The sequence below is a fragment of the Salvelinus fontinalis genome, unplaced genomic scaffold, assembly GCF_029448725.1.
Source record: "Salvelinus fontinalis isolate EN_2023a unplaced genomic scaffold, ASM2944872v1 scaffold_0482, whole genome shotgun sequence".
Classification (NCBI taxonomy): domain Eukaryota; kingdom Metazoa; phylum Chordata; class Actinopteri; order Salmoniformes; family Salmonidae; genus Salvelinus; species Salvelinus fontinalis.
The window spans coordinates 74,320-146,408 of NW_026600691.1; the positions used below are offsets into that span (position 1 = coordinate 74,320).

General features: G+C 41.3%; 1 protein-coding gene across 1 annotated transcript; it reads left to right on the forward strand.

Moving 5' to 3' along the window:
• The first annotated feature begins 19,703 nt into the window (after window positions 1-19,703).
• Window positions 19,704-60,086, forward strand: LOC129846220 (C-type lectin domain family 4 member M-like). The gene is made up of 7 exons (XM_055914222.1): window positions 19,704-19,860; window positions 23,505-23,606; window positions 23,851-24,198; window positions 49,825-50,256; window positions 50,483-50,619; window positions 50,750-50,859; window positions 59,739-60,086. Exons 1-7 carry the CDS (start codon window positions 19,704-19,706, stop codon window positions 59,869-59,871), a joined length of 1,419 nt encoding a protein of 472 aa, XP_055770197.1. The 3' UTR covers window positions 59,872-60,086.
• Window positions 60,087-72,089: the final 12,003 nt, after the last annotated feature.

Below are 72,089 nucleotides of genomic sequence, written 5' to 3' on the forward strand. Positions count from 1 at the left end.
GATTCAGGTATATAATGGAGTCCTGGACAGTCTGATTCAGGTATATAATGGAGTCCTTGACAGTCTGATTCAGGTATATAATGGAGTCCTGGACAGTCTGATTCAGGTATTGGAGTACTGGACAGTCTGATTCAGGTATTGGAGTACTGGACAGTCTGATTCAGGTATATATTGGAGTCCTGGACAGTCTGATTCAGGTATTGGAGTCCTGGACAGTCTGATTCAGGTATATATTGGAGTAGTGGACAGTCTGATTCAGGTTTTGGAGTCCTGGACAGTCTGATTCAGGTATTGGAGTCCTGGACAGTCTGATTCAGGTATTGGAGTACTGGACAGTCTGATTCAGGTATATAATGGAGTCCTGGACAGTCTGATTCAGGTATATATTGGAGTCCTGGACAGTCTAATTCAGGTATATATTGGAGTCCTGGACAGTCTTATTCAGGTATTGGAGTCCTGGACAGTCTGATTCAGGTATATAATGGAGTCCTGGACAGTCTTATTCAGGTATATATTGGAGTACTGGACAGTCTGATTCAGGTTTATAATGGAGTCCTGGACAGTCTGATTCAGGTATATATTAGAGTACTGGACAGTCTGATTCAGGTTTTGGAGTCCTGGACAGTCTGATTCAGGTATTGGAGTCCTGGACAGTCTGATTCAGGTATTGTAGTCCTGGACAGTCTGATTCAGGTATTGGAGTCCTGGACAGTCTGATTCAGGTATATATTGGAGTCCTGGACAGTCTGATTCAGGTATATAATGGAGTCCTGGACAGCTTGATACAGGTATATATTGGAGTCCTGAACAGTCTGATTCAGGTATATAATGGAGTCCTGAACAGTCTTATTCAGGTATATAATGGAGTCCTGGACAGTCTGATTCAGGTATATAATGGAGTCCTGGACAGTCTGATTCAGGTATTGGAGTCCTGGACAGTCTGATTCAGGTATATAATGGAGTCCTGGACAGTCTGATTCAGGTATTGGAGTCCTGGACAGTCTGATTCAGGTATATAATGGAGTCCTGGACAGTCTGATTCAGGTATTGGAGTCCTGGACAGTCTGATTCAGGTATATAATGGAGTCCTGGACAGTCTGATTCAGGTATTGGAGTCCTGGACAGTCTGATTCAGGTATATAATGGAGTCCTGGACAGTCTGATTCAGGTATATAATGGAGTCCTGGACAGTCTGATTCAGGTATTGTAGTCCTGGACAGTCTGATTCAGGTATTGGAGTCCTGGACAGTCTGATTCAGGTATTGGAGTCCTGGACAGTCTGATTCAGGTATATAATGGAGTCCTGGACAGTCTGATTCAGGTATTGGAGTTCTGGACAGTCTGATTCAGGTATATAATGGAGTCCTGGACAGTCTGATTCAGGTATTATAGTCCTGGACAGTCTGATTCAGGTATATAATGGAGTCCTGAACAGTCTGATTCAAGTATTGGAGTCCTGGACAATCTGATTCAGGTATATAATGGAGTCCTGGACAGTCTGATTCAGGTATATAATGGAGTCCTGGACAGTCTGATTCAGGTATTGTAGTCCTGGACAGTCTGATTCAGGTATTGGAGTCCTGGACAGTCTGATTCAGGTATTGGAGTCCTGGACAGTCTGATTCAGGTATATAATGGAGTCCTGGACAGTCTGATTCAGGTATTGGAGTTCTGGACAGTCTGATTCAGGTATATAATGGAGTCCTGGACAGTCTGATTCAGGTATTATAGTCCTGGACAGTCTGATTCAGGTATATAATGGAGTCCTGAACAGTCTGATTCAAGTATTGGAGTCCTGGACAATCTGATTCAGGTATATAATGGAGTCCTGGACAGGCTGATTCAGGTATATAATGGAGTCCTTGACAGTCTGATTCAGGTATATAATGGAGTCCTGGACAGTCTGATTCAGGTATTGGAGTACTGGACAGTCTGATTCAGGTATTGGAGTACTGGACAGTCTGATTCAGGTATATATTGGAGTCCTGGACAGTATGATTCAGGTATTGGAGTCCTGGACAGTCTGATTCAGGTATATATTGGAGTACTGGACAGTCTGATTCAGGTTTTGGAGTCCTGGACAGTCTGATTCAGGTATTGGAGTCCTGGACAGTCTGATTCAGGTATTGGAGTACTGGACAGTCTGATTCAGGTATATAATGGAGTCCTGGACAGTCTGATTCAGGTATATATTGGAGTCCTGGACAGTCTAATTCAGGTATTGGAGTCCTGGACAGTCTTATTCAGGTATTGGAGTCCTGGACAGTCTGATTCAGGTATATGATGGAGTCCTGGACAGTCTTATTCAGGTATATATTGGAGTACTGGACAGTCTGATTCAGGTTTATAATGGAGTCCTGGACAGTCTGATTCAGGTATATATTGGAGTACTGGACAGTCTGATTCAGGTTTTGGAGTCCTGGACAGTCTGATTCAGGTATTGGAGTCCTGGACAGTCTGATTCAGGTATTGTAGTCCTGGACAGTCTGATTCAGGTATTGGAGTCCTGGACAGTCTGATTCAGGTATATATTGGAGTCCTGGACAGTCTGATTCAGGTATATAATGGAGTCCTGGACAGCTTGATACAGGTATATATTGGAGTCCTAAACAGTCTGATTCAGGTATATAATGGAGTCCTGAACAGTCTTATTCAGGTATATAATGGAGTCCTGGACAGTCTGATTCAGGTATATAATGGAGTCCTGGACAGTCTGATTCAGGTATTGGAGTCCTGGACAGTCTGATTCAGGTATATAATGGAGTCCTGGACAGTCTGATTCAGATATTGGAGTCCTGGACAGTCTGATTCAGGTATATAATGGAGTCCCGGACAGTCTGATTCAGGTATTGGAGTCCTGGACAGTCTGATTCAGGTATATAATGGAGTCCTGGACAGTCTGATTCAGGTATTGGAGTCCTGGACAGTCTGATTCAGGTATATAATGGAGTCCTGGACAGTCTGATTCAGGTGTATAATGGAGTCCTGGACAGTCTGATTCAGGTATTGTAGTCCTGGACAGTCTAATTCAGGTATTGGAGTCCTGGACAGTCTGATTCAGGTATTGGAGTCCTGGACAGTCTGATTCAGGTATATAATGGAGTCCTGGACAGTCTGATTCAGGTATTGTAGTCCTGGACATTCTGATTCAGGTATTGGAGTCCTGGACAGTCTGATTCAGGTATTGGAGTCCTGGACAGTCTGATTCAGGTATATAATGTACTCCTGGACAGTCTGATTCAGGTATATAATGGAGTCATGGACAGTCTGATTCAGGTATATAATGGAGTCCTCGACAGTCTGATTCAGGTATTGGAGTTCTGGACAGTCTGATTCAGGTATATAATGGAGTCCTGGACAGTCTTATTCAGGTATATATTGCAGTCCTGGACAGTCTGATTCAGGTATTGGAGTCCTGGACAGTCTGATTCAGGTATATAATGGAGTCCTGGACAGTCTGATTCAGGTATTGGAGTCCTGGACAGTCTGATTCAGGTATTGGAGTCCTGGACAGTCTGATTCAGGTATATAATGGAGTACTGGACAGTCTGATTCAGGTATATAATGTACTCCTGGACAGTCTGATTCAGGTATATAATGGAGTCATGGACAGTCTGATTCAGGTATTGGAGTCCTGGACAGTCTGATTCAGGTATATATTGGAGTACTGGACAGTCTGATTCAGGTATATATTGGAGTACTGGACAGTCTGATTCAGGTATATATTGGAGTCCTGGACAGTCTGATTCAGGTATTGGAGTTCTGGACAGTCTGATTCAGGTATATAATGGAGTCCTGGACAGTCTGATTCAGGTATTGGAGTCCTGGACAGTCTGATTCAGGTATTGGAGTCCTGGACAGTCTGATTCAGGTATATAATGGAGTCCTGAACAGTCTGATTCAGGTATTGGAGTCCTGGACAGTCTGATTCAGGTATATAATGGAGTCCTGGACAGTCTGATTCAGGTATATATTGGAGTCCTGGACAGTCTTATTCAGGTATATATTGGAGTCCTGGACAGTCTGATTCAGGTATATAATGGAGTACTGGACAGTCTGATTCAGGTATATATTGGAGTACTGGACAGTCTGATTCAGGTATATAATGGAGTACTGGACAGTCTGATTCAGGTATTGGAGTCCTGGACAGTCTGATTCAGGTATATAATGGAGTCCTGGACAGTCTGATTCAGGTATTGGAGTCCTGAACAGTCTGATTCAGGTATTGGAGTCCTGGACAGTCTGATTCAGGTATATATTGAAGTACTGGACAGTCTGATTCAGGTATATATTGGAGTACTGGACAGTCTGATTCAGGCATATATTGGAGTACTGGACAGTCTGATTCAGGTATATATTGGAGTCCTGGACAGTCTGATTCAGGTATTGGAGTTCTGGACAGTCTGATTCAGGTATATAATGGAGTCCTGGACAGTCTGATTCAGGTATTATAGTCCTGGACAGTCTGATTCAGGTATATAATGGAGTCCTGAACAGTCTGATTCAAGTATTGGAGTCCTGGACAGTCTGATTCAGGTATATAATGGAGTCCTGGACAGTCTGATTCAGGTATATAATGGAGTCCTTGACAGTCTGATTCAGGTATATAATGGAGTCCTGGACAGTCTGATTCAGGTATTGGAGTACTGGACAGTCTGATTCAGGTATTGGAGTACTGGACAGTCTGATTCAGGTATATATTGGAGTCCTGGACAGTCTGATTCAGGTATTGGAGTCCTGGACAGTCTGATTCAGGTATATATTGGAGTAGTGGACAGTCTGATTCAGGTTTTGGAGTCCTGGACAGTCTGATTCAGGTATTGGAGTCCTGGACAGTCTGATTCAGGTATTGGAGTACTGGACAGTCTGATTCAGGTATATAATGGAGTCCTGGACAGTCTGATTCAGGTATATATTGGAGTCCTGGACAGTCTAATTCAGGTATATATTGGAGTCCTGGACAGTCTTATTCAGGTATTGGAGTCCTGGACAGTCTGATTCAGGTATATAATGGAGTCCTGGACAGTCTTATTCAGGTATATATTGGAGTACTGGACAGTCTGATTCAGGTTTATAATGGAGTCCTGGACAGTCTGATTCAGGTATATATTAGAGTACTGGACAGTCTGATTCAGGTTTTGGAGTCCTGGACAGTCTGATTCAGGTATTGGAGTCCTGGACAGTCTGATTCAGGTATTGTAGTCCTGGACAGTCTGATTCAGGTATTGGAGTCCTGGACAGTCTGATTCAGGTATATATTGGAGTCCTGGACAGTCTGATTCAGGTATATAATGGAGTCCTGGACAGCTTGATACAGGTATATATTGGAGTCCTGAACAGTCTGATTCAGGTATATAATGGAGTCCTGAACAGTCTTATTCAGGTATATAATGGAGTCCTGGACAGTCTGATTCAGGTATATAATGGAGTCCTGGACAGTCTGATTCAGGTATTGGAGTCCTGGACAGTCTGATTCAGGTATATAATGGAGTCCTGGACAGTCTGATTCAGGTATTGGAGTCCTGGACAGTCTGATTCAGGTATATAATGGAGTCCTGGACAGTCTGATTCAGGTATTGGAGTCCTGGACAGTCTGATTCAGGTATATAATGGAGTCCTGGACAGTCTGATTCAGGTATTGGAGTCCTGGACAGTCTGATTCAGGTATATAATGGAGTCCTGGACAGTCTGATTCAGGTATATAATGGAGTCCTGGACAGTCTGATTCAGGTATTGTAGTCCTGGACAGTCTGATTCAGGTATTGGAGTCCTGGACAGTCTGATTCAGGTATTGGAGTCCTGGACAGTCTGATTCAGGTATATAATGGAGTCCTGGACAGTCTGATTCAGGTATTGGAGTTCTGGACAGTCTGATTCAGGTATATAATGGAGTCCTGGACAGTCTGATTCAGGTATTATAGTCCTGGACAGTCTGATTCAGGTATATAATGGAGTCCTGAACAGTCTGATTCAAGTATTGGAGTCCTGGACAATCTGATTCAGGTATATAATGGAGTCCTGGACAGTCTGATTCAGGTATATAATGGAGTCCTGGACAGTCTGATTCAGGTATTGTAGTCCTGGACAGTCTGATTCAGGTATTGGAGTCCTGGACAGTCTGATTCAGGTATTGGAGTCCTGGACAGTCTGATTCAGGTATATAATGGAGTCCTGGACAGTCTGATTCAGGTATTGGAGTTCTGGACAGTCTGATTCAGGTATATAATGGAGTCCTGGACAGTCTGATTCAGGTATTATAGTCCTGGACAGTCTGATTCAGGTACATAATGGAGTCCTGAACAGTCTGATTCAAGTATTGGAGTCCTGGACAATCTGATTCAGGTATATAATGGAGTCCTGGACAGTCTGATTCAGGTATATAATGGAGTCCTTGACAGTCTGATTCAGGTATATAATGGAGTCCTGGACAGTCTGATTCAGGTATTGGAGTACTGGACAGTCTGATTCAGGTATTGGAGTACTGGACAGTCTGATTCAGGTATATATTGGAGTCCTGGACAGTATGATTCAGGTATTGGAGTCCTGGACAGTCTGATTCAGGTATATATTGGAGTACTGGACAGTCTGATTCAGGTTTTGGAGTCCTGGACAGTCTGATTCAGGTATTGGAGTCCTGGACAGTCTGATTCAGGTATTGGAGTACTGGACAGTCTGATTCAGGTATATAATGGAGTCCTGGACAGTCTGATTCAGGTATATATTGGAGTCCTGGACAGTCTAATTCAGGTATTGGAGTCCTGGACAGTCTTATTCAGGTATTGGAGTCCTGGACAGTCTGATTCAGGTATATGATGGAGTCCTGGACAGTCTTATTCAGGTATATATTGGAGTACTGGACAGTCTGATTCAGGTTTATAATGGAGTCCTGGACAGTCTGATTCAGGTATATATTGGAGTACTGGACAGTCTGATTCAGGTTTTGGAGTCCTGGACAGTCTGATTCAGGTATTGGAGTCCTGGACAGTCTGATTCAGGTATTGTAGTCCTGGACAGTCTGATTCAGGTATTGGAGTCCTGGACAGTCTGATTCAGGTATATATTGGAGTCCTGGACAGTCTGATTCAGGTATATAATGGAGTCCTGGACAGCTTGATACAGGTATATATTGGAGTCCTAAACAGTCTGATTCAGGTATATAATGGAGTCCTGAACAGTCTTATTCAGGTATATAATGGAGTCCTGGACAGTCTGATTCAGGTATATAATGGAGTCCTGGACAGTCTGATTCAGGTATTGGAGTCCTGGACAGTCTGATTCAGGTATATAATGGAGTCCTGGACAGTCTGATTCAGATATTGGAGTCCTGGACAGTCTGATTCAGGTATATAATGGAGTCCCGGACAGTCTGATTCAGGTATTGGAGTCCTGGACAGTCTGATTCAGGTATATAATGGAGTCCTGGACAGTCTGATTCAGGTATTGGAGTCCTGGACAGTCTGATTCAGGTATATAATGGAGTCCTGGACAGTCTGATTCAGGTGTATAATGGAGTCCTGGACAGTCTGATTCAGGTATTGTAGTCCTGGACAGTCTAATTCAGGTATTGGAGTCCTGGACAGTCTGATTCAGGTATTGGAGTCCTGGACAGTCTGATTCAGGTATATAATGGAGTCCTGGACAGTCTGATTCAGGTATTGTAGTCCTGGACATTCTGATTCAGGTATTGGAGTCCTGGACAGTCTGATTCAGGTATTGGAGTCCTGGACAGTCTGATTCAGGTATATAATGTACTCCTGGACAGTCTGATTCAGGTATATAATGGAGTCATGGACAGTCTGATTCAGGTATATAATGGAGTCCTCGACAGTCTGATTCAGGTATTGGAGTTCTGGACAGTCTGATTCAGGTATATAATGGAGTCCTGGACAGTCTTATTCAGGTATATATTGCAGTCCTGGACAGTCTGATTCAGGTATTGGAGTCCTGGACAGTCTGATTCAGGTATATAATGGAGTCCTGGACAGTCTGATTCAGGTATTGGAGTCCTGGACAGTCTGATTCAGGTATTGGAGTCCTGGACAGTCTGATTCAGGTATATAATGGAGTACTGGACAGTCTGATTCAGGTATATAATGTACTCCTGGACAGTCTGATTCAGGTATATAATGGAGTCATGGACAGTCTGATTCAGGTATATAATGGAGTCCTCGACAGTCTGATTCAGGTATTGGAGTTCTGGACAGTCTGATTCAGGTATATAATGGAGTCCTGGACAGTCTGATTCAGGTATTGGAGTCCTGGACAGTCTGATTCAGGTATTGTAGTCCTGGACAGTCTGATTCAGGTATTGGAGTACTGGACAGTCTGATTCAGGTATTGGAGTCCTGGACAGTCTGATTCAGGTATTGTAGTCCTGGACAGTCTGATTCAGGTATTGGAGTACTGGACAGTCTGATTCAGGTATTATAGTCCTGGACAGTCTGATTCAGGTATATATTGGAGTCCTGGACAGTCTGATTCAGGTATATAATTTAGTCCTGGACAGTCTGATTCAGGTATTGTAGTCCTGGACAGTCTGATTCAGGTATTGGAGTCCTGGACAGTCTGATTCAGGTATTGGAGTCCTGGACAGTCTGATTCAGGTATATAATGGAGTCCTGGACAGTCTGATTCAGGTATTGGAGTTCTGGACAGTCTGATTCAGGTATTGGAGTACTGGACAGTCTGATTCAGGTATATAATGGAGTTCTGGACAGTCTGGTTCAGGTATTGGAGTCCTGGACAGTCTGATTCAGGTCTATATTGGAGTACTGGACAGTCTGATTCGGGTATATATTGGAGTCCTGGACAGTCTGATTCAGGTATTGGAGTTCTGGACAGTCTGATTCAGGTATTGTAGTCCTGGACAGTCTGATTCAGGTATTGGAGTCCTGGACAGTCTGATTCAGGTATTGGAGTCCTGGACAGTCTGATTCAGGTATTGGAGTCCTGGACAGTCTGATTCAGGTATTGGAGTCCTGGACAGTCTGATTCAGGTATATAATGGAGTCCTGGACAGTCTGATTCAGATATTGGAGTCCTGGACAGTCTGATTCAGGTATATAATGGAGTCCCGGACAGTCTGATTCAGGTATTGGAGTCCTGGACAGTCTGATTCAGGTATATAATGGAGTCCTGGACAGTCTGATTCAGGTATTGGAGTCCTGGACAGTCTGATTCAGGTATATAATAGAGTCCTGGACAGTCTGATTCAGGTGTATAATGGAGTCCTGGACAGTCTGATTCAGGTATTGTAGTCCTGGACAGTCTAATTCAGGTATTGGAGTCCTGGACAGTCTGATTCAGGTATTGGAGTCCTGGACAGTCTGATTCAGGTATATAATGGAGTCCTGGACAGTCTGATTCAGGTATATAATGGAGTCCTGGACAGTCTGATTCAGGTATTGTAGTCCTGGACATTCTGATTCAGGTATTGGAGTCCTGGACAGTCTGATTCAGGTATATAATGTACTCCTGGACAGTCTGATTCAGGTATATAATGGAGTCATGGACAGTCTGATTCAGGTATATAATGGAGTCCTCGACAGTCTGATTCAGGTATTGGAGTTCTGGACAGTCTGATTCAGGTATATAATGGAGTCCTGGACAGTCTGATTCAGGTATATATTGCAGTCCTGGACAGTCTGATTCAGGTATTGGAGTCCTGGACAGTCTGATTCAGGTATATAATGGAGTCCTGGACAGTCTGATTCAGGTATTGGAGTCCTGGACAGTCTGATTCAGGTATTGGAGTCCTGGACAGTCTGATTCAGGTATATAATGGAGTACTGGACAGTCTGATTCAGGTATATAATGTACTCCTGGACAGTCTGATTCAGGTATATAATGGAGTCATGGACAGTCTGATTCAGGTATATAATGGAGTCCTCGACAGTCTGATTCAGGTATTGGAGTTCTGGACAGTCTGATTCAGGTATATAATGGAGTCCTGGACAGTCTGATTCAGGTATTGGAGTCCTGGACAGTCTGATTCAGGTATTGTAGTCCTGGACAGTCTGATTCAGGTATTGGAGTACTGGACAGTCTGATTCAGGTATTGGAGTCCTGGACAGTCTGATTCAGGTATTGTAGTCCTGGACAGTCTGATTCAGGTATAGGAGTACTGGACAGTCTGATTCAGGTATTATAGTCCTGGACAGTCTGATTCAGGTACATATTGGAGTCCTGGACAGTCTGATTCAGGTATATAATTTAGTCCTGGACAGTCTGATGCAGGTATGTAATGGAGTCCTGAACAGTCTGATTCAGGTATTGGAGTACTGGACAGTCTGATTCAGGTATTGGAGTACTGGACAGTCTGATTCAGGTATATAATGGAGTTCTGGACAGTCTGGTTCAGGTGTTGGAGTCCTGGACAGTCTGATTCAGGTCTATATTGGAGTACTGGACAGTCTGATTCGGGTATATATTGGAGTCCTGGACAGTCTGATTCAGGTATTGGAGTTCTGGACAGTCTGATTCAGGTATTGGAGTCCTGGACAGTCTGATTCAGGTATATAATGGAGTCCTGGACAGTCTGATTCAGGTATTGGAGTCCTGGACAGTCTGATTCAGGTATTGGAGTCCTGGACAGTCTGATTCAGGTATTGGAGTACTGGACAGTCTGATTCAGGTATTATAGTCCTGGACGGTCTGATTCAGGTATTGGAGTCCTGAAATAGGATTCTCCTAGGTAGTCTCTCTCTGCGCTGCTAACTATGTTAACGATGGTCTGAAGACAGTAGACTATTTGCTAGTAGTGTACATTCAAGAGAGAATGGAAGACAGGCATGGACCACACGCCATACACATGCAGGCACTTATGGTCGCACACAGAGTTTCACACACGCACACATGCAAACATCACAATACACATTTCTCTCAAAACGTGTACATCATTTAACAGCAGCTGTTAATCTGTCACTGTTAATGTAAGTTTTTTCCTGTTATATATCAATTTGACATGATGGTATATGTTACATGGTAGTATGTTATATGGTAGATACAGTATGTTATATGGTAGATACAGTATGTTACATGGTAGATACAGTATGTTACATGGTAGATACAGTATGTTACATGGTAGATACAGTATGTTACATGGTAGATACAGTATGTTACATGGTAGATACAGTATGTTACATGGTAGTATGTTACATGGTAGATACAGTATGTTACATGGTAGATACAGTATGTTACATGGTAGATACAGTATGTTACATGGTAGATACAGTATGTTACATGGTAGTATGTTACATGGTAGATACAGTATGTTACATGGTAGATACAGTATGTTACATGGTAGATACAGGATGTTACATGGTAGATACAGTATGTTACATGGTAGATACAGTATGTTACATGGTAGATACAGTATGTTACATGGTAGATACAGTATGTTACATGGTAGATACAGTATGTTACATGGTAGATACAGTATGTTACATGGTAGTATGTTACATGGTAGATACAGTATGTTACATGGTAGATACAGTATGTTACATGGTAGATACAGTATGTTACATGGTAGTATGTTACATGGTAGATACAGTATGTTACATGGTAGATACAGTATGTTACATGGTAGATACAGTATGTTACATGGTAGTATGTTACATGGTAGATACAGTATGTTACATGGTAGATACAGTATGTTACATGGTAGATACAGGATGTTACATGGTAGATACAGTATGTTACATGGTAGATACAGGATGTTACATGGTAGATACAGTATGTTACATGGTAGATACAGTATGTTACATGGTAGATACAGTATGTTACATGGTAGATACAGTATGTTACATGGTAGTATGTTACATGGTAGATACAGTATGTTACATGGTAGATACAGTATGTTACATGGTAGATACAGTATGTTACATGGTAGTATGTTACATGGTAGATACAGTATGTTACATGGTAGATACAGTATGTTACATGGTAGATACAGTATGTTACATGGTAGATACAGTATGTTACATGGTAGTATGTTACATGGTAGATACAGTATGTTACATGGTAGATACAGTATGTTACATGGTAGATACAGTATGTTACATGGTAGTATGTTACATGGTAGTATGTTACATGGTAGATACAGTATGTTACATGGTAGATACAGTATGTTACATGGTAGATACAGTATGTTACATGGTAGTATGTTACATGGTAGATACAGTATGTTACATGGTAGATACAGTATGTTACATGGTAGATACAGTATGTTACATGGTAGATACAGTATGTTACATGGTAGATACAGTATGTTACATGGTAGATACAGTATGTTACATGGTTAGATACAGTATGTTACATGGTAGATACAGTATGTTACATGGTAGATACATTATGTTACATGGTAGATACATTATGTTACATAGTAGATACATTATGTTACATGGTAGATACAGTATGTTACATGGTAGTATGTTACATGGTAGATACAGTATGTTACATGGTAGTTACAGTATGTTACATGGTAGTTACAGTATGTTACATGGTAGATACAGTATGTTACATGGTAGATACAGTATGTTACATGGTAGATACAGTATGTTACATGGTAGATACAGTATGTTACATGGTAGATACAGTATGTTACATGGTAGATACAGTATGTTACATGGTAGATACAGTATGTTACATGGTAGATACAGTATGTTACATGGTAGATACAGTATGTTAACATGGTAGATACAGTATGTTAACATGGTAGATACAGTATGTTACAGGGTAGATACAGTATGTTACAGGGTAGATACAGTATGTTACAGGGTAGATACAGTATGTTACAGGGTAGATACAGTATGTTACAGGGTAGATACATTATGTTACATGGTAGATACAGTATGTTACATGGTAGATACAGTATGTTACATGGTAGATACATTATGTTACATGGTAGATACAGTATGTTACATGGTAGATACAGTGTGTTACATGGTAGATACAGTGTGTTACATGGTAGATACATTGTGTTACAGGGTAGATACAGTATGTTACATGGTAGATACATTATGTTACATGGTAGATACATTATGTTACATGGTAGATACAGTATGTTACATGGTAGATACAGTGTGTTACATGGTAGATACAGTATGTTACATGGTAGATACAGTATGTTACATGGTAGATACAGTATGTTACATGGTAGATACAGTATGTTACATGGTAGATACATTATGTTACATGGTAGATACAGTATGTTACATGGTAGATACAGTATGTTACATGGTAGATACAGTATGTTACATGGTAGATACAGTGTGTTACATGGTAGATACAGTATGTTACATGGTAGATACAGTATGTTACAGGGTAGATACAGTATGTTACATGGTAGATACAGTATGTTACATGGTAGATACAGTGTGTTACATGGTAGATACAGTATGTTACATGGTAGATACATTATGTTACAGGGTAGATACAGTATGTTACAGGGTAGATACATTATGTTACATGGTAGATACATTATGTTACATGGTAGATACAGTATGTTACATGGTAGATACAGTGTGTTACATGGTAGATACAGTGTGTTACATGGTAGATACAGTATGTTACATGGTAGATACATTATGTTACATGGTAGATACATTATGTTACATGGTAGATACAGTATGTTACATGGTAGATACAGTATGTTACATGGTAGATACAGTATGTTACATGGTAGATACAGTGTGTTACATGGTAGATACAGTATGTTACATGGTAGATACAGTATGTTACAGGGTAGATACAGTATGTTACAGGGTAGATACATTATGTTACAGGGTAGATACATTATGTTACATGGTAGATACAGTGTGTTACATGGTAGATACAGTGTGTTACATGGTAGATACAGTGTGTTACATGGTAGATACAGTATGTTACATGGTAGATACATTATGTTACATGGTAGATACATTATGTTACATGGTAGATACAGTATGTTACATGGTAGATACAGTATGTTACATGGTAGATACAGTGTGTTACATGGTAGATACAGTGTGTTACAGGGTAGATACAGTGTGTTACAGGGTAGATACAGTATGTTACAGGGTAGATACATTATGTTACATGGTAGATACAGTATGTTACATGGTAGATACAGTGTGTTACATGGTAGATACAGTGTGTTACATGGTAGATACAGTATGTTACATGGTAGATACAGTATGTTACATGGTAGATACATTATGTTACATGGTAGATACAGTATGTTACATGGTAGATACAGTATGTTACATGGTAGATACATTATGTTACATGGTAGATACATTATGTTACATGGTAGATACAGTATGTTACATGGTAGATACAGTATGTTACATGGTAGATACAGTATGTTACATGGCAGATACAGTATGTTACATGGCAGATACAGTATGTTACATGGTAGATACAGTATGTTACATGGCAGATACAGTATGTTACATGGCAGATACAGTATGTTACATGGCAGATACAGGATGTTACATGGCAGATACAGTATGTTACATGGCAGATACAGTATGTTACATGGTAGATACAGTATGTTACATGGTAGATACAGTATGTTACATGGTAGATACATTATGTTACAAGGTAGATACATTATGTTACATGGTAGATACAGTATGTTACATGGTAGATACAGTATGTTACATGGTAGATACAGTATGTTACATGGCAGATACAGTATGTTACATGGTAGATACAGTATGTTACATGGTAGATACAGGATGTTACATGGTAGATACAGGATGTTACATGGCAGATACAGGATGTTACATGGCAGATACAGTATGTTACATGGCAGATACAGTATGTTACATGGTAGATACAGTATGGTACATGGTAGATACAGTATGGTACATGGTAGATACAGGATGTTACATGGCAGATACAGTATGTTACATGGCAGATACAGTATGTTACATGGTAGATACAGGATGGTACATGGTAGATACAGGATGTTACATGGTAGATACAGTATGTTACATGGCAGATACAGTATGTTACATGGCAGATACAGGATGTTACATGGCAGATACAGTATGTTACATGGCAGATGCATTTTGTTACATGATAGATACAGTATGTTACAGGGTAGATACAGTATGTTACATGGTAGATACAGTATGTTACATGGCAGATGCATTTTGTTACATGGTAGATACAGTATGTTACAGGGTAGATACAGTATGTTACATGGTAGATACAGTATGTTACATGGTAGATACAGGATGTTACATGGTAGATACAGGATGTTACATGGTAGATACAGTATGTTACATGGCAGATGCATTTTGTTACATGGTAGATACAGTATGTTACAGGGTAGATACAGTATGTTACATGGTAGATACAGTATGTTACATGGTAGATACAGTATGTTACATGGTAGATACAGTATGTTACATGGTAGATACAGTATGTTACATGGTAGATACAGTATGTTACATGGTAGATACAGTATGTTACATGGCAGATACAGTATGTTACATGGCAGATACAGTATGTTACATGGTAGATACAGTATGTTACATGGTAGATACAGGATGTTACATGGTAGATACAGTATGTTACATGGCAGATACAGTATGTTACATGGCAGATACAGTATGTTACATGGTAGATACAGTATGTTACATGGTAGATACAGTATGTTACATGGTAGATACATTATGTTACATGGTAGATACATTATGTTACATGGTAGATACAGTATGTTACATGGTAGATACAGTATGTTACATGGCAGATACAGTATGTTACATGGCAGATACAGTATTTTACATGGTAGATACAGTATGTTACATGGTAGATACAGGATGTTACATGGTAGATACAGGATGTTACATGGTAGATACAGTATGTTACATGGCAGATACAGTATGTTACATGGCAGATACAGTATGTTACATGGTAGATACAGTATGGTACATGGTAGATACAGGATGTTACATGGTAGATACAGTATGTTACATGGCAGATACAGTATGTTACATGGCAGATACAGTATGTTACATGGTAGATACAGTATGGTACATGGTAGATACAGGATGTTACATGGTAGATACAGTATGTTACATGGCAGATACAGTATGTTACATGGCAGATACAGTATGTTACATGGCAGATGCATTTTGTTACATGGTAGATACAGTATGTTACAGGGTAGATACAGTATGTTACATGGTAGATACAGTATGTTACATGGCAGATACAGTATGTTACATGGCAGATACAGTATGTTACATGGTAGATACAGTATGGTACATGGTAGATACAGGATGTTACATGGTAGATACAGGATGTTACATGGCAGATACAGTATGTTACATGGCAGATACAGTATGTTACATGGCAGATGCATTTTGTTACATGGTAGATACAGTATGTTACAGGGTAGATACAGTATGTTACATGGTAGATACAGTATGTTACAGGGTAGATACAGTATGTTACATGGTAGATACAGTATGTTACATGGTAGATACAGGATGTTACATGGTAGATACAGGATGTTACATGGTAGATACAGTATGTTACATGGCAGATGCATTTTGTTACATGGTAGATACAGTATGTTACAGGGTAGATACAGTATGTTACATGGTAGATACAGTATGTTACATGGTAGATACAGTATGTTACATGGTAGATACAGTATGTTACATGGCAGATACAGTATGTTACATGGCAGATACAGTATGTTACATGGTAGATACATTATGTTACATGGTAGATACAGTATGTTACATGGTAGATACAGTATGTTACATGGTAGATACAGTATGTTACATGGCAGATACAGTATGTTACATGGTAGATACAGTATGTTACATGGTAGATACAGGATGTTACATGGTAGATACAGGATGTTACATGGCAGATACAGTATGTTACATGGCAGATACAGTATGTTACATGGCAGATACAGTATGTTACATGGCAGATACAGTATGTTACATGGTAGATACAGTATGGTACATGGTAGATACAGGATGTTACATGGTAGATACAGTATGTTACATGGCAGATACAGTATGTTACATGGTAGATACAGTATGTTACATGGTAGATACAGTATGTTACATGGTAGTATGTTACATGGTAGATACAGTATGTTACATGGTAGATACAGTATATTACATGGTAGATACAGTATGTTACATGGTAGATGCAGTATGTTACAATAAGGTTTGTTACATGGTAGATACAGTATGTTACATGGTAGATACAGTATGTTACATGGTAGATACAGTATGTTACAATACAGTATGTTACAATACAGTATGTTACATGGTAGATACAGTATGTTACATGGTAGATACAGTATGTTACACGGTAGATACAGTATGATACATGGTAGATACAGTATGATACATGGTAGATACAGTATGTTACATGGTAGATACAGTATGTTACATGGTAGATACAGTATGTTACATGGTAGATACAGTATGTTACATGGTAGATACAGTATGTTACATGGTAGTATGTTACATGGTAGATACCGGATGTTACATGGTAGATACAGTATATTACATTTTAGATACAGTATGTTACATCGTAGATACAGTATGTTACATGGTAGATACAGTATGTTACATGGTAGATACAGTATGTTACATGGTAGATGCAGTATGTTACATGGTAGATACAGTGTGTTACATGGTAGATACAGTGTGTTACATGGTAGATACAGTATGTTAGATGGTAGATACAGTATGTTACATGGTAGATACAGTATGTTACAATACAATATGTTACATGGTAGATGCAGTATGTTACATGGTAGATACAGTATGTTACATGGTAGATACAGTATGTTACATGGTACTTACAGATCATACTGTGAAGAAGCCCACTATGTCATGTGACATTATATCCATAATTATTACCATGAACAGCATTGGGTTTCTATCCTACACCACACAGTAGACTTGGTGTCCAGTCCGAGCCACAGAAACATATGGAAACATGAACTCATTACCTTGATCCTTTCTCTGTTCAAATTGAAGATGGAGAGAGAGAGAGAGAGACACAGTGAGACCGATACAGAAGGAGCAAGATGGGTAGAGAGAGAGAGAGATACATTTTTTTTGTGTGTGAATCTTAGACATTTTAGACCCCCCTCCCTCAGAGAGGAAATTGGAAGTGACATGTGGATCTCAGGCCCTGTCTGAGGAAGATAGAGACATCTCTGAATAACTATTATCTCTGGTGTCCATGTCACACAGGAGACAGTAAATGTAGATCTCAGGCCCTCTCTGAGGAAGATAGAGACATCTCTGAATAACTATTATCTCTGGTGTCCATGTCACACAGCAGACAACAGTTATTCTTTGTGCACCGTCTTTCATTGAGCTCTCTACTGTTCATGCTGCTGCTGGTGTCAACATCACATCAGAGTCTCAGTTTAAACCACTGCTTAAAGTTTAACAGGAAGTGGACCGCCAGAGTTTCAAACGGTGTGATTTACATCAGCACTGAAAAACCGCTGAGATATACGTGTTAAACTGTATGTCTGCATCTCTCTGAATAACTCTTCTCACTGAGAACAGCAGAGATGAAAATAACTATACATGGCCATCGATGGCGTGCAAGACGAAATGACTTAAACTACTAAGAGTATGAAGCACAAAAACGAAACTAATGTAAACTAAATATACAAACTAATCTACACTGGTAAACTAAACCAATATAAACTAAATATACAAACTAATATACACTGTGGTAAACTAAACTAATATAAACTAAATATACAAACTAATCTACACTGTGGTAAACTAAACTAATATACACTAAATATATAAACTAATCTACACGGTAGTAAACTAAACTAATATAAACTAAATATACAAACTAATCTGCACTGTGGTAAACTAAACTAATATAAACTAAATATACAAACTAATCTACACTGTTGTAAACTAAACTAATATAAACTAAATATTCAAACTAATCTACACTGTGGTAAACTAAACTAATATAAACTAAATATACACACTAATCTACACTGTGATAAACTAAACTAATATAAACTAAATATACAAACTAATCTACACTGTGGTAAACTAAACTAATATAAACTAAATATTCAAACTAATCTACACTGTGGTAAACTAAACTAATATAAACTAAATATACAAACTAATCTACACTGTGGTAAACTAAACTAATATAAACTAAATATACATACTAATCTACACTGTGGTAAACTAAACTAATATAAACTAAATATACAAACTAATCTACACTGTGGTAAACTAAACTAATATAAACTAAATATACAAACTAATCTACACTGTGGTAAACTAAACTAATATAAACTAAATATACAAACTAATCTACACTGTTTTAAACAAACATGGTTCTCAGAAAATAAGTCTGGAGTCACGTGGTGGTGGTTAGTGTCGTCCTATTGGTTAGACAGTTTCCCCTTTAATGAGGTTGACAGTTAAAACTGTCTCTGACATTAGACTGAGTCACACAGAGGCTCCAGCTGTGCAGCGAACAGACACAAACCTACAACTGAGATAACAGCAGACATTACAACAGTAGAAGTTACAACAGTAGAAGATACAACAGTAGAAGTTACAACAGTAGAAGTTACAACAGTAGAAGTTACAACAGTAGAAGTTACAACAGTAGACGTTACAGCAGTAGAAGTTACTGCAGTAGAAGTTACTGCATTTCAACACACGTGTGTAAAGATGTCAGACGAAATCTATGAAAACAGCGATGGATTTAGAGGCAAAAAAATCTATAAAATAAATACAATAGAGAACATGGATATTAATGATGAAATATACAACAACGAAAGACCCAGCATGCCCCGCAAGAAGGATGATGTTGGTGATCAACATTCAGGTAACAGTTTAACCTGGTGTAGTGCTAGACACTGACACACACTTACACCCTGACACACACACATCCTGACACACACACACACACACACACACACACACACACACACACACACACACACACACACACACACACACACACACACACACACACACACACACACACACACACACACACACACACACACACACAAACTGGATTCTACAACAGACTCACACACACTGACACCACACACACATACACACACACACACACACACACACACACACACACACACACACACACACACACACACACACACATAAACACAGACATATCTTATTTACATAAATATTCACCCTCCTGAGTCAATACATGTTAGAATCACCTTTGGCAGCGATTACAGCTGTGAGTCTCTGGGTAAGTCTCTAAGAGTCATCACAGCTGTGAGTCTCTGGGTAAGTCTCTAAGAGTCATCACAGCTGTGAGTCTCTGGGTAAGTCTCTAAGAGCGTTGTACACCTGGATTGTACAATATTTGTCTTATTATTTTCAAAATTCTTCAAGCTCTGTCAAATTGGTTGTTGATCATTGCTTGGCAACCATTTTGAAGTCTTACCATAGACGTTCAAGCAGATTAACATCAGAACTGTAACTCTGCAAACTCCAGTGTAGATTTGGCCTTGTGTTGTAGGTGGTCTGGTGGAAAGCAGACTGAACCAGGTTTTCTTCTAGGATTTTTCCTGTGCTGATCTCCATTCTATTATTTTTTTTATCCTGAAAAACTACCCAGTCCTTAACAATTACAAGCATAACGATAACATGATGCAGCCACCACTATGATCTAACATATTGAGAGAAGTACTCAGTAATGTGTTGTGTTGGATTTGCCCCCATGTATTCAGTACAAAAAGTGAATTGCATTGCCACATTTTTTTGCAGTATTACTTTAGTACCTTACACATTTAGGCCTCCCCCTCCTCCCATCCACAGAAGAGGAAAGGAGAAGTGTGAATAAACGTCTCTGTACTATTCTCTCTGGTGTCAATGTCACACAGGATACTGTAAATATAGACCTCAGGCCCTCTCTGAGGAAGATAGAGACATCTCTTTAGAACTTTTCTCTCTGGTGTCAATGTCACACAGGAGACAGTAAATATAGACCTTAGGCCCTCTCTGAGAAAGATAGAGACATCTCTGAATAACTATTCTCTCTGGTGTCCATGTCACACAGGAGACAGCACAAAATGATAAAACTCTACAAGGCCATTGATGGTCGACAACAGAGTGATGTAATGCAGAATTTCCTAAACTCGGTCCTGGGAACCCCAAGAGGTGCACCTTTTCGTTCTTGCCACAACAATACACTGATGATACAAATAATTATGAATCAGCTGTGTAGAGATACGTAACCTCTCAAAACTACAATCATGCTCTGTGATGTGATACGTAACCTCTTAAAACTACAGTCATCCTCTGTGATGTGATACGTAACCTCTCAAAACTACAGTCATCCACTATGATGTGATACGTAACCTCTCAAAACTACAGTCATCCTCTGTGATGTGATACGTAACCTCTCAAAACTACAGTCATCCTCTGTGATGTGATACGTAACCTCTCAAAACTACAGTCATCCTCTGTGATGTGATACGTAACCTCTCAAAACTACAGTCATCCTCTGTGATGTGATACGTAACATCTCAAAACTACAGTCATGCTCTGTGATGTGATACGTAACCTCTTAAAACTACAGTCATCCACTGTGATGTGATACGTAACCTCTCAAAACTACAGTCAGCTCTGTGATGTGATACGTAACCTCTTAAAACTACAGTCATCCTCTGTGATGTGATACGTAACCTCTCAAAACTACAGTCATCCTCTGTGATGTGATACGTAACCTCTCAAAACTACAGTCATGCTCTGGGATGTGATACGTAACCTCTCAAAACTACAGTCATCCTCTGTGATGTGATACGTAACCTCTCAAAACTACAGTCATCCACTGTGATGTGATATGTAACCTTTCAAAACTACAGTCATCCTCTGTGATGTGATACGTAACCTCTCAAAACTACAGTCATCCTCTGTGATGTGATACGTAACCTCTCAAAACTACAGTCATCCTCTGTGATGTGATACGTAACCTCTCAAAACTACAGTCATCCTCTGTGATGTGATACGTAACCTCTCAAAACTACAGTCATCCACTATGATGTGATACGTAACCTCTCAAAACTACAGTCATCCTCTGTGATGTGATACGTAACCTCTCAAAACTACAGTCATCCTCTGTGATGTGATACATAACCTCTCAAAACTACAGTCATCCTCTGTGATGTGATACGTAACCTCTCAAAACTACAGTCATCCTCTGTGATGTGATACGTAACATCTCAAAACTACAGTCATGCTCTGTGATGTGATACGTAACCTCTCAAAACTACAGTCAGCTCTGTGATGTGATACGTAACCTCTCAAAACTACAGTCAGCTCTGTGATGTGATACGTAACCTCTCAAAACTACAGTCAGCTCTGTGATGTGATACGTAACCTCTCAAAACTACAGTCAGCTCTGTGATGTGATACGTAACCTCTCAAAACTACAGTCATGCTCTGTGATGTGTGTGAATTCACAGGGTCCCATTTTACTCCATGTGAATATATTGTCACTTCAATGCTTTAATCACATGTTAAAATGTATATACACTGTGGTAAACTAATATAAACTAAATATACAAACTAATCTACACTGTGGTAAACTAAACTACAATAAACTAAATATACAAACTAATCTACACTGTGGTAAACTAAACTAATATAAACTAAATATACAAACTAATCTACACTGTTTTAAACAAACATGGTTTTCATAAAATAAGTCTGGAGTCACATGGTGGTGGTTAGTGTCGTCCTATTGGTTAGACAGTTTCCCCTTTAATGAGGTTGACAGTTAAAACTGTCTCTGACATTAGACTGAGTCACACAGAGGCTCCAGCTGTGCAGCGAACAGACACAAACCTACAACTGAGATAACAGCAGACATTACAACAGTAGAAGTTACAACAGTAGAAGTTACAACAGTAGAAGTTACAACAGTAGAAGTTACAACAGTAGAAGTTACAACAGTAGAAGTTACAACAGTAGAAGTTACAGCATTAGAAGATACAATAGTAGAAGTTACAACAGTAGAAGATACAAGAGTAGAAGATACAAGAGGTCTGAAAACTTTCCAAATGCACTGTAGCCATTTTATTTAGACTTGTTATTCTTCCTCGTTATTCACTGTGTATTTATTTCTTGTGTCACTATTTTAAACGTTGTATCTTTAACTCTGCATTGTTGGAAAAGGACCCGTAAATCAGCATTTCACTATTAGCATACACCTGTTGTTTACAAAGCATTTGACAAATGAAATTTGATTTGGATTGAAATAGGTGTCATTTTGGCTGCCTGAACTCTGCAATATGTTTAAGCCAATATTCTGTAAGTTCTGGAAGTCAAGCAGTAGAAAATGTGAGGTGCTGGAACTCTGTTCTGGTGTTCTGTCCCTTGTCAAGCTTGTCTATTTCCCTCAGTGATTCAAACAGCAAATGGACACACATGTAGACACCAAATTAAATGCTGATAAAGAGTAAATTCTTCTGGTAATAATTTGTGCTTCAGTGTCTTGTCAGTGGTGGAAGAGATACTCTGGAGCTGCTGCAGTGTGTCTGGGGCTGCTGTGTGTTCTCCTACTGGCTGGGATCACAGGCCTGTTACTCTACCGTGAGTTTGATTTGTTCTCACTCAAACATTCTTCATCATCAGTGGTGTAACGTTCAATTACATTTACATTCCAGTCAATTCCATTCAGAAAGCAAGCCAAATTTCAATTCCAAAAATTGGAAATCAATTGGAATTCCAGTGTATTTCCTGATTTGACTGGAATTGAAATGCAACTGACCCCAACAATTGTAAAGACTGATTAACTTTTACACTGTTACTTTGTTCAATGATCTCATTATTTCAGAGAGAAACCAATTGACCAGTTATAACAGCCTGACCAAAGAGGGAGACCAGTTACAGACAAGCGACAACAACCTGACTGCAGAGAGAGACCAGCTACAGACTAGCAACAACACCCTGACCAAAGAGAGCTACCAGCTACAGACCAGATACAACACCCTGACCAAAGAGAGAGACCAGCTACAGACCAGATACAACAACCTGACTGCAGAGAGAGACCAGCTACAGACCAGATACAACACCCTGACCAAAGAGAGCTACCAGCTACAGACCAGATACAACAGCCTGACCAAAGAGAGAGACCAGCTACAGAAAGAGAGAGAACGTCTGAAACAATCTTTAGTTGAGAAAGGTGAGTCAAATTGTCTAATGACTGTTCTGTTTGACAGTCTGTATCAGTTCACATGTCACTTACAAACAGGAAATGTAACTTATATTAAATGAACAATGTGATAAACATTCTCCAACTTCCAAACCATCCATTAGTTAGTTTCTTCCTTGAGTGTCTGATTGATACTTAATTCAATGTTGTATTAAAGTGACTAAAGCAAGAAATGTTCAACTTACAGTGTGTCCTCAAGGATGGAAGAAGCTTGGTAGCAGTTGTTACTACGTCTCTACTGAGTTCAAATCCTGGGAGGAGAGCAGACAGGACTGCAGAGACAGAGGAGCAGACCTGGTGGTCATCAAGAGCCAAGAACAACAGGTGTGTGAGAAAGAGAGAGGGTGACAGAGAGAGAGAAAGAGTGAGAGAGAGAGAGAGAGAGAGAGAGAGAGAGAGAGGTGTAATGGCTATGTTTTAACAATTTTGTCTCTCTCCCACAACTGCAGACTTTTGTCAATTGGTTATGTGGAGTAAAGAAATATGTCTGGATTGGTCTGACTGACTCTGTTACTGAGGGGACCTGGAAATGGGTGGACGTCACACGACTGACCACAAAGTAAGACATTCATGAATTCTGTGTCACTATGTCATCACTGTCTGGAGTAGAAGGTTCAGATTGGGCAGCCTGATTCTGTGTTGTTTCTCCTACAGGTATTGGAACAGTGGACAGCCTGAATCTATGTGTTTCTCCTACAGGTATTGGATCAGTGGACAGCCTGATTCTATGTGTTGTTTCTCCTACATGTATTGGAACAGTGGACAGCCTGATTATATGTGTTGTTTCTCCTACAGGTATTGGAACAGTTGACAGCCTGATTCTGTGTTGTTTCTCCTACAGGTATTGGAACAGTGGACAGCCTGATTCTATGTGTTGTTTCTCCTACAGGTATTGGAACAGTGGACAGTCTGATTCTATGTGTTGTTTCTTCTACAGGTATTGGAACAGTGGACAGCCTGATTCTGTGTTGTTTCTTCTACAGGTATTGGAACAGTGGACAGCCTGATTATAAGTGTTGTTTCTCCTACAGGTATTATAACAGTGGACAGCCTGATTCTATTTGTTTCTCCTACAGGTATTGGAACAGTGGACAGTCTGATTCTATGTGTTGTTTCTCCTACAGGTATTGGAACAGTGGACAGCCTGATTCTATGTGTTGTTTCTCCTACAGGTATTGGAACAGTGGACAGCCTGATTCTATGTGTTGTTTCTTCTACAGGTATTGGAACAGTGGACAGCCTGATTCTATGTGTTGTTTCTCCTACATGTATTGGAACAGTGGACAGCCTGATTATATGTGTTGTTTCTCCTACAGGTATTGGAACAGTTGACAGCCTGATTCTGTGTTGTTTCTGCTACAGATATTGGAACAGTGGACAGCCTGATTCTATGTGTTGTTTCTCCTACAGGTATTGGAACAGTGGACAGTCTGATTCTATGTGTTGTTTCTCCTACAGGTATTGGAACAGTGGACAGCCTGATTCTATGTGTTTCTCCTACAGGTATTGGAACAGTGGACAGCCTGATTCTATGTGTTTCTCCTACAGGTATTGGAACAGTGGACAGTCTGATTCTGTGTTGTTTCTTCTACAGGTATTGGAACAGTGGACAGCCTGATTCTATGTGTTTTTTCTCCTACAGGTATTGGAACAGTGGACAGCCTGATTCTATGTGTTTCTCCTACAGGTATTGGAACAGTGGACAGCCTGATTCTATGTGTTGTTTCTCCTACAGGTATTGGAACAGTGGACAGCCTGATTCTATGTGTTTCTCCTACAGGTATTGGAACAGTGGACAGCCTGATTCTATGTGTTTCTCCTACAGGTATTGGAACAGTGGACAGTCTGATTCTGTGTTGTTTCTTCTACAGGTATTGGAACAGTGGACAGCCTGATTCTATGTGTTGTTTCTCCTACAGGTATTGGGACAGTGGACAGCCTGATTCTATTTGTTTCTCCTACAGGTATTGGAACAGTGGACAGTCTGATTATATGTGTTGATTCTTCTACAGGTATTGGAACAGTGGACAGCCTGGTTCTATGTGTTGTTTCTCCTACAGGTATTGGAACAGTGGACAGCCTGATTCTATGTGTTGTTTCTTCTACAGGTATTGGAACAGTGGACAGCCTGATTCTATGTGTTGTTTCTCCTACATGTATTGGAACAGTGGACAGCCTGATTATATGTGTTGTTTCTCCTACAGGTATTGGAACAGTTGACAGCCTGATTCTGTGTTGTTTCTGCTACAGATATTGGAACAGTGGACAGCCTGATTCTATGTGTTGTTTCTCCTACAGGTATTGGAACAGTGGACAGTCTGATTCTATGTGTTGTTTCTCCTACAGGTATTGGAACAGTGGACAGCCTGATTCTATGTGTTTCTCCTACAGGTATTGGAACAGTGGACAGCCTGATTCTATGTGTTTCTCCTACAGGTATTGGAACAGTGGACAGTCTGATTCTGTGTTGTTTCTTCTACAGGTATTGGAACAGTGGACAGCCTGATTCTATGTGTTGTTTCTCCTACAGGTATTGGAACAGTGGACAGCCTGATTCTATTTGTTTCTCCTACAGGTATTGGAACAGTGGGCAGTCTGATTATATGTGTTGATTCTTCTACAGGTATTGGAACAGTGGACAGCCTGGTTCTATGTGTTGTTTCTCCTACAGGTATTGGAGCAGTGGACAGTCTGATTCTGTGTTGTTTCTCCTTCAGGTATTGGAACAGTGGACAGTCTGATTCTATAGGTTGTTTCTCCTACAGGTATTGGAATAGTGGACAGTCTGATTCTGTGTGTTGTTTCTCCTACAGGTATTATAACAGTGGACAGTCTGATTCTGTGTTGTTTCAACTACAGGTATTGGAACAGTGGACAGCCTGATTCTATTTGTTCATCCTACAGGTATTGGAACAGTGGACAGTCTGTGATTCTATCTGTTTCTCCTACAGGTATTGGAACAGTGGACAGCCTGATTCTATGTGTTTCTCCTACAGGTATTGGAACAGTGGACAGCCTGATTCTGTGTTGTTTCTTCTACAGGTATTGGAACAGTGGACAGCCTGATTCTATGTGTTGTTTCTCCTACAGGTATTGGAACAGTGGACAGCCTGATTCTATTTGTTTCTCCTACAGGTATTGGAACAGTGGACAGTCTGATTATATGTGTTGATTCTTCTACAGGTATTGGAACAGTGGACAGCCTGATTCTATGTGTTGTTTCTCCTACAGGTATTGGAGCAGTGGACAGTCTGATTCTGTGTTGTTTCTCCTTCAGGTATTGGAACAGTGGACAGTCTGATTCTATGTGTTGTTTCTCCTACAGGTATTGGAATAGTGGACAGTCTGAATCTGTGTGTTGTTTCTCCTACAGGTATTATAACAGTGGACAGCCTGATTCTATGTGTTGTTTCTCCTACAGGTATTGGAACAGTGGTGAGCCTAATGGTGGAAGAGCTGAGAACTGTGTGTATTTCTACTCCTGGTCATCAGACACAGGAGAATGGTGGGACTATGAATGTTCCTATAAATACAGATGGATCTGTGAGAAATAGGATTCATCCTCTGTACTCTCTGAACTGCTAAATAAGATTATGCTAAGTACTATCAATCATAAACTATTTTCTGCTCATTCAATTTAACTTGTCAAGTACATGTAATATATAACAATACAAATGTATAATACATTATAATAAAATAACAGACCATATGCAATAACAATACAATGAATTGATAACAGAAGGACTGTTCTCTCTGTTGTCGTGGAAATTCACCACTAAGGATTTAAATTCAAAGGAAATTAATCAATCTTTATTATCACAGTCGTAGAGGTTTATTGACTCAATACAAGCCTGATGTTAATTTTTATTATTATTACTTTTTAGTTTAGTCTACTTCCTAAATGTTTTTCTTAACCTGTTGGGGATGGGGGCGCTGTTTAGACTATTTATGCTAATGTGGCTAATTTTTTAAACGGCTTCCCACAAAATCCTTGATCGTACAATATGCATATTATTATTATTATTGGATAGAAAACAGTCTATAGTTTCTATAGGAGTTGAAATTTTGTCTCTAAGTGGAACAGAGCCCATTCTACAGCAATTTCCCTGACATGGAGTCAGATTTGAGAAACGTTGGCCACTTTTCTGAAGTCATTTAAACGGGCACTGTCGTTGCTATGACTATACGGACACTTCTTACGTCTTCCCCTGGATGCCTTTACGTGATGACGATTCCAACGGGCTCGATTGCTCGTTCACAGGCACTACAAATGAAAAAAACCTTTAGCTAGCAAGTCTTTTCTTGCTGCGTAACGCGCGTGGAAGACACCGACCCTCTCCTGTTCCAAGCATTAGTTTAGCCTGTTATATTTCTCCGGTCATCTTTTCACTCGTTATAGGAGTTACAAACATCACAAAGTAGTTAATTTAAAGCGTTTTATAGCAATTTATATCCGTTTAGTGCGATTTTGGGACATTTATTTTTGCAACGATGTGAAAAGTTGGGAACGCTTTTCAGTTCATCCCGAACGTAGTTGACATTTCCACATGGCAAGAGGACAGCTTTCCACCAAAAGACGATTTCTCCCAAGAAAGGATCCTTTGCCCAAGATACTGATGGAAGAACAGCTCAAGGTAGGACATTTTTATTATGATAAATCGTGTTTCTGTCGAAACATTTTAGTGGCTTAGGACGCCATGTTTTTTGACGTAGCTTCGCTTGGCGCAAACTGTATTGAAAAGTAAGGATAAATTAAAAAATGTAATAACGCAATTGTATTAAGAATTAAATTGTCTATCAATCCCTGTCCACCCTATATTTTTTAGTCACGTTTATGAGTATTTATGTATAAGAGTAGATCACTGTCTAAGTGGCGCAAGGACAAATTCTGACCAGCTGAGTTACATTTCACATTGTCTAACCATGATTTTGGTGGCTAAATATAAACATTTTCGATCAAACTGTATATGCATGTTGTAATGTGATGTTACAGGAGTGTCATCGGAAGAATTCTGAGAAGGTTAGTGAAAAAATTAATATCTTTTGGCGATGTTGACTTTTATCGCTCACTTTGGCTAGAATCAATGCTGGGCTGCTAATTGCTATGTGCTAAGCTAATATAACGATTTATTGTGTTTTCGCTGTAAGACACTTAGAAAATCTGAAATATTGTCTGTATTCACAGGATCTGTGTCTTTCGATTCGTGTATGCTGTGTATTTTTACGAAATGTTTGATGATTAGTAGTTAGGTAAACACGTTGCTCATTGTAATTATTCTAGTCCATTTGTGATGGTGGGTGCAATTGTAAACTATGCCATATACCTGAAATATGCACTTTTTTCTAACAAAACCTATCCCATACCATAAATATGTTATCAGACTGTCATCTAATGAGTTTTTTTGTTGGTTAGGGGCTATAAATATCTTAGTTTAGCCGAATTGGTGATGGCTACTGGTGTTGGTGGACAAATAAAAGATGGTGGAATATGCTAATGTGTTTTTAGGTAATAGATGTACATCTTTACATATTGTGTCTTCCCTGTAAAACATTTTAAAAATCGGAAATGTTGACTGGATTCATAAGATCTGTGTCTTTCATTAGCTGTATTGGACTTTAATGTGTGAAAGTTAAATATTTTAAAAAAATATTTTTTTTGAATTTCGCGGCACTGGTTTTTCAGTGGGGGGGGGGGGGGTGTGCCGCTAGCGCCACGCTGATCCTAGACAGGTTAACTCTACTTGAACTGCACTGTTGGTTTTAAGGGCTTGTAATTAAGCATTTCACGGTAAAGTCTACACTTTTTGTATTCGGAGCATGTGACAAATAAAGTTTGATTTGATTTGAGACCCTTTATACTGCGACACAAACAAGTCATATCAGCACGGTTGGTTCCTGCATGAGACTGACTGATACCACACCAGGCTTTTTACCTTGAAACTGAGATACTCCTTTTAGTTCCCAGAACAATGTTCTGTGTGTACGGTGACAATGCCTATACAGTGAGAGTGTTGATTCCTCCCATGTACAGTCAATCAGTTACTCTCAAGAATTCAATCAAGTTGGATATTAGAAAAGCACCATTATTCTAAACATACAAGTGGATAAACAGAGAGAAAATGTCACGCTATTATATAATAGTTGATCTAAAATGGAGTCTAGAAGGACTGTTCTCTACTGTATAATAGTTGATCTAAAATGGAGTCTAGAAGGACTGTTCTCTACTGTATAATAGTTGATCTAACATGGAGTCTAGAAGGACTGTTCTCTACTGTATAATAGTTGATCTAACATGGAGTCTAGAAGGACTGTTCTCTATTGTATAATATTTGATCTAACATGGAGTCTAGAAGGACTGTTCTCTACTGTTTAATAGTTGATCTAACATGGAGTCTAGAAGGACTGTTATCTCTGCTGTATCATATAATCTCTGACACTTTAACCTGTCTAGGATCAGCGTGGCGCTAGCGGCACACCCCCCCCCCCCCCCACTGAAAAACCAGTGCCGCGAAATTCAAAAAAAATATTTTTTTAAAATATTTAACTTTCACACATTAAAGTCCAATACAGCTAATGAAAGACACAGATCTTGTGAATCCAGTCAACATTTCCGATTTTTAAAATGTTTTACAGGGAAGACACAATATGTAAAGATGTACATCTATTACCTAAAAACACATTAGCATAATCCACCATCTTTTATTTGTCCACCAACACCAGTAGCCATCACCAATTCGGCTAAACTAAGATATTTATAGCCCCTAACCAACAAAAAAACTCATTAGATGACAGTCTGATAACATATTTATGGTATGGGATAGGTTTTGTTAGAAAAAAGTGCATATTTCAGGTAGATGGCATAGTTTACAATTGCACCCACCGTCACAAATGGACTAGAATAATTACAATGAGCAACGTGTTTACCTAACTACTAATCATCAAACATTTCGTAAAAATACACAGCATACACGAATCGAAAGACACAGATCCTGTGAATACAGACAATATTTCAGATTTTCTAAGTGTCTTACAGCGAAAACACAATAAATCGTTATATTAGCTTAGCACATAGCAATTAGCAGCCCAGCATTGATTCTAGCCAAAGTGAGCGATAAAAGTCAACATCGCCAAAAGATATTAATTTTTTCACTAACCTTCTCAGAATTCTTCCGATGACACTCCTGTAACATCACATTACAACATGCATATACAGTTTGATCGAAAATGTTTACATTTAGCCACCAAAATCATGGTTAGACAATGTGAAATGTAGACAAGCTGGTAAAGAAAAAGTCCTTGCGCCACTTAGACAGTGATCTACTCTTATACATAAATACTCATAAACGTGACTAAAAAATATAGGGTGGACAGGGATTGATAGACAATTTAATTCTTAATACAAGTGCGTTATTACATTTTTTAATTTATCCTTACTTTTCAATACAGTTTGCGCCAAGCGAAGCTACGTCAAAAAACATGGCGTCCTAAGCCACTAAAATGTTTCGACAGAAACACGATTTATCATAATAAAATGTCCTACCTTGAGCTGTTCTTCCATCAGTATCTTGGGCAAAGGATCCTTTCTTGGGAGAAATCGTCTTTTGGTGGAAAGCTGTCCTCTTGCCATGTGGAAATGTCAACTGCGTTCGGGATGAACTGAAAAGCGTGCCCAACTTTTCACATCGTTGCAAAAATAAATGTCCCAAAATCGCACTAAACGGATATAAATTGCTATAAAACGCTTTAAATTAACTACCTTATGATGTTTTTAACTCCTATAACGAGTGAAAAGATGACCGGAGAAATATAACAGGCTAAACTAACGCTTGGAACAGGAGCGGGTCGGTGTCCAGCACGCGCGTTACGCAGCAAGGAAAGACTTGCTAGCTACAGGGTTTTTTGATTTATAGGGCCTGTGAACGCGCAATCGACCCCATTGGAATCGTCATCACGTAAAGGCATCCAGGGGAAGACGTAAGAAGTGTCCGTATAGTCATAGCAATGACAGTGCCCTTTTAACTGACTTCAGAAGAGTGGCCAACATTTCTCAAATCTGACTCCATGTCAGGGAAATTGCTGTAGAATGGGCTCTGTTCCACTTAGAGACAAAATTTCAACTCCTATAGAAACTATAGACTGTTTTCTATCCAATAATAATAATAATATGCATATTGTACGATCAAGGATTTTGTGGGAAGCCGTTTCAAAAATTAGCCAAATTAGCATAAATAGTCTAAACAGCGCCCCCATCCCCAACAGGTTAAGACTTAAAATGTGAATGTACTATATATCAGGATATATCAGACCCTTGTGCAGACTGTGTAGAGGTAACAATGTTTATTGTAACAACAGGGGCAGGCAAACGACTGGTCAAGGCGGGAAGGGGTCGATAATCCAGAGTAGTGGGGCCAAGGTACAGCACTGTAGGCAGGCCCAGGGTCAGGTCAGGCAGAGGTCGGTAATCCAGAGTGGGGCCAAGGTACAGGACGGCAGGCAGGCCCAGGGTCAGGTCAGGCAGAGGTCGGTAATCCAGAGTGGGGGCAAAGGTACAGGACGGCAGGCAGGCCCAGGGTCAGGTCAGGCAGAGGTCGGTAATCCAGAGTGGGGGCAAAGGTACAGGACGGCAGGCAGGCCCAGGGTCAGGTCAGGCAGAGGTCTGTAATCCAGAGAAAGGCAAAGGTACAGGACAGCAGGCAGGCCCAGGGTCAGGTCAGGCAGAGGTCGGTAATCCAGAGTGGGGCCAAGGTACAGGACGGCAGGCAGGCCCAGGGTCAGGTCAGGCAGAGGTCGGTAATCCAGAGTGGGGCCAAGGTACAGGACGGCAGGCAGGCCCAGGGTCAGGTCAGGCAGAGGTCGGTAATCCAGAGTGGGGCCAAGGTACAGGACGGCAGGCAGGCCCAGGGTCAGGTCAGGCAGAGGTCGGTAATCCAGAGTGGGGCCAAGGTACAGGACGGCAGGCAGGCCTAGGCTGACTGGTCAGGCAGGCGGGCACGGAGTCAGGACAAGCAGGGGTCAAAACCAGGAGGGCGAGAAAAGAGAGCCTGGAAGAAGCAGGCGCTGAGACACTAAACGCTGGTAGTCTTGAACAAACAAGATGAACTGGCACAGACAGAAAACAGGTATAAATACCCAGGGGATAATTGGGGAAGATGGGTGGCATCTGGAGGGGGGTGGAGACAAGCACAAGGACAAGGTGAAACAGATCAGGGCGTGACACTATATGTGTTTTACAAACACACACACACACACACACACACACACACACACGGAGAAGTAACAACACGTGTAACCCTTCCACCTGAGAATCTGTGTTTTTCAGACATTTATTTCCTGTGTTTCAGGAAGCAAAATCTATGTCACTTGAATCTCTCTGGATTAATGGTGATTTAGCATGTACATCTTGGTGGGGCAAACTCAACAACTGCTACAATATCAACTGAACATTTTGTTGAAAACAAATATTTGAAGGGTAAGGGAAGAGCCTTACCAAAAATATATTGCCATTGGGCGAATCATATACACAATCGCAAATACCACTCAAATGGACGGCAGTTCATCCAAACCTCATGGCAAGTGGAACATGGCAAATGCGAAGTGTCATACACCAAAAATCCCAAAGATGGCGAGCATGCTCTACCGTAGATTTTCATTTGGCATATGACCATTTATCATCAAAAAAATGTCAATTATTCATATGTTATAACTGTATGAACATACATTTGTCTTATTTTATTTAGTTTATCCATAAGGCCTGTGTTTTGTCCATTTGCAATATATGATCATAGGAAGTCGGCTTCCGAACCCAAAAGTCAGTGAACCATGGCCAAATGGCATAAGAAATGTCCAAATGCCATACATACGTATTGAAAGTACCAAATCAGGATGTTATGTCCACTTGCAATATATGATCATAGGAAGTCGGCGCACGGCTGTCCATTTGCAATGTCTTACAATGGGCATTTACCATCACAAATTTGACATGCAGTAATATACTGCAGAAATGCCCAAATGATTGGCCCGTTGAACTCGGGATGGCCAGACATTGATAGTGGTTCCTCTCCATCGCTCGTTGGTGTTGATTTCAGCATGTCCATTTGGTGATTGTAAATCCCTCATTGAAAACATGGGAAATGTACTGTCCATTTGCAATGTCTTACAATGGGGATTTACCATCACGAATTTGACATGCTCTAATATACTGCAGAAATTCCCAAATGACTGGCCCGTTGAACTCGGGATGGCCGGGCAGTGATAGTAGTTCCTCTCCATCTTTCGTTGGTGTTGATTTCAGCATGTCAATTTGGTGATGGTTCGTCACTGTTTAAACTTATTGCAAATGGACAAAGTCAGCCCTCAAGTCAGCGTCCGTCAGTCAGTAAGATATCATGCTGACACCAAACTGATACAAACTGACACCACAACCACTTTGTCCAACTCGTTTAGAAGCCAACTATCACATATTTCAGAGCAGGCTCAAAATTCACAGCGCCTTCTGTTTAACCTGTTTGGGCTGCAAGCCCGACGTCGGTACAATTATGACAACATCCAGCTCAGCTGCAGGGCGCGAAATTCAAAATCTATTTTTTTTAAATATTTAACTTTCACACATTAACAAGTCCAATACAGCATTTGAAAGATAAACATCTTGTCAATCCAGCCAACATGTCCGATTTTTTTAATGTTTTACAGAGAAAACACCACATATATTTATGTTAGCTCACCACCAAATAAAAAAGAGGACAGACAAGTAGGACCAGCCCAAGTAGGATTCAAGTAGCATGCACAAGCAAACCTAACTAACCTAGAACCAACCTAAATAACCTAGAAAAAACTACCTCAGATGACAGTCCTATAACATGTTACACAATAAATCTATGTTTTGTTCAAAAAATGTGCATATTTTAGCTATAAATCAGTTTTACATTACTGCTCCCATCATAGCTACATCATAGCTACAGTCTGAAATCGACCGGGAGTAGCCAGAGAAAATACAGACACCAACGTCAACTACTAATTACACCTCATAAAACATTTCAGAAAAACATATGGTGGATAGCTAATGAAAGACAAAGATCGTGTGAATAGAGCCAATATTTCCGATTTTTGAAGTGTTTTACAGCGAAAACACAATATATCGTTATATTAGCTTACAATATTAGCTAGCATACGGCAGCATTGATTCTAGTCAAGCGCTAGCATAGCACAGTTCGACAGATATATGAAAAAGCATCCCAAATTGGGTCCTTATCTTTGTTGATATTCCATCAGAATGTTGTAACGGGGTCCATTGTCCAGTACAGTCTTTAGTTGGGTTCCAGAACGAACTATTTCCCTCTTTGGTTAGCAAGCACAATGGCCGTGCGGCGCTAATCTCTCTTTCTTCAAAAAATTCTTGCGTCGCATCACATCTAAAGTCCAGCATAAATTGCAATAATATAAGTAAAGTATATTGAAAAAACATACTTTAGGATGATTTTGTGACATGTATCAAATAATATCGTAGCCAGAGGTCATATTCACCTTTACCGAGCGTCTTCCATGAGCCGAGTCCATTTAATAAATTAATATATTCCAGGAGCCGAGTCCAGGTTCTTCCTCGCGCCCAGAAAAAAAAATTAAACTGCGCAGGTCTCACAAGAAGATGTTGTGTTCAGTCCCTAGAAGAGATATTCGACTGCTTTTTGCTCTCACTTCCGCATTTCACCCAGATGAAGGCGTGTGACGTGTTTCTACGGTCCTAAGTGACATGACCTTTTATAGACAAGGTCTTAACCTGTCTAGGATCAGCGTGGCGCTAGCGGCACCCCCCCCCCCCCCCACTGAAAAACCAGTGCCGCGAAATTCAAAAAAAATATTTTTTTAAAATATTTAACTTTCACACATTAAAGTCCAATACAGCTAATGAAAGACACAGATCTTGTGAATCCAGTCAACATTTCCGATTTTTAAAATGTTTTACAGGGAAGACACAATATGTAAAGATGTACATCTATTACCTAAAAACACATTAGCATAATCCACCATCTTTTATTTGTCCACCAACACCAGTAGCCATCACCAATTCGGCTAAACTAAGATATTTATAGCCCCTAACCAACAAAAAAACTCATTAGATGACAGTCTGATAACATATTTATGGTATGGGATAGGTTTTGTTAGAAAAAAGTGCATATTTCAGGTAGATGGCATAGTTTACAATTGCACCCACCATCACAAATGGACTAGAATAATTACAATGAGCAACGTGTTTACCTAACTACTAATCATCAAACATTTCGTAAAAATACACAGCATACACGAATCGAAAGACACAGATCCTGTGAATACAGACAATATTTCAGATTTTCTAAGTGTCTTACAGCGAAAACACAATAAATCGTTATATTAGCTTAGCACATAGCAATTAGCAGCCCAGCATTGATTCTAGCCAAAGTGAGCGATAAAAGTCAACATCGCCAAAAGATATTAATTTTTTCACTAACCTTCTCAGAATTCTTCCGATGACACTCCTGTAACATCACATTACAACATGCATATACAGTTTGATCGAAAATGTTTATATTTAGCCCCCAAAATCATGGTTAGACAATGTGAAATGTAGCTCAGTTGGTCAGAAAATGTCCTTGCGCCACTTAGACAGTGATCTACTCTTATACATAAATACTCATAAACGTGACTAAAAAATACAGGGTGGACAGGGATTGATAGACAATTTAATTCTTAATACAATTGCGTTATTACATTTTTTAATTTATCCTTACTTTTCAATACAGTTTGCGCCAAGCGAAGCTACGTCAAAAAACATGGCGTCCTAAGCCACTAAAATGTTTCGACAGAAACACGATTTATCATAATAAAAATGTCCTACCTTGAGCTGTTCTTCCATCAGTATCTTGGGCAAAGGATCCTTTCTTGGGAGAAATCGTCTTTTGGTGGAAAGCTGTCCTCTTGCCATGTGGAAATGTCAACTGCGTTCGGGATGAACTGAAAAGCGTGCCCAACTTTTCACATCGTTGCAAAAATAAATGTCCCAAAATCGCACTAAACGGATATAAATTGCTATAAAACGCTTTAAATTAACTACCTTATGATGTTTTTAACTCCTATAACGAGTGAAAAGATGACCGGAGAAATATAACAGGCTAAACTAACGCTTGGAACAGGTGCGCGCCGGTGTCTTCTTGGCTCATGACGCAGCTCCCAAAGAATGACTAGCTTCAGGGTTTTTTCATTTGTAGGGCCTGTGAACGCGCAATCGACCCCGTTGGAATCGTCATCACGTAAAGGCATCCAGGGGAAGACGTAAGAAGTGTCCGTATAGTCATAGCAACGACAGTGCCCTTTTAAATGACTTCAGAACAGTGGCCAACATTTCTCAAATCTGACTCCATGTCAGGGAAATTGCTGTAGAATGGGCTCTGTTCCACTTAGAGACAAAATTTCAACTCCTATAGAAACTATAGACTGTTTTCTATCCAATAATAATAATAATATGCATATTGTACGATCAAGGATTTTGTGGGAAGCCGTTTAAAAAATTAGCCAAATTAGCATAAGTAGTCTAAACAGCGCCCCCATCCCCAACAGGTTAAAGAGAGACATCGCATTTTGGAAATCTCAATTCTGGATAGGAAATGGGCTGTAAAAATAGTTCTGTTCAACTTAGAGAAATAATTCAAACGTTTTTAGAAACTATAGACTGTTTTCTATCCAATAGTAGTAAATATATGCATATTGGAAGATCAAAAATTTCTTAAGAGGCCGTTTGAAAATGTGCGCATATTTTCCAGTTTTTTCAATATTCACCCTGCAGCCATAAGATTAAACCATAATAAAAACTTAAAACACGTAGTTACATTCTAGCTGTGGGTCTAGTTCTGACATTATGTGTATGACCTTAATTAGTGCTGAAAATCCACTTTTTCCGGGCGTTGCTACGGGGTCCCTGAATGAGCTATTAGACAGAAACTTTAGGATCCGTCTCTATGGGTCGAAGTGGTTTCAATGCACCTAGTCTTGTGACTCTGGGACTTTTCTAAATGTTGCAATTTTCGCGATGGTCAAGATGAATTGAAGTTTTTGCAAATGTACGAGGCTGTTTCTCGGTCTGAGAACCTTCTAGAGCCACATAACTCACCACGCACTATAGACTTGAGCTCTAAAACAGGTTTCTAAAGTTTCAGAGCTCTAGGTCTGACGGTTCTTTGATATTTTGAACGAAGGTACCTATTGCAGGCTCTGTGTGTCTATAAGCCTCACACTGTGTCACTCCCCATTGACTGTGTATGTGTTTGAGTTCAGAAAATCACAGAAATTACGTAGAGCTCCGAAACCCGCCTTAACCTGATGAGGACAGAGGGCGCTGTTTTCACTTTGGGGGAAAAACGTGCCCAATTTAAACGGTCTCGTACTCAATTCTTGCTCGTACAATATGCATATTATTATCACTATTGGATAGAAAACACTCTCAAGTTTCTAAAACCGTTTGAATTTTGTCTGTGAGTAAAACAGAACTTATTTGGCAGCACACTTTCTGACCAGGAAGTGGAAAGTCTGAAAATTATGCTCTGTTCAAGGGCCTGCCTATAAATGGGCATGATACGTATGAGTATACATGCACGTCATACACCTTCCCCTAGATGTCAAGAGGAAGTGAGAGAAGAAATGAAGTGTTTATCTTGGTCTGAGGTGGAATATATCCTCTTGGCACGACGAGTCATCCATTTCCTGTTTTCTGGAGAGCGCGCAGATGGACCTGGAATTGCCTACTGAAAAGCCGTCGTTATAGGCGACTACTATCTCCGGCTTTGATTTTATTTGATACATGTCACAATATCATCGTAAAGTATGTTTTTTCAATATAGTTTTATTAGATTTTTTAAATTTATTCGGGACGTTAGGCGTGTTGCGTTGTGTGCCTTTGTTCAGAAAGGAGAGCTTCGCGCCACTTGGCCAGTGTGCTTGCTAATTCAAGAGGGAAAAACGATGTTCTAAATCCAAACAACGACTGTTCTGGACAAAGGACCCCTTGTCCAACATTCTGATGGAAGATCACCAAAAGTAAGAAAAATTTTATGATGCTATTTCATATATCTGTCGAACTGTATACTAGTAGTTTTGCGCCCAGGTTTTGGCCACTCTCTCGCTATAACATAAGCCTTATGTTGTAATGAAGATATTTTTTGAATTCTAACACTGCGATTGCATTAAGAACTGATGGATCTATCATTTCCTATACAACATGTATTTTTTTGTAATGTTTATGAATAGCTATTTGGTCAGAATAGGTGAGAGTCTAATAGAAATATCTGCACATTCTGGGAAAAGGAAGCTACGTTAGCATAATGGATAACCACTGATTTCAGCTCTAAATATGCACATTTTCGAACAAAACATAAGTGTATGTATAACCTGATGTTATAGGACTGTCATCTGAGGAAGGTTTGTGAAGGTTAGTGAAAATTAATATCTTTTGCTGGTTTATTCGCTAATGCTAATGTGCCTATTGCTATCGCTAACGTGCCTTGATGAATGAATGCGGTTGTGTGGTAGGCTATTGTAGTAAGCTAATATAATGCTATATTGTGTTTTCGCTGTAAAACACTTAAAAAATCTGAAATATTGGCTGGATTCACAAGATGCTTCTCTTTCATTTGCTGTACACGATGCATTTTTCAGAAATGTTTTATGATGAGTATTTAGGTATTCCACGTTGGTCTCTATAATTACTCTGGCTGCTTCGGTGTTATTTTTGACGGTAGCTGTGATGGTAGCTGCAATGTAAAACTGATTTATACATCACGTTTCACGTCACTTCCTGTTGAATCTGCAGACGTGTTGCTGTGCATTTTGTTGCTGTGCGTTTTGCTGCCAACTTTACTTTACTTTGCTAGCTGACAACTTTACGTTTTTTGTTTTGTTTTTGTTTTTAATTACCGTTTATATTTTTAGTTTTTCCATCGCAACTTTTTTCCCTCATTCAACTTTTTCACTCCGGACGCATTATCTGGACATGGTTCGTCAACACCTTCAACAGCCGAAGCTAAGTAGTAACATTAACATGATGTCTTCTAATTGCAGTCGCTGTACTCATAATATACAGGAGAACGATCGCCTTACGGCGAGAATAGCTGTGCTACAAGCCCAGCTTCAGACGCAATCGTTAGGCAAGGGTAATTTCAGTGTAGGAAAGGAAGAAACAGCGTCTGTGCCACCAGTAAGTACAGATAGTAACGTTAGTATAAATCCCCCCCGCACAGTCCCCGCAGCCGGACAACTTTCTCATGGCTTCTGGAGGGAAATGCTGTTGGAATGCTCAACCGGTGTCGCTCATTCAGCCGACAGAAACTTTCAACCGGTTTTCCCCATTATGTAGCGAGTCGGAGTCTGAGTCTGAGTCTTCTCTTGTCTCTACTCCTCCCGTTACGGGGTCTGAGACGCCGAAGGCTCCCACCATTAGCTCTGACAAATTGAAAACCCTAGTCATTGGCGACTCCATTACCCGCACTATTAGACTTAAAACGAATCACCCAGCGATCATACACTGTTTACCAGGGGGCAGGGCTACCGACGTTAAGGCTAATCTAAAGATGGTGCTGGCTAAAGCTAAATCTGGCGAGTGTAGAGAGTATAGAGATATTGTTATCCACGTCGGCACCAACGATGTTAGGATGAAACAGTCAGAGGTCACCAAGTGCAACATAGCTTCAGCGTGTAAATCAGCTAGAAAGATGTGTCGGCATCGAGTAATTGTCTCAGACTCGGTCTCAACCTTTAAGTCTTTACTGAAGACTTATCTCTTCAGTAGGTCATATGATTGAGTGTAGTCTGGCCCAGGAGTGTGAAGGTGAACGGAAAGGCTCTGGAGCAACAAACCGCCCTTGCTGTCTCTGCCAGGCCGGTTCCCCTCTCTCCACTGGGATTCTCTGCCTCTAACCCTGTTACAGGGGCTGAGTCACTGGCTTGCTGGTGCTCTTTCATGCCGTCCCTAGGAGGGGTGCGTCACTTGAGTGGGTTGAGTTACTGATGTGACCAGCCAACATGTCCGATTTTTAAAATGTTATACAGCGAAAACAGCACGTATATTTATGTTAGCTCACCACCAAATACAAAAAAAGGACAGACATTTTTCACAGCACAGGTAGCATGCACAAAGCCAGCCTAACTAACCAAGAACCAACCAAACTAACCAACAAACAACTTCATCAGATGACAGTCTTATAACATGTTATACAATAAATCTATGTTTTGACGAAAAATGTGCATATTTCAGGTATAAATCATAGTTTACATTGCAGCTACAATCAGAAATTGCACCGAAAGCAGCCATAATAATTACAGACAACAACGTCAAATACCTAATTACTCATCATAAAACATTTCTGAAAAATACATAGTGTACAGCAAATGAAAGACAGGCATCTTGTGATTCCAGCCAATATTTCCGATTTATTAAGTGTTTTACAGCGAAAACACAATATAGCGTTATATTAGCTTACCACAATAGCCAGAAAGACAAGCCATTTCCCAGCAGTAAAAGTTAGCGATCGTAACAAACCAGTAAAAGATATATAATTTTTGACTAACCTTGATATTCTTCATCAGATGACAGTCCTATAACATCAGGTTATACATACACTTATGTTTTGTTCGAAAATGTGCATATTTAGAGCTGAAATCAGTGGTTATACATGTTGCTATCGTAGCTACTTTTTCCACAACGTCTAAACAGCAACGATATTTTTCTGACACTTTTTCTGACACACATATTCTGACCAAATAGCTATTCATAAACATAACTAAAAAATACATGTTGTATAGGAAATGATAGATCCATTAGTTCTTAATGAAATCGCAGTGTTAGAATTCTAAAAAATAACTTCATTACGACATCCAGCTTCGGTATAGCTAGAGTACCCCAAAGTTGGGCGTCGGCGACTAGTTCACATGTACGACAGATATATGAAATAGCATCATAAAATGTTTCTTACTTTTGCTGATCTTCCATCAGAATGTTGGACAAGGTGTCCTTTGTCAAGAACAATCTTTGTTTGGATTTAGAACGTCCATTTTCCCTCTTGAATTAGCAAGCACACTAGCCAAGTGGCGCGAATCTCTCCATGTCAACAAACGGAAGAGAACGGAACACGGCAAAACTCCCGAAAAAATTTCAATAATCTGATGAAACTATATTGAAAAAACATACTTTACGATGATATGGTCACATGTATCAAATAAAATCAAAGCCGGAGATATTAGTCGCCTATAACGGCAGCTAAACAGAAGGCAAATCCAAGTCCCTCTTCGCGCTCTCCAGAAAACAAGAAATGGGGGACACGTCATACAAAGAGCTTGTATTCCACTTCAGACCAAGATAAACACTAAATTTCTTCTCTCATCGCCTCTTGACATCCAGGGGAAGGTCTATGAAGTGCACGTATACTAAAACGTATCATGCCCATTTATAGGCAGGAAGTAGAACAGAGCCTCGATTTCAGACTTTCCACTTCCTGGTCAGGAAGTTTGTGCCAATTGGCTATTGGCTAATAGCACTAATGACTATCTGTTGTTCAATGTGTTTCTATTGGTTAATAGCAGTAATGACTATCTGTTATTCAATGTGTTTCTATTGGCTAATAGCAGTAATGCCAAATTCAATGCTTCATGCAATCATTTTTTTCACATATTTTTTTATACTTTAATGGGTTTTAAAGTTCTAAATGAAATAGCTAAATAATCCTTGGTATCTTAAAACAATTCCATATGTTGTATGTTGACTCAGACCCTCCCCCAGTTTAGACAGGGCTTAGACTCTAGAGGGTTAAACACTATAATTGACTCAGACCCTCCCCCAGTTTAGACAGGGCTTAGACTCTAGAGGGTTAAACACTATAATTTACACAGAGTGATTCATTGCAACTTATTATGTGACTTGTTAAGCAAATAACTCCTGAGCTTATTTGGGGTGAAGTGGTTGAATACTTATTGAATCAAAACATTTCAGTTTTTCATTTTATATATTAATATATGATGATATATATATATATATATATATATATATATATATATATATATATATATATATGACATAATTCCTCTTTGACATTGTGGGGTATTGTGTGCAGGTCAGTGACAAAACATGATTTAAATTTCAGTCAGTAACAATAAAATGTAGAAAAATGCAGTTTTCTGAAGGCCCTGTACATAGCTACCTCTATTACCTCGTACCCCTACACGTCAGCTTGGTCCTGGTACTCCCTGTACATAGCTACCTCTATTACCTCGTACCCCTACACATCAACTTGGTCCCTGGTACTCCCTGTACATAGCTACCTCTATTACCCCGTACCCCTACACATCAGCTTGGTCCTGGTACTCCCTGTACATAGCTACCTCTATTACCTCGTACCCCTTCACATCAGCTTGGTCCTGGTACTCCCTGTACATAGCTACCTCTATTACCTCGTACCCCTACACATCAGCTTGGTCCTGGTACTCCCTGTACATAGCTACCTCTATTACCTCGTACCCCTACACGTCAGCTTGGTCCTGGTACTCCCTGTACATAGCTACCTCTATTACCTCGTACCCCTACACATCAGCTTGGTCCTGGTACTCCCTGTACATAGCTACCTCTATTACCTCGTACCCCTTCACATCAGCTTGGTCCTGGTACTCCCTGTACATAGCTACCTCTATTACCTCGTACCCCTACACATCAGCTTGGTCCTGGTACTCCCTGTACATAGCTACCTCTATTACCTCGTACCCCTTCACATCAGCTTGGTCCTGGTACTCCCTGTACATAGCTACCTCTATTACCTCATACCCCTACACATCAGCTTGGTCCTGGTACTCCCTGTACATAGCTACCTCTATTACCTCGTACCCCTACACATCAGCTTGGTCCTCGTACTCCCTGTACATAGCTACCTCAATTACCTCGTACCCCTACACGTCAGCTTGGTCCTGGTACTCCCTGTACATAGCTACCTCTATTACCTCGTACCCCTACACGTCAGCTTGGTCCTGGTACTCCCTGTACATAGCTACCTCTATTACCTCGTACCCCTACACATCAGCTTGGTCCTGGTACTCCCTGTACATAGCTACCTCTATTACCTCATACCCCTACACATCAGCTTGGTCCTGGTACTCCCTGTACATAGCTACCTCTATTACCTCGTACCCCTACACATCAGCTTGGTCCTGGTACTCCCTGTACATAGCTACCTCTATTACCTCGTACCCCTACACATCAGCTTGGTCCTGGTACTCCCTGTACATAGCTACCTCTATTACCTCGTACCCCTACACATCAGCTTGGTCCTGGTACTCCCTGTACATAGCTACCTCTATTACCTCGTACCCCTACACGTCAGCTTGGTCCTGGTACTCCCTGTACATAGCTACCTCTATTACCTCGTACCCCTACACGTCAGCTTGGTCCTGGTACTCCCTGTACATAGCTACCTCTATTACCTCGTACCCCTACACATCAGCTTGGTCCTGGTACTCCCTGTACATAGCTACCTCAATTACCTCGTACCCCTACACATCAGCTTGGTCCTGGTACTCCCTGTACATAGCTACCTCTATTACCTCGTACCCCTACACGTCAGCTTGGTCCTGGTACTCCCTGTACATAGCTACCTCTATTACCTCGTACCCCTACACGTCAGCTTGGTCCTGGTACTCCCTGTACATAGCTACCTCAATTACCTTGTACCCCTTCACATCAGCTTGGTCCTGGTACTCCCTGTACATAGCTACCTCTATTACCTCGTACCCCTACACGTCAGCTTGGTCCTGGTACTCCCTGTACATAGCTACCTCTATTACCTCGCACCCCTTCACATCAGCTTGGTCCTGGTACTCCCTGTACATAGCTACCTCTATTACCTCGTACCCCTACACATCAGCTTGGTCCTGGTACTCCCTGTACATAGCTACCTCTATTACCTCGTACCCCTACACATCAGCTTGGTCCTGGTACTCCCTGTACATAGCTACCTCTATTACCTCGTACCCCTACACGTCAGCTTGGTCCTGGTACTCCCTGTACATAGCTACCTCTATTACCTCGTACCCCTACACGTCAGCTTGGTCCTGGTACTCCCTGTACATAGCTACCTCTATTACCTCGTACCCCTACACATCAGCTTGGTCCTGGTACTCCCTGTACATAGCTACCTCAATTACCTCGTACCCCTACACATCAGCTTGGTCCTGGTACTCCCTGTACATAGCTACCTCTATTACCTCGTACCCCTACACGTCAGCTTGGTCCTGGTACTCCCTGTACATAGCTACCTCTATTACCTCGTACCCCTACACGTCAGCTTGGTCCTGGTACTCCCTGTACATAGCTACCTCAATTACCTTGTACCCCTTCACATCAGCTTGGTCCTGGTACTCCCTGTACATAGCTACCTCTATTACCTCGTACCCCTACACGTCAGCTTGGTCCTGGTACTCCCTGTACATAGCTACCTCTATTACCTCGCACCCCTTCACATCAGCTTGGTCCTGGTACTACCTCAATTACATCGTACCCCTACACATCGGCTTGGTCCTGGTACTCCCTGTACGTACAGTGCATTCAGAAAGTATTCACACCCCTCGACTTTTTCCACATTTTGTTACGTTACAGCCTTATTCTAAAATGTATTTAATACACATTTTTCCTTATCAATCCACACACAAAACCCCATAATGACAAAGCAAAAACAGGTTTATAGACCTTTTTAGTCTACCTGTGGTAAAGTCAATTGATTCAACATAATTTAGAAAGGATCACACCTGTCTACATAAGGTCCCACAGTTGACAGTGCATATCAGAGCAAAAACCAAACCATGATGTCGAAGGAATTGTCCTTAGTGCCCCGAGACAGGACTGTGTTGAGGCACAGATCTGGGGAAGGGTACCAAAACATTTCTGCAGCATTGAAGGTCCTGAAGAACAAAGAGGCATCCATCATTCTGAAATGGAAGAAGTATGGAACCACCAATACTCTTCCTAGAGCTGGCCACTTGGCCAAACTGAGCAATCGGGGGAGAAGGGCCTTGGTCAGGGAGGTGCCCAAGAACCCAATGGTCACTCTGACAGAGCTCTAGATTTCCTCCATGGAGATGGGAGAACCTTCCAGAAGGACAACCATCTCTGCAGCATTCCACCAATCAGGCCTTTATGGTAGAGTGGCCAGACGGAAGCCACTCCTCAGTAAAAAGCACATGTCAGCCCGCTTGGAGTTTGCAAAAAAGGCACCTAAAGACTCTCAGACCATGAGAAACAAGATTCTCTGGTCTGATGAAACCAAGATTGAGCTCAGTGACAAAGTCCAGAGCTATGTGTGACCAGGGGCGACTGGGTATGTGAAGAGGGTGAAGCAGACCGGGAGTGGGATTAGTGGAGGTTGTGTTCTGGGCACAGACCGAGCAGGCTGAGACAAACTCCCACACATCTCTCTCTATAGTGGGCCACCAACAGCACTGACGCAGAAAGGTGAGGGTCCGGTTCATACCAGGGTGACAGGTATTGCGGGTAGAATGGGCCCACTGAAGAACATCAGAGAGAACAGAATCGGGAACAAATAGAGCCGGGTCAAGATGGTTCTGCTGAGCCTGGCGGATACAGGACTCGATCTCCCAGCGGACGGCGGCAACAATGCAGGTGGATGGCACAATGGAATCTGCTTCGGAACCAGTGTTGGTGGCGGTGAACTGGCAGGAGGGCGTCAGGTATTCCTAGAACCGGGGCGCTAAAGTGTGAAATTGAATCTACCGAAGAACAAGGCCCATCTGGCTTGCTGGGAGTTCAGGCGTTTGGCGGTCTGGATGTAGGACAGGTTTTTGTGGTCTGTCCACATGATTATGGGGAGTGCAGATCCCTCTAGCCAGTGACACCAATCCTCAAGAGGCAGCTTAACTGCCAGGAGTTCCTGATTACCGATGTCAAAATTATTCTCTGCAGTTGGGAGCTGGAAAAGAATGCACATTTTTGGAGATTCTGATCAGACGGGGAACAGCACCTCCCCCAGTGTCGGAGGCGTCCACCTCCATGATGAACTATAGTTCTGGGTCTGGCTGAGTAAGGAGTGGAGGTGAAGCTTGTTTGAGTTCCAGGAACGCTGCCTCTGTCTCAGGGGTCCAGTGGAACGGAGTGGAGGGGGAGGTGAGGGTGATGAGAGGTGCTGCCAGACGGCTGTAGTTGCGGATGAAACGTCTGTAAAAATTGGCAAACCCCAGGAAATACTGTAGCTGCTTCAGGTTAGAGGGCGCAGGCAACTCTGTGACTGCCATGACTTGGTGGGGTCCAATAATAACCCAGGAAAGACACAGAGGAAGCATGGAACTCACATTTCTCAGCTTTGACAAAAAGCATATTCTCCCACAGCCGTTGGAAAACTTGGAGAAAGTGTTGCTGGTGAGCCTCAGGGTCCTTGGAAAAAATCAGAATGTCATCGAAATAGACAATAACGAAGTGACCAATCACATCCTCAGCACGTCATTGACCAGGTTCTGGAAAACAGCAGGGGCGTTAGTAAGAACAAAAGGCATGACCAAATACTCAAAGTGGCCAAGTGGTGTGTTAAACGCAGTTTTCCACTCGTCCCCCTCTCTGATGCGGACAAGGTGGTAGACATTCTGGAGGTCGATTTTGGTGAACACCGTGACACCATGGAGGGGGGCAAAAGCAGAACTGATGAGTGGCGAAGGAAACTCTTTCTTCACTGTGATGTTATTTAGCGCACGGAAGTCTATGCACGGCCTCAGAAAACACCAGCACCCACCTGAGAGGAAGAAGGCCTGATAAGTCCTGAAACCAGGGAATACTGGATGTACCTCTCCATGGCCTGCTGCTCGGGGCGAGAGAGGTTATACAACCGGCTACAGGGGAGAGGAGCGCTAGAATGGAGGTCGATGGTGCAGTCGTACGGCCGATGAGGCGGCAGCTACAGGGCGTGGTGCTCGCTGAACACAGGAGCTAGATCGTGACACTCTGGAGGAACTGATGACAGGTCCGGAGGTTCTGGAATGGACTGGGGCAAAGACAAGGCAGGGGCAGAATGTAGACAATTCTAGTGACAAAATTAACTCCAAGTGGTTACCCTTCCAGCGGTCCAGTCAATCTGAGGGTTGTGCAACTTTAACCATGGATGGCCAAGAACCAGGGGAGAGTGAGGACAGTTGATTATGTGGAAACTGATCCTTTCCTGGTGGTCTCCAGAGAGATGCAGGTCCTCTCCCAGACACGGGCGAGGAGCTGTCCGTTGAGAGCGTTGGCATCGAGGGGTGAATCGAGTGGAACAGAGTCCAACTGGGTAACGACACCAGGGTCCAGGAAACTCTCGCCTGAGTCGATAATAGCAGGCAGAGGAAAAGCCTGATTCTGCCACACGAGGGCGCCGTCAAGCAGGGGTCTGGGGGGGAGATGGGCAGGCGATTTGGCTCAACAGTATATCCCCCACTACTGCCGATCCACCACTTTTACTGGACGCAGGGAACAAGTGGAGACAAAGTGACCAACCGGGCCACAGTATAGGTAGCTCCTAGTGCTGATTCACCGTTGCCTCTCCTCTGGAGAGAGACGGGCTCGGCCGAGCTGCACGGAGGCAGCCAGTCAGGAAGGAAATCTTGACCCGTTCGCTAGCATAAGAGTTGGGCTGTTGCTCAAATAGTGAACATTGTACTAAAAAGGCTCTGTGTGTAGATTGATGAAGACAATTTTTATGGATGAGGGAAAAAAAACTATTGAATCCATTTTAGAATATGGCGTAACAAAATGGAGAAAAAGTCAAGAGGTCTGAAAACTTCCCAAATGCACTGTGGCCATTTTATTTAGACTTGTTAATCTTCTTTGTTTTTTCACTGTGCATTTATTTCTTGTGTCACTATTTTAAACGTTGTATCTTTAACTCTGCATTGTTGGAAAAGGACCCGTAAATCAGCATTTCACTATTAGCATACATCTGTTGTTTACGAAGCAAATGACAAATGAAATTTGATTTGGATTGAAATAGGTGTCATTTTGGCTGCCTGAACTCTGCAATATGTTTAAGCCAATATTCTGTAAGTTCTGGAAGTCAAGCAGTAGAATATGTGAGGTGCTGGAACTCAGTTCTGGTGTTCTGTACCTTGTCAAGATTGTCTATTTCCCTCAGTGATTCAAACAGCAAACATGTAGACACCAAATTAAATGCTGATAAAGAGTAAATTCTTATGGTAATAGTTTGTGCTTCAGTGTCTTGTCAGTGGTGGAAGAGATTCTCTGGAGCTGCTGCAGTGTGTCTGGGGCTGCTGTGTGTTCTCCTACTGGCTGGGATCATAGGCCTGTTACTATACCGTGAGTTAGATTTGTTCTCACTCAAACATTCCTCATCATCAGTGGTGTTACGACCAGGGTTCAATTACATTTACATTCCAGTCAATTCCATTCAGAAAGCAAGCCAAATTTCAATTCTAAAAATTGGAAATCAATTGGAATTCCAGTGTATTTCCTGATTTGACTGGAATTGAAATGCAACTGACCCCAACAATGGTAAAGACTGATTAACTTTTACACTGTTACCTTGTTCAATGATCTCATTATTTCAGAGAGAAACCAATTGACCAGTTATAACAGCCTGACCAAAGAGGGAGACCAGTTACAGACAAGCGACAACAACCTGACTGCAGAGAGAGACCAGCTACAGACTAGCAACAACACCCTGACCTTAGAGAGAGACCAGCTACATACCAGCGACAACACTCTGACCAAACAGAGAGACCAGCTACAGACCAGATACAACACCCTGACTAAAGAGAGAGACCAGCTACAGACCAGTTACAACACTCTGACCAAACAGAGAGACCAGCTACAGACCAGATACAACACCCTGACCAAAGAGAGAGACCAGCTACAGACCAGATACAACACCCTGACCAAAGAGAGAGACCAGCTACAGACCAGAATCTACACCCTGACCAAAGAGAGAGACCAGCTACAGAAAGAGACAGAACGTCTGAAACAATCTTTAGTTGAGAAAGGTGAGTCAAATTGTCTAATGATTGTTCTGTTTGACAGTCTCTGTATCAGTTCACATGTCACTTACAAACAGGAAATGTAACTTATATTACAGGAACAATGTGATAAACATTCTCCAACTTCCAAACCGTCCATTAGTTATTGCCCTGTCTGCTCCTTGAGTGTCTGATTGATACTTAATTCAATGTTGTATTAAAGTGACTAAAGCAAGAAATGTTCAACTTACAGTGTGTCCTCAAGGATGGAAGAAGCTTGGTAGCAGTTGTTACTACGTCTCTACTGAGTTCAAATCCTGGGAGGAGAGCAGACAGGACTGCAGAGACAGAGGAGCAGACCTGGTGGTCATCAAGAGCCAAGAACAACAGGTGTGTGTGTGTGTGTGTGTGTGTGTGTGTGTGTGTGTGTGTGTGTGTGTGTGTGTGTGTGTGTGTGTGTGTGTGTGTGAGAGAGAGAGGACTATGTATTAACAATGTTGTCTCTCTCCCACAACTGCAGATATTTGTCAATTGGTTATGTGGAGTACAGAAATATGTCTGGATTGGTCTGACTGACTCTGTTACTGAGGGGACCTGGAAATGGGTGGACGACACACCACTGACCACAAAGTAAGACATTCATGAATTATATGTCACTATGATGTCACTGTCTGGAGTAGAAGGTTCAGAGTGGCCAGCCTGATTCTATGTTGTTTCTCAAACAGGTATTGGAACAGTGGACAGACTGATTCTATGTGTTGTTTCTCCTACAGGTATTGGAACAGTGGACAGACTGATTCTATGTGTTGTTTCTCCTACAGGTATTGGAACAGTGGACAGCCTGATTCTGTGTTGTTTCTTCTACAGGTATTGGAAAAGTGGACAGCCTGATTCTATGTGTTGTTTCTCCTACAGGTATTGGAACAGTGGACAGCCTGATTCTGTGTTGTTTCTTCTACAGGTATTGGAACAGTGGACAGCCTGATTCTATGTGTTGTTTCTTCTACAGGTATTGGAACAGTGGACAGTCTGATTCTATGTGTTGCTTCTCCTACAGAAATTAGAACAGTGGACAGCCTGATTCTATGTGTTGTTTCTCCTACAGGTATTGGAACAGTGGACAGCCTGAGTCTATGTGTTGTTTTTTTCTACAGGTATTGGAACAGTGGACAGTCTGATTCTATGTGTTGTTTCTTCTACAGATATTGGAACAGTGGACAGCCTGATTCTGTGTTGTTTCTTCTACATGTATTGGAACAGTGGACAGTCTGATTCTATGTGTTGTTTCTTCTACAGGTATTGGAACAGTGGACAGCCTGATTCTATGTGTTGTTTCTCCTACAGAAATTAGAACAGTGGACAGCCTGATTCTGTGTTGTTTCATCTACACGTATTGGAACAGTGGACAGCCTGATTCTATGTGTTGTTTCTTCTACAGGTATTGAAACAGTGGACAGCCTGATTCTATGTGTTGTTTCTCCTACAGGTATTGGAACAGTGGACAGCTTGATTCTATGTGTTGTTTCTCCTACAGGTATTGGAACAGTGGACAGTCTGATTCTGTGTTGTTTCTTCTACAGGTATTGGATCAGTGGACAGCCTGATTCTATGTGTTGTTTCTCCTACAGGTATTGGAACAGTGGACAGCCTGATTCTATGTGTTGTTTCTCCTACAGGTATTGGAACAGTGGACAGCCTGATTCTGTGTTGTTTCTCCTACAGGTATTGGAACAGTGGACAGCCTGATTCTGTGTTGTTTCTCCTACAGGTATTGGAACAGTGGACAGCCTGATTCTATGTGTTGTTTCTCCTACAGGTATTGGAACAGTGGACAGTCTGATTCTATGTTGTTTCTCCTTGTAACGGTGTTCCTCCTCCTCTTCATACGAAGAGGAGGAGTAGTGATTCGACCAACATGCAGCGGGTTGTGAATACATAATGAATTTATTAAGGTAAACGACGAAACACGAAAACAAACACTGGGAAGGATTACAAAATAACAAAAAACGAATGTATACTGACCTTAACCATGAGTACTTACATAAAACACGAAGCACGTAGGAACAGGTACAGACTATGACAAACCGAACGAACAAACGCTACAGTCCCGTGTGGTGCAGACACAGACACGGACGACAATCACCCACAAACAAACAGTGAGAACCTCCTACCTTAATATGACTCTCAATTAGAGGAAAACGCAAAACACCTGCCTCTAATTAAGAGCCATACCAGGCAACCCAAAACCAACATGAAAACGGAAAACATAGACTGCCCACCCAAAACTCACACCCTGACCTTCACACACATACAAAACAACAGAAAACAGGTCAGAAACGTGACAGAACCCCCCCCTCACGGTGCGAACGCCGGGCGCACCAGCACAAAGTCCAGGGGAGGGTCTGGGTGGGCATCTGACCACGGTGGTGGCTCAGGCTCCGGACGCTGTCCCCACACCACCATAGTCACTCCTCGCTTCTGTATTCCCCTCCCAATGACCACCCTCCAACTAAAACTACCTAAGTGAAGGGGCAGCACCGGGCGCTGGGCAGACAGATGGCTCAGAAGGCGCTGGGCAGACGGATGGCTCAGAAGGCGCTGGGCAGACGGATGGCTCAGAAGGCGCTGGGCAGACGGATGGCTCAGAAGGCGCTGGGCAGACGGATGGCTCAGAAGGCGCTGGGCAGACGGATGGCTCAGAAGGCGCTGGGCAGACGGATGGCTCAGAAGGCGCTGGGCAGACGGATGGCTCAGAAGGCGCTGGGCAGACGGATGGCTCAGAAGGCGCTGGGCAGACAGGCAGTGCAGAAGGCGTTGGGCAGACGGCCGACTCTGCCCTGCTGAGGCGCACAGTAGGCCTGGTGCGTGGTGCCGGAACTGGAGGTACCGGGATGACGGCACGCACTTCAAGGCTAGTGCGGGGAGCAGGAACAGGGCACACTGACCTCTCGAAGCGCACTATAGGCCTGGTGCGTGGTACCGGAACTGGAGGTACCGGGCTGAGGGCACGCACCTCAGGGCGAGTGCGGGGAGAAGGAACAGTGCGTACAGGGCTCTGGAGACGCACAGATGGCTTAGTGCGTGGTGCCGGAACTGGAGGCACTGGGCTGGAGACACGCACCATAGGGAGAGTGCGTGGAGGAGGAACAGGGCTCTTAAAACGCACTGGAAGCCTGGTGCGTGGTGTAGGCACTGGTGGTACTGGGCTGGGGCGAGGAGGTAGCGCCGGAAATACCGGACCGTGCAGGCGTATTGGCTCCCTTGAGCACTGAGCCTGCCCAACCTTACCTGGTTGCATGCTCCCCGTAGCCCGTCCAGTGCGGGGAGGTGGAATAACCCGCACTGGGCTGTGTTGGCGAACCGGGGACACCATGCGTAAGGCTGGTGCCATGTAAGCCGGCCCAAGGAGACGTACTGGTGGCCAGATATGTAGGGCCGGCCTCATGACATTTGGCTAAATGCCCAATCTAGCCCTACCAGTGTGGGGAGGTGGAATAACCCGCACTGGGCTATGCACCCGTACAGAAGACACCGTGCGCTCTACTGCGTAACACGGCGTCTGCCCGTACTCCCGCTCTCCACGGTTAGCCTGGGAAGTGGGCGCAGGTCTCCTACCTGCCCTCGGCCCACTACCTCTTAGTCCCCCCCAAGAAATTTTAGGGTAGTACTTGCGGGCTTCCAGCCTTGCTTCCATGCTACCTCCTCATAACGTTGCCTCTCCGCTTCGATGCCTCCAGCTCCGCTTTGGGGCGGCGACGTTCCACTGGCCCTGCCCAGGGTCCTTTACCGTCCAGGATCTCTTCCCATATCCAATCCTCCTTTTCCCACTGCTGCTGTCGTTGCTGTCCGTTAACCCGCTGCTTGATCTGGGTTTGGTGGGTGATTCTGTAACGGTGTTCCTCCTCCTCTTCATACGAAGAGGAGGAGTAGTGATTCGACCAACATGCAGCGGGTTGTGAATACATAATGAATTTATTAAGGTAAACGACGAAACACGAAAACAAACACTGGGAAGGATTACAAAATAACAAAAAACGAATGTATACTGACCTAAACCATGAGTACTTACATGAAACACGAAGCACGTAGGAACAGGTACAGACTATGACAAACCGAACGAACAAACGCTACAGTCCCGTGTGGTGCAGACACAGACACGGACGACAATCACCCACAAACAAACTGTGAGAACCTCCTACCTTAATATGACTCTTAATTAGAGGAAAACGCAAAACACCTGCCTCTAATTAAGAGCCATACCAGGCAACCCAAAACCAACATAGAAACGGAAAACATAGACTGCCCACCCAAAACTCACGCCCTGACCTTCACACACACACAAAACAACAGAAAACAGGTCAGGAACGCGACACTCCTACAGGTATTGGAACAGTGGACAGACTGAATCTATGTGTTGTTTCTCCTACAGTTATTGGAACAGTGGACAGACTGAATCTATGTGTTGTTTCTCCTACAGGTATTGGAACAGTTGACAGACTGATTCTATGTGTTGTTTCTCCTACAGGTATTGGAACAGTGGACAGCCTGATTCTGTGTTTTTTCTTCTACAGGTATTGGAAAAGTGGACAGTCTGATTCTACGTGTTGTTTCTTCTACAGGTATTGGAACAGTGGACAGTCTGATTCTATGTGTTGTTTCTCCTACAGGTATTGGAACAGTGGACAGCCTGATTATATGTGTTGTTTCTTCTACAGGTATTGGAACAGTGGACAGTCTGATTCTATGTGTTGTTTCTTCTACAGGTATTGAAACAGTGGACAGTCTGATTCTATGTGTTGTTTCTTCTACAGGTATTGGAACAGTGGACAGTCTGATTCTATCTGTTTTTTCTTCTAAATGTATTGGAACAGTGGACAGTCTGATTCTATGTGTTTTTTCTCCTAAAGGTATTGGAACAGTGGACAGCCTGATTCTATGTGTTGTTTCTTCTAGAGGTATTGGAACAGTGGACAGTCTTATTCTATGTGTTGTTTCTCCTACATGTATTGGAACAGTGGACAGTCTGATTCTGTGTTGTTTCTCCTACAGGTATTGGAGCAGTGGACAGCCTGATTCTATGTGTTGTTTCTTCTACAGGTATTGGAACAGTGGACAGTCTGATTCTGTGTTGTTTCTCCTACAGGTATTGGATCAGTGGACAGCCTGATTCTATGTGTTGTTTCTCCTACAGGTATTGGAACAGTGGACAGCTTGATTCTATGTGTTGTTTCTCCTACAGGTATTGGAACAGTGGACAGTCTGATTCTGTGTTGTTTCTTCTACAGGTATTGGATCAGTGGACAGCCTGATTCTATGTGTTGTTTCTTCTACAGGTATTGGAACAGTGGACAGCCTGAATCTATGTGTTGTTTCTCCTACAGGTATTGGAACAGTGGACAGCCTGATTCTATGTGTTGTTTCTCCTACAGGTATTGGAACAGTGGACAGCCTGATTCTGTGTTGTTTCTCCTACAGGTATTGGAACAGTGGACAGTCTGATTCTATGTTGTTTCTCCTACAGGTATTGGAACAGTGGACAGACTGATTCTATGTGTTGTTTCTCCTACAGGTATTGGAACAGTGGACAGCCTGATTCTGTGTTGTTTCTTCTACAGGTATTGGAACAGTGGACAGCCTGATTCTATGTGTTGTTTCTCCTACAGGTATTGGAACAGTGGACAGTCTGATTCTATGTGTTTTTTCTCCTTCAGGTTTTGGAACAGTGGATAGCCTGATTCTATGTGTTTTTTCTCCTTCAGGTATTGGAACAGTGGACAGCCTGAATCTATGTGTTGTTTATCCTACAGGTATTGGAACAGTGGACAGCCTGATTCTGTGTTGTTTCTTCTACAGGTATTGGAACAGTGGACATTCTGATTCTATGTGTTGTTTCTCCTACAGGTATTGGAACAGTGGACAGTCTGATTCTATGTGTTGTTTCTTCTACAGGTATTGGAACAGTGGACAGCCTGATTCTGTGTTGTTTCTTCTACATGTATTGGAACAGTGGACAGTCTGATTCTATGTGCTGTTTCTTCTACAGGTATTGGAACAGTGGACAGCCTGATTATATGTGTTGTTTCTTCTACAGGTATTGGAACAGTGGACAGTCTGATTCTATGTGTTGTTTCTCCTACAGAAATTAGAACAGTGGACAGCCTGATTCTATGTGTTGTTTCATCTACAGGTATTGGAACAGTGGACAGCCTGATTCTATGTGTTGTTTCTTCTACAGGTATTGAAACAGGGGACAGTCTGATTCTATGTGTTGTTTCTTCTACAGGTATTGGAAAAGTGGACAGCCTGATTATATGTGTTGTTTCTTCTACAGGTATTGGAACAGTGGACAGTCTGATTCTATGTGTTGTTTCTCCTACAGAAATTAGAACAGTGGACAGCCTGATTCTATGTGTTGTTTCATCTACAGGTATTGGAACAGTGGACAGCCTGATTCTATGTGTTGTTTCTTCTACAGGTATTGAAACAGGGGACAGTCTGATTCTATGTGTTGTTTCATCTACAGGTATTGGAACAGTGGACAGCCTGATTCTATGTGTTGTTTCTTCTACAGGTATTGGAACAGTGGACAGCTTGATTCTATGTGTTGTTTCTCCTACAGGTATTGGAACAGTGGACAGTCTGATTCTGTGTTGTTTCTTCTACAGGTATTGGATCAGTGGACAGCCTGATTCTATGTGTTGTTTCTTCTACAGGTATTGGAACAGTGGACAGCCTGAATCTATGTGTTGTTTCTCCTACAGGTATTGGAACAGTGGACAGCCTGATTCTATGTGTTGTTTCTCCTACAGGTATTGGAACAGTGGACAGCCTGATTCTGTGTTGTTTCTCCTACAGGTATTGGAACAGTGGACAGTCTGATTCTATGTTGTTTCTCCTACAGGTATTGGAACAGTGGACAGACTGATTCTATGTGTTGTTTCTCCTACAGGTATTGGAACAGTGGACAGCCTGATTCTGTGTTGTTTCTTCTACAGGTATTGGAACAGTGGACAGCCTGATTCTATGTGTTGTTTCTCCTACAGGTATTGGAACAGTGGACAGTCTGATTCTATGTGTTTTTTCTCCTTCAGGTTTTGGAACAGTGGATAGCCTGATTCTATGTGTTTTTTCTCCTTCAGGTATTGGAACAGTGGACAGCCTGAATCTATGTGTTGTTTATCCTACAGGTATTGGAACAGTGGACAGCCTGATTCTGTGTTGTTTCTTCTACAGGTATTGGAACAGTGGACATTCTGATTCTATGTGTTGTTTCTCCTACAGGTATTGGAACAGTGGACAGTCTGATTCTATGTGTTGTTTCTTCTACAGGTATTGGAACAGTGGACAGCCTGATTCTGTGTTGTTTCTTCTACATGTATTGGAACAGTGGACAGTCTGATTCTATGTGCTGTTTCTTCTACAGGTATTGGAACAGTGGACAGCCTGATTATATGTGTTGTTTCTTCTACAGGTATTGGAACAGTGGACAGTCTGATTCTATGTGTTGTTTCTCCTACAGAAATTAGAACAGTGGACAGCCTGATTCTATGTGTTGTTTCATCTACAGGTATTGGAACAGTGGACAGCCTGATTCTATGTGTTGTTTCTTCTACAGGTATTGAAACAGGGGACAGTCTGATTCTATGTGTTGTTTCTTCTACAGGTATTGGAACAGTGGACAGCCTGATTATATGTGTTGTTTCTTCTACAGGTATTGGAACAGTGGACAGTCTGATTCTATGTGTTGTTTCTCCTACAGAAATTAGAACAGTGGACAGCCTGATTCTATGTGTTGTTTCATCTACAGGTATTGGAACAGTGGACAGCCTGATTCTATGTGTTGTTTCTTCTACAGGTATTGAAACAGGGGACAGTCTGATTCTATGTGTTGTTTCATCTACAGGTATTGGAACAGTGGACAGCCTGATTCTATGTGTTGTTTCTTCTACAGGTATTGAAACAGTGGACAGTCTGATTCTATGTGTTGTTTCTTCTACAGGTATTGGAACAGTGGACAGCCTGATTATATGTGTTGTTTCTTCTACAGGTATTGGAACAGTGGACAGTCTGATTCTATGTATTGTTTCTCCTACAGGTATTGGAACAGTGGACAGTCTGATTCTATGTGTTGTTTCTCCTACAGGTATTGGAACAGTGGACAGCCTGATTATATGTGTTGTTTCTTCTACAGGTATTAGAACAGTGGACAGTCTGATTCTATGTGTTTTTTCTTCTACATGTATTGGAACAGTGGACAGTCTGATTCTATGTGTTTTTTCTCCTAAAGGTATTGGAACAGTGGACAGCCTGATTCTATGTGTTGTTTCTTCTAGAGGTATTGGAACAGTGGACAGTCTTATTCTATGTGTTGTTTCTCCTACATGTAATGGAACAGTGGACAGTCTGATTCTGTGTTGTTTCTCCTACAGGTATTGGAGCAGTGGACAGCCTGATTCTATGTGTTGTTTCTTCTACAGGTATTGGAACAGTGGACAGTCTGATTCTGTGTTGTTTCTCCTACAGTTATTGGATCAGTGGACAGCCTGATTCTATGTGTTGTTTCTCCTACAGGTATTGGAACAGTGGACAGCTTGATTCTATGTGTTGTTTCTCCTACAGGTATTGGAACAGTGGACAGTCTGATTCTGTGTTGTTTCTTCTACAGGTATTGGATCAGTGGACAGCCTGATTCTATGTGTTGTTTCTTCTACAGGTATTGGAACAGTGGACAGTCTGATTCTGTGTTGTTTCTTCTACAGGTATTGGATCAGTGGACAGCCTGATTCTATGTGTTGTTTCTTCTACAGGTATTGGAACAGTGGACAGTCTGATTCTGTGTTGTTTCTCCTACAGGTATTGGATCAGTGGACAGCCTGATTCTATGTGTTGTTTCTCCTACAGGTATTGGAACAGTGGACAGCTTGATTCTATGTGTTGTTTCTCCTACAGGTATTGGAACAGTGGACAGTCTGATTCTGTGTTGTTTCTTCTACAGGAATTTGATCAGTGGACAGCCTGATTCTATGTGTTGTTTCTCCTACAGGTATTGGAACAGTGGACAGCCTGATTCTGTGTTGTTTCTCCTACAGGTATTGGAACAGTGGACAGCCTGATTCTATGTGTTGTTTCTTCTACAGGTATTGGAACAGTGGACAGCCTGATTCTGTGTTGTTTCTCCTACAGGTATTGGAACAGTGGACAGCCTGATTCTGTGTTGTTTCTCCTACAGGTATTGGAACAGTGGACAGCCTGATTCTGTGTTGTTTCTCCTACAGGTATTGGAACAGTGGACAGTCTGATTCTATGTGTTGTTTCTCCTACAGGTATTGGTACAGTGGATAGCCTGATTCTGTGTTGTTTCTCCTACAGGTTTTGGAACAGTGGACAGCCTGATTCTGTGTTGTTTCTCCTACAGGTTTTGGAACAGTGGACAGCCTGATTCTGTGTTGTTTCTCCTACAGGTATTGGAACAGTGGACAGCCTGATTCTATGTGTTGTTTCTCCTACAGGTATTGGTACAGTGGAGAGCCTAATGGTGGAAGAGCTGAGAACTGTGCGTATTTCTACTCCTGGTCATCAGACACAGGAGAATGGTGGGACTATGACTGTTCCTATAAATACAGATGGATCTGTGAGAAATAGGATTCATCCTCTGTACTCTCTGAACTACTAAATAAGATTATGCTAAGTACTATCAATGAGAAACTATTTTCTGCTTATTCAATATACCTTGTCAAGTACATACAATATATAACAATACAAATGTATAATACATTATAATAAAAATAACAGACCATATGCAATAGCAATACAATTAATTGATAACTCAGAAAGACTGTTCTCTCTGTTATCGTGGAAATTCAAATTCAAAGGAAATGAATCAATCTTTATTATCACAGTCGTAGAGGTTTATTGACTCAATACAAGCCTGATGTTAATTTTTATTATTATTACTTTTTAGTTTAGTCTACTTCCTAAATGTTTTTCTTAACTCTACTTGAACTGCACTGTTGGTTAAGGGCTTGTAATTAAGCATTTCACGGTAAAGTCTACACTTTTTGTATTCGGAGCATGTGACAAATAAAGTTTGATTTGATTTGAGACCCTTTATACTGCGACACAAACAAGTCATATCAGCACGGTTGGTTCCTGCATGAGACTGACTGATACCACACCAGGCTTTTTACCTTGAAACTGAGATACTCCTTTTAGTTCCCAGAACAATGTTCTGTGTGTACGGTGACAATGCCTATACAGTGAGAGTGTTGATTCCTCCCATGTACAGTCAATCAGTTACTCTCAAGAATTCAATCAAGTTGGATATTAGAAAAGCACCATTATTCTAAACATACAAGTGGATAAACAGAGAGAAAATGTCACACTATTATATAATAGTTGATCTAAAATGGAGTCTAGAAGGACTGTTCTCTACTGTATAATAGTTGATCTAAAATGGAGTCTAGAAGGACTGTTCTCTACTGTATAATAGTTGATCTAACATGGAGTCTAGAAGGACTGTTCTCTATTGTATAATATTTGATCTAACATGGAGTCTAGAAGGACTGTTCTCTACTGTTTAATAGTTGATCTAACATGGAGTCTAGAAGGACTGTTATCTCTGCTGTATCATATAATCTCTGACACTTTAACCTGTCTAGGATCAGCGTGGCGCTAGCGGCACACCCCCCCCCCCCCACTGAAAAACCAGTGCCGCGAAATTCAAAAAAAATATTTTTTTAAAATATTTAACTTTCACACATTAAAGTCCAATACAGCTAATGAAAGACACAGATCTTGTGAATCCAGTCAACATTTCCGATTTTTAAAATGTTTTACAGGGAAGACACAATATGTAAAGATGTACATCTATTACCTAAAAACACATTAGCATAATCCACCATCTTTTATTTGTCCACCAACACCAGTAGCCATCACCAATTCGGCTAAACTAAGATATTTATAGCCCCTAACCAACAAAAAAACTCATTAGATGACAGTCTGATAACATATTTATGGTATGGGATAGGTTTTGTTAGAAAAAAGTGCATATTTCAGGTAGATGGCATAGTTTACAATTGCACCCACCGTCACAAATGGACTAGAATAATTACAATGAGCAACGTGTTTACCTAACTACTAATCATCAAACATTTCGTAAAAATACACAGCATACACGAATCGAAAGACACAGATCCTGTGAATACAGACAATATTTCAGATTTTCTAAGTGTCTTACAGCGAAAACACAATAAATCGTTATATTAGCTTAGCACATAGCAATTAGCAGCCCAGCATTGATTCTAGCCAAAGTGAGCGATAAAAGTCAACATCGCCAAAAGATATGAATTTTTTCACTAACCTTCTCAGAATTCTTCCGATGACACTCCTGTAACATCCCATTACAACATGCATATACAGTTTGATCGAAAATGTTTATATTTAGCCACCAAAATCATGGTTAGACAATGTGAAATGTAGACAAGCTGGTAAAGAAAAAGCCCTTGCGCCACTTAGACAGTGATCTACTCTTATACATAAATACTCATAAACGTGACTAAAAAATATAGGGTGGACAGGGATTGATAGACAATTTAATTCTTAATTCTTAATACAATTGCGTTATTACATTTTTTAATTTATCCTTACTTTTCAATACAGTTTGCGCCAAGCGAAGCTACGTCAAAAAACATGGCGTCCTAAGCCACTAAAATGTTTCGACAGAAACACGATTTATCATAATAAAAATGTCCTACCTTGAGCTGTTCTTCCATCAGTATCTTGGGCAAAGGATCCTTTCTTGGGAGAAATCGTCTTTTGGTGGAAAGCTGTCCTCTTGCCATGTGGAAATGTCAACTGCGTTCGGGATGAACTGAAAAGCGTGCCCAACTTTTCACATCGTTGCAAAAATAAATGTCCCAAAATCGCACTAAACGGATATAAATTGCTATAAAACGCTTTAAATTAACTACCTTATGATGTTTTTAACTCCTATAACGAGTGAAAAGATGACCGGAGAAATATAACAGGCTAAACTAACGCTTGGAACAGGAGCGGGTCGGTGTCCAGCACGCGCGTTACGCAGCAAGGAAAGACTTGCTAGCTACAGGGTTTTTTGATTTATAGGGCCTGTGAACGCGCAATCGACCCCATTGGAATCGTCATCACGTAAAGGCATCCAGGGGAAGACATAAGAAGTGTCTGTATAGTCATAGCAATGACAGTGCCCTTTTAACTGACTTTAGAAGAGTGTCCAACATTTCTCAAATCTGACTCCATGTCAGGGAAATTGCTGTAGAATGGGCTCTGTTCCACTTAGAGACAAAATTTCAACTCCTATAGAAACTATAGACTGTTTTCTATCCAATAATAATAATAATATGCATATTGTACGATCAAGGATTTGTGGGAAGCCGTTTCAAAAATTAGCCAAATTAGCATAAATAGTCTAAACAGCGCCCCCATCCCCAACAGGTTAAGACTTAAAATGTGAATGTACTATATATCAGGATATATCAGACCCTTGTGCAGACTGTGTAGAGGTAACAATGTTTATTGTAACAACAGGGGCAGGCAAACGACTGGTCAAGGCGGGAAGGGGTCGATAATCCAGAGTAGTGGGGCCAAGGTACAGCACTGTAGGCAGGCCCAGGGTCAGGTCAGGCAGAGGTCGGTAATCCAGAGTGGGGCCAAGGTACAGGACGGCAGGCAGGCCCAGGGTCAGGTCAGGCAGAGGTCGGTAATCCAGAGTGGGGGCAAAGGTACAGGACGGCAGGCAGGCCCAGGGTCAGGTCAGGCAGAGGTCGGTAATCCAGAGTGGGGGCAAAGGTACAGGACGGCAGGCAGGCCCAGGGTCAGGTCAGGCAGAGGTCTGTAATCCAGAGAAAGGCAAAGGTACAGGACGGCAGGCAGGCCCAGGGTCAGGTCAGGCAGAGGTCGGTAATCCAGAGTGGGGCCAAGGTACAGGACGGCAGGCAGGCCCAGGGTCAGGTCAGGCAGAGGTCGGTAATCCAGAGTGGGGCCAAGGTACAGGACGGCAGGCAGGCCCAGGGTCAGGTCAGGCAGAGGTCGGTAATCCAGAGTGGGGCCAAGGTACAGGACGGCAGGCAGGCCTAGGCTGACTGGTCAGGCAGGCGGGCACGGAGTCAGGACAAGCAGGGGTCAAAACCAGGAGGGCGAGAAAAGAGAGCCTGGAAGAAGCAGGCGCTGAGACACTAAACGCTGGTAGTCTTGAACGAACAAGATGAACTGGCACAGACAGAAAACAGGTATAAATACCCAGGGGATAATTGGGGAAGATGGGTGGCATCTGGAGGGGGGTGGAGACAAGCACAAGGACAAGGTGAAACAGATCAGGGCGTGACACTATATGTGTTTTACAAACACACACACACACACACACACACACACACACACACGGAGAAGTAACAACACGTGTAACCCTTCCACCTGAGAATCTGTGTTTTTCAGACATTTATTTCCTGTGTTTCAGGAAGCAAAATCTATGTCACTTGAATCTCTCTGGATTAATGGTGATTTAGCATGTACATCTTGGTGGGGCAAACTCAACAACTGCTACAATATCAACTGAACATTTTGTTGAAAACAAATATTTGAAGGGTAAGGGAAGAGCCTTACCAAAAATATATTGCCATTGGGCGAATCATATACACAATCGCAAATACCACTCAAATGGACGGCAGTTCATCCAAACCTCATGGCAAGTGGAACATGGCAAATGCGAAGTGTCATACACCAAAAATCCCAAAGATGGCGAGCATGCTCTACCGTAGATTTTCATTTGGCATATGACCATTTATCATCAAAAAAATGTCAATTATTCATATGTTATAACTGTATGAACATACATTTGTCTTATTTTATTTAGTTTATCCATAAGGCCTGTGTTTTGTCCATTTGCAATATATGATCATAGGAAGTCGGCTTCCGAACCCAAAAGTCAGTGAACCATGGCCAAATGGCATAAGAAATGTCCAAATGCCATACATACGTATTGAAAGTACCAAATCAGGATGTTATGTCCACTTGCAATATATGATCATAGGAAGTCGGCGCACGGCTGTCCATTTGCAATGTCTTACAATGGGCATTTACCATCACAAATTTGACATGCAGTAATATACTGCAGAAATGCCCAAATGATTGGCCCGTTGAACTCGGGATGGCCAGACATTGATAGTGGTTCCTCTCCATCGCTCGTTGGTGTTGATTTCAGCATGTCCATTTGGTGATTGTAAATCCCTCATTGAAAACATGGGAAATGTACTGTCCATTTGCAATGTCTTACAATGGGGATTTACCATCACGAATTTGACATGCTCTAATATACTGCAGAAATTCCCAAATGACTGGCCCGTTGAACTCGGGATGGCCGGGCAGTGATAGTAGTTCCTCTCCATCTTTCGTTGGTGTTGATTTCAGCATGTCAATTTGGTGATGGTTCGTCACTGTTTAAACTTATTGCAAATGGACAAAGTCAGCCCTCAAGTCAGCGTCCGTCAGTCAGTAAGATATCATGCTGACACCAAACTGATACAAACTGACACCACAACCACTTTGTCCAACTCGTTTAGAAGCAAACTATCACATATTTCAGAGCAGGCTCAAAATTCACAGCGCCTTCTGTTTAACCTGTTTGGGCTGCAAGCCCGACGTCGGTACAATTATGACAACATCCAGCTCAGCTGCAGGGCGCGAAATTCAAAATCTATTTTTTTTAAATATTTAACTTTCACACATTAACAAGTCCAATACAGCATTTGAAAGATAAACATCTTGTCAATCCAGCCAACATGTCCGATTTTTTTAATGTTTTACAGAGAAAACACCACATATATTTATGTTAGCTCACCACCAAATAAAAAAGAGGACAGACAAGTAGGACCAGCCCAAGTAGGATTCAAGTAGCATGCACAAGCAAACCTAACTAACCTAGAACCAACCTAAATAACCTAGAAAAAACTACCTCAGATGACAGTCCTATAACATGTTACACAATAAATCTATGTTTTGTTCAAAAAATGTGCATATTTTAGCTATAAATCAGTTTTACATTACTGCTCCCATCATAGCTACATCATAGCTACAGTCTGAAATCGACCGGGAGTAGCCAGAGAAAATACAGACACCAACGTCAACTACTAATTACACCTCATAAAACATTTCAGAAAAACATATGGTGGATAGCTAATGAAAGACAAAGATCGTGTGAATAGAGCCAATATTTCCGATTTTTGAAGTGTTTTACAGCGAAAACACAATATATCGTTATATTAGCTTACAACATTAGCTAGCATACGGCAGCATTGATTCTAGTCAAGCGCTAGCATAGCACAGTTCGACAGATATATGAAAAAGCATCCCAAATTGGGTCCTTATCTTTGTTGATATTCCATCAGAATGTTGTAACGGGGTCCATTGTCCAGTACAGTCTTTAGTTGGGTTCCAGAACGAACTATTTCCCTCTTTGGTTAGCAAGCACAATGGCCGTGCGGCGCTAATCTCTCTTTCTTCAAAAAATTCTTGCGTCGCATCACATCTAAAGTCCAGCATAAATTGCAATAATATAAGTAAAGTATATTGAAAAAACATACTTTAGGATGATTTTGTGACATGTATCAAATAATATCGTAGCCAGAGGTCATATTCACCTTTACCGAGCGTCTTCCATGAGCCGAGTCCATTTAATAAATTAATATATTCCAGGAGCCGAGTCCAGGTTCTTCCTCGCGCCCAGAAAAAAAAATTAAACTGCGCAGGTCTCACAAGAAGATGTTGTGTTCAGTCCCTAGAAGAGATATTCGACTGCTTTTTGCTCTCACTTCCGCATTTCACCCAGATGAAGGCGTGTGACGTGTTTCTACGGTCCTAAGTGACATGACCTTTTATAGACAAGGTCTTAACCTGTCTAGGATCAGCGTGGCGCTAGCGGCACCCCCCCCCCCCCCCACTGAAAAACCAGTGCCGCGAAATTCAAAAAAAATATTTTTTTAAAATATTTAACTTTCACACATTAAAGTCCAATACAGCTAATGAAAGACACAGATCTTGTGAATCCAGTCAACATTTCCGATTTTTAAAATGTTTTACAGGGAAGACACAATATGTAAAGATGTACATCTATTACCTAAAAACACATTAGCATAATCCACCATCTTTTATTTGTCCACCAACACCAGTAGCCATCACCAATTCGGCTAAACTAAGATATTTATAGCCCCTAACCAACAAAAAAACTCATTAGATGACAGTCTGATAACATATTTATGGTATGGGATAGGTTTTGTTAGAAAAAAGTGCATATTTCAGGTAGATGGCATAGTTTACAATTGCACCCACCATCACAAATGGACTAGAATAATTACAATGAGCAACGTGTTTACCTAACTACTAATCATCAAACATTTCGTAAAAATACACAGCATACACGAATCGAAAGACACAGATCCTGTGAATACAGACAATATTTCAGATTTTCTAAGTGTCTTACAGCGAAAACACAATAAATCGTTATATTAGCTTAGCACATAGCAATTAGCAGCCCAGCATTGATTCTAGCCAAAGTGAGCGATAAAAGTCAACATCGCCAAAAGATATTAATTTTTTCACTAACCTTCTCAGAATTCTTCCGATGACACTCCTGTAACATCACATTACAACATGCATATACAGTTTGATCGAAAATGTTTATATTTAGCCCCCAAAATCATGGTTAGACAATGTGAAATGTAGCTCAGTTGGTCAGAAAATGTCCTTGCGCCACTTAGACAGTGATCTACTCTTATACATAAATACTCATAAACGTGACTAAAAAATACAGGGTGGACAGGGATTGATAGACAATTTAATTCTTAATACAATTGCGTTATTACATTTTTTAATTTATCCTTACTTTTCAATACAGTTTGCGCCAAGCGAAGCTACGTCAAAAAACATGGCGTCCTAAGCCACTAAAATGTTTCGACAGAAACACGATTTATCATAATAAAAATGTCCTACCTTGAGCTGTTCTTCCATCAGTATCTTGGGCAAAGGATCCTTTCTTGGGAGAAATCGTCTTTTGGTGGAAAGCTGTCCTCTTGCCATGTGGAAATGTCAACTGCGTTCGGGATGAACTGAAAAGCGTGCCCAACTTTTCACATCGTTGCAAAAATAAATGTCCCAAAATCGCACTAAACGGATATAAATTGCTATAAAACGCTTTAAATTAACTACCTTATGATGTTTTTAACTCCTATAACGAGTGAAAAGATGACCGGAGAAATATAACAGGCTAAACTAACGCTTGGAACAGGTGCGCGCCGGTGTCTTCTTGGCTCATGACGCAGCTCCCAAAGAATGACTAGCTTCAGGGTTTTTTCATTTGTAGGGCCTGTGAACGCGCAATCGACCCCGTTGGAATCGTCATCACGTAAAGGCATCCAGGGGAAGACGTAAGAAGTGTCTGTATAGTCATAGCAACGACAGTGCCCTTTTAAATGACTTCAGAACAGTGGCCAACATTTCTCAAATCTGACTCCATGTCAGGGAAATTGCTGTAGAATGGGCTCTGTTCCACTTAGAGACAAAATTTCAACTCCTATAGAAACTATAGACTGTTTTCTATCCAATAATAATAATAATATGCATATTGTACGATCAAGGATTTTGTGGGAAGCCGTTTAAAAAATTAGCCAAATTAGCATAAGTAGTCTAAACAGCGCCCCCATCCCCAACAGGTTAAAGAGAGACATCGCATTTTGGAAATCTCAATTCTGGATAGGAAATGGGCTGTAAAAATAGTTCTGTTCAACTTAGAGAAATAATTCAAACGTTTTTAGAAACTATAGACTGTTTTCTATCCAATAGTAGTAAATATATGCATATTGGAAGATCAAAAATTTCTTAAGAGGCCGTTTGAAAATGTGCGCATATTTTCCAGTTTTTTCAATATTCACCCTGCAGCCATAAGATTAAACCATAATAAAAACTTAAAACACGTAGTTACATTCTAGCTGTGGGTCTAGTTCTGACATTATGTGTATGACCTTAATTAGTGCTGAAAATCCACTTTTTCCGGGCGTTGCTACGGGGTCCCTGAATGAGCTATTAGACAGAAACTTTAGGATCCGTCTCTATGGGTCGAAGTGGTTTCAATGCACCTAGTCTTGTGACTCTGGGACTTTTCTAAATGTTGCAATTTTCGCGATGGTCAAGATGAATTGAAGTTTTTGCAAATGTACGAGGCTGTTTCTCGGTCTGAGAACCTTCTAGAGCCACATAACTCACCACGCACTATAGACTTGAGCTCTAAAACAGGTTTCTAAAGTTTCAGAGCTCTAGGTCTGACGGTTCTTTGATATTTTGAACGAAGGTACCTATTGCAGGCTCTGTGTGTCTATAAGCCTCACACTGTGTCACTCCCCATTGACTGTGTATGTGTTTGAGTTCAGAAAATCACAGAAATTACGTAGAGCTCCGAAACCCGCCTTAACCTGATGAGGACAGAGGGCGCTGTTTTCACTTTGGGGGAAAAACGTGCCCAATTTAAACGGTCTCGTACTCAATTCTTGCTCGTACAATATGCATATTATTATCACTATTGGATAGAAAACACTCTCAAGTTTCTAAAACCGTTTGAATTTTGTCTGTGAGTAAAACAGAACTTATTTGGCAGCACACTTTCTGACCAGGAAGTGGAAAGTCTGAAAATTATGCTCTGTTCAAGGGCCTGCCTATAAATGGGCATGATACGTATGAGTATACATGCACGTCATACACCTTCCCCTAGATGTCAAGAGGAAGTGAGAGAAGAAATGAAGTGTTTATCTTGGTCTGAGGTGGAATATATCCTCTTGGCACGACGAGTCATCCATTTCCTGTTTTCTGGAGAGCGCGCAGATGGACCTGGAATTGCCTACTGAAAAGCCGTCGTTATAGGCGACTACTATCTCCGGCTTTGATTTTATTTGATACATGTCACAATATCATCGTAAAGTATGTTTTTTCAATATAGTTTTATTAGATTTTTTAAATTTATTCGGGACGTTAGGCGTGTTGCGTTGTGTGCCTTTGTTCAGAAAGGAGAGCTTCGCGCCACTTGGCCAGTGTGCTTGCTAATTCAAGAGGGAAAAACGATGTTCTAAATCCAAACAACGACTGTTCTGGACAAAGGACCCCTTGTCCAACATTCTGATGGAAGATCACCAAAAGTAAGAAAAATTTTATGATGCTATTTCATATATCTGTCGAACTGTATACTAGTAGTTTTGCGCCCAGGTTTTGGCCACTCTCTCGCTATAACATAAGCCTTATGTTGTAATGAAGATATTTTTTGAATTCTAACACTGCGATTGCATTAAGAACTGATGGATCTATCATTTCCTATACAACATGTATTTTTTTGTAATGTTTATGAATAGCTATTTGGTCAGAATAGGTGAGAGTCTAATAGAAATATCTGCACATTCTGGGAAAAGGAAGCTACGTTAGCATAATGGATAACCACTGATTTCAGCTCTAAATATGCACATTTTCGAACAAAACATAAGTGTATGTATAACCTGATGTTATAGGACTGTCATCTGAGGAAGGTTTGTGAAGGTTAGTGAAAATTAATATCTTTTGCTGGTTTATTCGCTAATGCTAATGTGCCTATTGCTATCGCTAACGTGCCTTGATGAATGAATGCGGTTGTGTGGTAGGCTATTGTAGTAAGCTAATATAATGCTATATTGTGTTTTCGCTGTAAAACACTTAAAAAATCTGAAATATTGGCTGGATTCACAAGATGCTTCTCTTTCATTTGCTGTACACGATGCATTTTTCAGAAATGTTTTATGATGAGTATTTAGGTATTCCACGTTGGTCTCTATAATTACTCTGGCTGCTTCGGTGTTATTTTTGACGGTAGCTGTGATGGTAGCTGCAATGTAAAACTGATTTATACATCACGTTTCACGTCACTTCCTGTTGAATCTGCAGACGTGTTGCTGTGCATTTTGTTGCTGTGCGTTTTGCTGCCAACTTTACTTTACTTTGCTAGCTGACAACTTTACGTTTTTTGTTTTGTTTTTGTTTTTAATTACCGTTTATATTTTTAGTTTTTCCATCGCAACTTTTTTCCCTCATTCAACTTTTTCACTCCGGACGCATTATCTGGACATGGTTCGTCAACACCTTCAACAGCCGAAGCTAAGTAGTAACATTAACATGATGTCTTCTAATTGCAGTCGCTGTACTCATAATATACAGGAGAACGATCGCCTTACGGCGAGAATAGCTGTGCTACAAGCCCAGCTTCAGACGCAATCGTTAGGCAAGGGTAATTTCAGTGTAGGAAAGGAAGAAACAGCGTCTGTGCCACCAGTAAGTACAGATAGTAACGTTAGTATAAATCCCCCCCGCACAGTCCCCGCAGCCGGACAACTTTCTCATGGCTTCTGGAGGGAAATGCTGTTGGAATGCTCAACCGGTGTCGCTCATTCAGCCGACAGAAACTTTCAACCGGTTTTCCCCATTATGTAGCGAGTCGGAGTCTGAGTCTGAGTCTTCTCTTGTCTCTACTCCTCCCGTTACGGGGTCTGAGACGCCGAAGGCTCCCACCATTAGCTCTGACAAATTGAAAACCCTAGTCATTGGCGACTCCATTACCCGCAGTATTAGACTTAAAACGAATCACCCAGCGATCATACACTGTTTACCAGGGGGCAGGGCTACCGACGTTAAGGCTAATCTAAAGATGGTGCTGGCTAAAGCTAAATCTGGCGAGTGTAGAGAGTATAGAGATATTGTTATCCACGTCGGCACCAACGATGTTAGGATGAAACAGTCAGAGGTCACCAAGTGCAACATAGCTTCAGCGTGTAAATCAGCTAGAAAGATGTGTCGGCATCGAGTAATTGTCTCAGACTCGGTCTCAACCTTTAAGTCTTTACTGAAGACTTATCTCTTCAGTAGGTCATATGATTGAGTGTAGTCTGGCCCAGGAGTGTGAAGGTGAACGGAAAGGCTCTGGAGCAACAAACCGCCCTTGCTGTCTCTGCCAGGCCGGTTCCCCTCTCTCCACTGGGATTCTCTGCCTCTAACCCTGTTACAGGGGCTGAGTCACTGGCTTGCTGGTGCTCTTTCATGCCGTCCCTAGGAGGGGTGCGTCACTTGAGTGGGTTGAGTTACTGATGTGACCAGCCAACATGTCCGATTTTTAAAATGTTATACAGCGAAAACAGCACGTATATTTATGTTAGCTCACCACCAAATACAAAAAAAGGACAGACATTTTTCACAGCACAGGTAGCATGCACAAAGCCAGCCTAACTAACCAAGAACCAACCAAACTAACCAACAAACAACTTCATCAGATGACAGTCTTATAACATGTTATACAATAAATCTATGTTTTGACGAAAAATGTGCATATTTCAGGTATAAATCATAGTTTACATTGCAGCTACAATCAGAAATTGCACCGAAAGCAGCCATAATAATTACAGACAACAACGTCAAATACCTAATTACTCATCATAAAACATTTCTGAAAAATACATAGTGTACAGCAAATGAAAGACAGGCATCTTGTGATTCCAGCCAATATTTCCGATTTATTAAGTGTTTTACAGCGAAAACACAATATAGCGTTATATTAGCTTACCACAATAGCCAGAAAGACAAGCCATTTCCCAGCAGTAAAAGTTAGCGATCGTAACAAACCAGTAAAAGATATATAATTTTTGACTAACCTTGATATTCTTCATCAGATGACAGTCCTATAACATCAGGTTATACATACACTTATGTTTTGTTCGAAAATGTGCATATTTAGAGCTGAAATCAGTGGTTATACATGTTGCTATCGTAGCTACTTT

Excerpts from the sequence above, each read along its gene's own strand:
- LOC129846220 (XM_055914222.1), top strand. The coding sequence starts at position 19,704 with ATGTCAGACGAAATCTATGAAAACAGCGATGGATTTAGAGGCAAAAAA. Across the intron at positions 50,257-50,482 it reads ACAATCTTTAGTTGAGAAAG|TGTGTCCTCAAGGATGGAAG; the intron begins GTGAGTCAAATT and ends TTCAACTTACAG. Across the intron at positions 50,620-50,749 it reads TCAAGAGCCAAGAACAACAG|ATATTTGTCAATTGGTTATG; the intron begins GTGTGTGTGTGT and ends CCACAACTGCAG.